General features: G+C 47.2%; 5 protein-coding genes and 1 pseudogene across 6 annotated transcripts in view; 4 read left to right on the top strand and 2 right to left on the bottom strand.

Moving 5' to 3' along the window:
• IL19 (interleukin 19) overlaps window positions 1–5,008 on the top strand; it is a gene marked incomplete at both ends in the record, with an annotated part of 5,895 nt that extends 887 nt beyond the window's left edge. Inside the window, 3 exons of the mRNA XM_081112927.1 lie at window positions 2,211–2,363; window positions 3,297–3,371; window positions 4,913–5,008. Of these exons, the coding sequence (XP_080969053.1) occupies window positions 2,211–2,363; window positions 3,297–3,371; window positions 4,913–5,008 (324 nt within the window). The remainder of the gene's footprint in view (window positions 1–2,210; window positions 2,364–3,296; window positions 3,372–4,912) is intronic.
• Window positions 5,009–14,641: 9,633 nt separating this feature from the next.
• Window positions 14,642–21,814, top strand: IL20 (interleukin 20). The gene is made up of 6 exons (XM_081111900.1): window positions 14,642–14,683; window positions 18,389–18,576; window positions 18,853–18,915; window positions 19,032–19,184; window positions 19,875–19,949; window positions 21,122–21,814. The coding sequence occupies exons 2-6, from the start codon at window positions 18,418–18,420 to the stop codon at window positions 21,197–21,199; spliced, it is 528 nt and encodes a 175-aa protein (XP_080968026.1). The 5' UTR covers window positions 14,642–14,683; window positions 18,389–18,417; the 3' UTR covers window positions 21,200–21,814.
• A 10,070-nt stretch (window positions 21,815–31,884) lies between these two features.
• Window positions 31,885–34,954, top strand: LOC308534736 (mitochondrial fission factor-like; annotated as a pseudogene). Its single transcript has 4 exons — window positions 31,885–31,894; window positions 32,276–32,708; window positions 33,175–33,374; window positions 34,943–34,954. The product of its transcript is annotated as a mitochondrial fission factor-like (transcript).
• Window positions 34,955–39,962: 5,008 nt separating this feature from the next.
• On the top strand, window positions 39,963–46,359 carry IL24 (interleukin 24). Its single transcript, XM_081112382.1, has 6 exons — window positions 39,963–40,128; window positions 41,670–41,868; window positions 42,981–43,043; window positions 43,904–44,062; window positions 44,683–44,757; window positions 45,880–46,359. The coding sequence occupies exons 2-6, from the start codon at window positions 41,698–41,700 to the stop codon at window positions 45,961–45,963; spliced, it is 552 nt and encodes a 183-aa protein (XP_080968508.1). The 5' UTR covers window positions 39,963–40,128; window positions 41,670–41,697; the 3' UTR covers window positions 45,964–46,359.
• An 886-nt stretch (window positions 46,360–47,245) lies between these two features.
• On the bottom strand, window positions 47,246–55,712 carry FCMR (Fc mu receptor). Its single transcript, XM_081112378.1, has 7 exons — window positions 55,485–55,712; window positions 54,681–54,851; window positions 53,257–53,479; window positions 51,701–51,831; window positions 51,281–51,439; window positions 50,911–50,990; window positions 47,246–48,230 (listed from the first exon to the last, which is right to left on the bottom strand). The coding sequence occupies exons 1-7, from the start codon at window positions 55,663–55,665 to the stop codon at window positions 48,054–48,056; spliced, it is 1,122 nt and encodes a 373-aa protein (XP_080968504.1). The 5' UTR covers window positions 55,666–55,712; the 3' UTR covers window positions 47,246–48,053.
• A 10,578-nt stretch (window positions 55,713–66,290) lies between these two features.
• PIGR (polymeric immunoglobulin receptor) overlaps window positions 66,291–69,514 on the bottom strand; it is a 19,663-nt gene continuing 16,439 nt past the window's right edge. Inside the window, exons 9-11 of the mRNA XM_081112374.1 lie at window positions 69,246–69,383; window positions 68,827–68,885; window positions 66,291–67,809 (exon numbers count right to left, since the gene is read on the bottom strand). Of these exons, the coding sequence (XP_080968500.1) occupies window positions 67,714–67,809; window positions 68,827–68,885; window positions 69,246–69,383 (293 nt within the window). The 3' untranslated portion in view covers window positions 66,291–67,713. The remainder of the gene's footprint in view (window positions 67,810–68,826; window positions 68,886–69,245; window positions 69,384–69,514) is intronic.

Below are 69,514 nucleotides of genomic sequence, written 5' to 3'. Positions count from 1 at the left end.
ACGTGCTCAAAGGGGGCAGGATGTCTGCGGCTTAGGGTGATTCTGGAAGCTTTCATGGGGAAGCCGGGAAAAGGAGCAGTGACCTACAGGCTGAGTAGGCCGCGGGTTAGTGGATAAAAGGAAGGAAGGGTTTTGGGCTGCATGGGAGAACGGGTGTACAAGATCGATGGGTGTGTCAGGGGACATTAAGGCAACCAGACTTGTAGCGCAAGGGACATGAAGGCGAGAGAAAGAGGATAAGGTGGAAAAATACACTGGAGTCATTTTCCCAAGAACCTTCCATGACAGGCTAAGCCTCGGGCTTATAACAGAGGCAACAGGAGTCCCTGTAGGTTTCTGAGCCAAAGGCTGTATGACCACAAAACTTGTAGGAAGGTGGTCTGAGGGGGTTCTTTGCAATGGACAGCCCGAGGCCCGAAAGCCCGTGAGTCCCGTCCAATGGTCCAGACCAGAGCTGATGAGACTGTCTTACAAGACAGTTGGCTTTTGAGGTGATCATTCACTTTACAGAAGGGGTCACTGAGAAATGCCTTTAAAAGTGAGTTCCTTCAGTCCTTGTAAGAATTCTAGAAAGATCTTTTTATTTTTTCAGTATGTATGTGGCAGAGGATACATTATATCTGCAATGATTTACTATTTCTCCTCGGGCTTCTCTGCACCGGATAATTCTTCCAGTCAGTACTGGGGCTGATTTATTTGTGGTAACAGATGTGCAGCCTTTTACTGACTACTATTCCAGCCAGCTGTACAAGAAACTCATTAGATATCACAGCTGGAAATGACCCTAAAGATTACCTATTCCGAAACCACAATTTTCAAATGACCAAATTGATACCTTGCGAGGGAGAATGACAAGTTCCACGTGGGCCAGGAATAGAGCCCCACGTCTCATGCCTCTGTCTCCACATTCTTCTATCAAGGTCTAGAAATAGCTGATGGGATGTGAGAAAAGGGTCCATGAGGATTCAGGTCTTTATCACATTTTTTGTGTGTTAATTTTTAAATTTTTATTGATTTCAGAGAGGAAGGGAGAGGGAGAGAGAATCATCGAGAGGCTGCCTCCTGCACTCTCCAAACTGGGGATTGAGCCCACAACCCAGGCATAGGCCCTGACCGGGAATCGAACCATGCCCTTCTGGTTCATAGGTCCATGCTCAACCACTGAGCCATGCCGGCCGGGCTTTATCACATTTCTGTCTCCCTCTTTTCCTCCCTGATAACGGAGAGGTGCCACTTTAGCCCCTTCGGTTAAGGGAACTGGCAGGGGTGCTGGAAGAGAAGCATTTTGTGTGTGTGTGGCAAGTAGAGTTTACCATCCAGGAAAAGCTACCCCTGGGGCCAAGGAGGTTTTGCTGCATTAATGCTAATGAAGATGAAGGCTCTATCTCTGCTGTAGATCCCTCCCTCCTCAAACTCAGAGCTATAAGTCTCCTGCAGAGTAACTCACTGATCTCAGGCTGCTAGAAGGAAACTCAGCCTGGCCAGCTGCTCTGAGCTGTGCTCTGGGAGTTCAGGAGCCCTTCCTTAGAGAGATCTGCCCTCTGCCAGCTGCGGACCTGCCCAGATGCAGCATTGCCACAGCGGTCAGTTTCCATTCTTGCATATCCCAGTCCCATCAAATGATCCCTGCGGTTTAGAAAGGACAGACTGGAGGAGAGCAGAGCATTGCAATAGAAGGAATGCCATTGTGATAGAAGGAATATGTGCCCAGCATATGCCTGGCAAGCAACAGCCATTGTCTGAAAGGAGACGTTACAGAGGGGCAGACTTCTTCTGCACAATGTAAGGAAGTGCTTTTCAGGAAAGCTGCCCAGACATGGATGCTTTCAAAAGGCAGATGCCTGGTTCCTGGAGGGGTCTAAACAGAACTGAGTGGTGGCCTGTTGGGGATGCTGTACAGAGAATCTAGTCTCTGACTGGGCTCCATCCCTTATGAATATATCTCCTGACCCTATACAAAGAGGGGGTGAACCACAATCTCTCCTCAGTGCCTTCATCATAAGTAGCTTCAGTGTACCAAGGGATGGACACTCTGAAACCAATATGAATTTAAAAAAATAACTTTTAGTTATTTTGGTCCTTGCTGCTCCTATTCAATCAAATAGGCCACGTTGGTCTCCAAGATAATAAAGAAGAGAGGACCCTGGACTTCTCTGATTCGTAGCTGTAGCCCGTGGATGCCCTGGGCTTTCTCTAATTCATATCTGTAGCCCTTAGATGTGTGCTGTGTGACCAAGAACCTCCTGGCGTTTTACGTGGACAGGGTGTTCAAGGACCACCAGGAGCTGAGCCCCCAGATCCTGAGAAAAATCAGCAGCATCGCCAACTCTTTCCTCTACATGCAGAAGGTTCTGCAGCAATGCGTGAGTCCCCACATCAGAACTCCCAGCATCTGCGCGCTGTCTGCTGGGGAGAGCCCGGGATGTGCTGGCCCCAGTCGCCTTCTCACGTGGTTCCCTAAGGCAAAGGACATCCCCTTCCTCATCTGCCATGGGGAGACCTGTCAGGAGCCTCTTCCAGTGGTCACTCCTTGCCCAGGCTTCCTCCCTGCCAACACCTTACCAGACCCGAGTTTCCTTAAGGAGAGTCCTCCTGGGGTGACCACTTATGTCAAAGTATCACTTAGGTGACCCCAGGACTGGCCTGTGAGAGGGGTATTCCAGGCTTATCCTAGGCACCCCCCTGCTGTCTTTGTTTCTGGCCCTTCGGGGTTTTCATAACCTCTGGGTAGGTCCCCAGTATAGCCTTCCCCTAAGGATCCCCTGTAATTCATTATTATCTATTAAAATCAAACATCAGAAATAAAACCAAACTCAAACTCAAACAAACCAACGAAAACGTCGGACAGCAGAAACCCTGGGCTGTAGCCCCATCCCCGCCAAGGGTTTCCTGCGTGATTGGCGGCAGGTTACTTCACCTCTGTGTGTCAGAGTCTAAAACTTAGGGATCATGACCCCTGTCCCACTTACAGAAGATTCATCGAATCAATTATTTAATTCACGAGCCCAACAAATATCTACTGGGTGCCTGCCTTGTGTGCCAGAGTAGGGATAAGACGGATTTGGCACCTACTCTCCTGACTCTTCCAGTCTGTCAACCCAGAGGAAGCCAAAGCTCTGGTCAAACACAGGATGACTCTACAAACAGGCCTAGCTCCCCTGCTGCTCCACACTGAGTTTATTTACCTGGCGCTCACCTTGGGCAGAAGGAGAAACATCACTCTAGGAGGGGAGGCGGTTGAAAGGGTGGGCCAGGATGGGAAGGTTCTCTCATGGGTGCTGCCTCCATTTTATCAGCAGGAGCAGAGGCTGTGTCACTGCGGGCAGGAAGCCGCCAATGCAACCAGAATCATCCATGACAACTACAATCAGGTGAGGGCGAGGAAGAAGACGGGGACGATGGGGATGACAAGTGGGCGTGCACCACCCTCTGCCTCCACTCCACTCACACTCATCCACTCACCAGCAAGTATTTATCGCAGGTCTCCCGAGCTGTGTGTGGCTGCAAAGAGAGTGTTGGTCTGACCTGATTTGCTAAGGTCCTGGGCTCCCCTCCCCCACATCCCTCCCCTGTCTTCTTACGCCCTCACATATCAGATCTAACCCGTGTTAAGTTTTGGGGGAAAGCACATATTCTTAAGATGGGGGTGATCCAGAGGAAGCAAGATCTCCAGTGAATTGGAAGCTGTTATGCATGAAGCATGTTACCCGCCAGGTGTCAGTGTGGCCAGGAACGGTCATGAGCATTCTGTGTGGTGCAGAAGAGCACCCTGCTCATACACAGGTGGAGGTGGAAGCGATGCTTCTTATGTGCATCATTTGGAGATTTTTGTGAAAATGCAGATTCTGGCTCCATTGGTCTGGAATGAGGCCCGAGATTCTGCATTTCAACCACACTCTCTAGAGATGCTAGTCATTGGAATAGCAAGGAGGTGGGGAGACCTGTTAGAGCTCTGGTTCCTTATGGAGAGGCCCATAGGATAATGTTATAACAATGGCTAAGAGTCCTATTGTTCTTATTATGAGCCAAGTATTGTTCTAAGCTCAGTACAGGTATAAACAGGTATTATCGGCATTTGACAAATTAGGAAACTGAGGCACAAACAGGTTAAGAAACTTAACTAAGTTTATATTGCAACGAAGTGGTGAAGGTAGGACTCGATCCCATGCCTTCTGGCTCTTTAGGACATACTTTTAGTCTGCTGAAGAGGAGATGGAGGAGGTCAGGAGACTTGGGTTCTAGTCCTACTACCGGTTGTGTGACTTTGGGTAGGACACTGATTCTTAGGGACTTTGGTGCTTTCATATGTCCAATAGGGAAAACAAGCTCTCCTTACTCACTGCATAGCACCCCGGGATCGAGACCTCTTAAAGCTAATTTGAAAAAGAAAATAAGCAAAAGAACTGTCCAGAAAGGCATTTTTTTTCCCCCTGTGAAAAACAGGAAAAAGCCTGGCTAGCAGGACTCAGTGGTTGAGCTTCAACCTATGATATAGGAACTCACAATTCGATTCCTGGTCAGGGCACATGCCCAGGTGTGGGCGCGATCCCAAGTGTGGGGCGTGCAGGAGGCAGCCTATCAGTGTCTCTCTTTCCTCATTGATGTTTCTCTCTCTCCCTCTCCCTTCCTCTCTGAAATCAATAAAGATATCTACTTAAAAAACAGGAAAAAGAAAAACAAGGGGCAAAGAATGAAGAATTTTTAATTTTGATAAGTTTCTGAGATGATTTAACTGCTTGTTTGTGGCAAACAATTTGGGTTGCCTGTTGGGAAAATTATTTGGGGTCTGTATACTCTGCAAATATAATGGATGAACTAAAATAAAACCTCGTGGGGACCAGAACATGGGGATAATGGTTTGAAATGATTATAGGGTCTGAAAGGCATGTTCTCATGGTCTCCCTGCTTCCAGCTGGAGGTCAGGTCTGCTGCCCTCAAGTCTCTGGGAGAGCTGGACGTCTTCCTGGCCTGGATCGACAAGAATCATCAAGGAACTCCTGCCGCCTGACACAGAGAATCTGGTTGCCCAAGTGAACAGCTTGGGAGGTTTCCAGGAGACAGCCTCAAGCATGTCAAACTTGTGGCCTGGGGGCCTCATGCCTCGTCTATTTGGCCTGTGGTAACCTTTGAGTTTGACATGCTTGGCCTACATTGAAGGGCAGGGAGATGGGGATGATCCCATTTCAATGCAAATGAGCATGATTTTGAAGCAACTTCTCTGCAGATTTGGAATTCTCTCCTCTGGGGCTGAGGGATTGTAGGGCAAAATCAAGGTTTGGACGGATCTCACCCTGTAGCCGGGAGTCCCAGGCTGTCTGACCCCACCTGAAATAACCTACTAATCTACTGTCATATTTATAATGAAATATGTTCCTTTGAAAGGTATCATGGGCCATCCTGGAGGAAAAGGGCTGGCTTCCCCCTAATTTATTGTGAGCTTGTTTATCCCATGTCTGTGATGTGAGCTGAGCGATATCCTGTAGTGCATATTGTACTGACTGATTTTTCTTAATAAACTCTGTTTTTTTAATCAATTACTGAAAGTATCTTCTGATTGGGGTGGGGGGGGGTCAGTTAAGGAATCATATATGGCAGCCATTAGAAATGAATGGGGCCTTAAAGAACATAACGAGGCCGAGAGAGGGATGAGACGGGAGAAGGGTTCCAAACTGGGTCTCTAAAGCCTCCATCCAGCACCCTGTCCTCTGCATAAGGATCGGGAAGATGGATGGAGGGCTTCTGACCACCGACTCCTGGACATCACTCTGCTTTTCCTCCTCTTTCTCTGTGTCATTGCCTTTTCTTTCTGCCTGACTTTGTCTTTGTCTCTCTGTCCTCTCTTTCTTACTGCTCTCAACCTAGAAACATCTTCTCTGACCCTAAGTCTCAAAGGGTGTATATGTCAGGCTAGAGAAGAGTGTTTCTGACAGAGGGATGGTTGTCATGGTGACAAAGCTGGGGTATCCTGGGTAGAGGAGTTTGGGCCCAGGCTACAGTGGAGAGAGGACAAAATGGGCACCAACTTCTAGATGCACCCTCCTCAGATGGTTAAGGACAATGACAGCTGACACTTACTGAGCATCTGTCATGTGCCAGTTGCTGAAATAAGCACTTTATACTCGCCTTTCTGGGTCGGTATCTCTACTGTGACTGGTTGGCCGAAGCATCCTTTCTTATTCTACCTGAGAAGGAGATTTCACAGAGTGTGCTTTAGTGGACAGGGCAGGATTCCTGAAGTCAGAGCAGCTTGGTTCCAATCCTATTGACTTTGAGCAAATTACGTATGTCTCTAAGTTTCCGGGTCCTCCTCTGTAGAATGGAGATAACACACCAGTCTCAATGCGATTCTGTGAGCACCAAGTGAGGGGAAGCCCCTCAACCATATGCCCCCCACAGTAACCCCAGCAGGGGGAGGCTGCCTGGTGTAGTGTAAAGAGCTTCTGTCCTGAATTGATGGGGGCAGGTCACCTCTGAGTGCCTGGCACAGTCCTGCACGAGCTATGGGCTCCCTCCCCCTGCACCTTGGTGGTTAAAGGTGAGCCCTAGATTTCTCAAGGGTGCTGCTAGGAGCTGATGGAGGTTGGAGAAGAAATGGTTTGGGAAAGAATTTTATACTTGGCTCCTTAGCAGGTATTTATTAAGCACCAACTCTGTGAAAACAAAAACAAGAAACAACAACACCAGTGGTTGAGTGTGGACCTCTGAACCAGGAGGTCACAGATCGATTCCTGGTCAGGGCACATGCCTGGGTTGCGGGATGGATCCCCAGTAGGGGACAGCCTAACGGCATGCAGGAGGCAGCCAATCAATGCTTCTCTCTCATCATTGATGTTTCTATTCTCCCTCTCCTTTCCTCTCTGAAATAAATAAAAACAAACAAACAAACAAACAAGAAACACCACCAAAAACACAACTCCGTGGACAACCAGAGTCAGGACACATTCTTCAATTCTGGACGGAGGGAAAGGACAGGTAGGCAAGGGAAGTGGGTAAAGTGAGGTAGGCAGATAATAAGAGATAATCCTTCCTCCCTCCCCCGCCTTTTTTTCTCCTTCCCCCCTCTCCCCCTTCCTCGCCTTCTCTCTCCTCTCCCCTCCTCCTCCTCTACAGCCATCCTTGTAACAACCCGCCCTTCATGCAGGCACAGCCCCTTCCGCCAGTAAGGCTCCTCCTCTCCCAAACTCCCATCACGCATGCAAGATGAGCAGGCCGCATTGCATCCTGATGGAGGACCCAGGCTTTGGAGTAGGACTCTCTGAGTTTGGAATTATTAAAGGTAAACGGAGGCACATCAAAAACTTTACAAGTTTATTTGAGCAAATCAGTGTTTATTGGAATCAGGCAGTGCCGGACCAGAAGGAGCGCTCTGCCCACAGGATCCAGGAGAAAGACTCAGAGAGAGAAGGTGCAGAAGCCAAGAAAGGAAATTGACTGGCTACAGCTTAAAGCCCGAGTGGCTGTCAGGGACTGGCTGCCCTTGATTTCATGACTTGAGGCATTTCCAGGCTTAGGTTATAGATTGCTTATCAGGCTGCCATGGCATTAGTCTCACCTCAGTCTAATGACTTCCTTGTTTAATTTCACAAATCCCAGTTCCATAACTAGAGCTGTATGACTCTAGGTGTGTCGTTGAAACTTACTAAGCTTCACACTTCTTCATCCATTTAATTGGGCGGCCTTTACCTTATTGTGAGGAGTAAAGGAGAAGGCGCGAGCAATGTTTTCACCTCAGTGCCTGGCGCATTCTGAGCGTCAACATGTATACATTGTTGTCGACACTGTAGGTCCAGCATGTCAAACTCAAAGGCTAACATAGGCCAAATAAACGAGGCATGTGGCCCGCAGGCCGCGAGTTTGACATGCTTGTTGTAGTTCATTCTGGCACCAGGTTGCCTGGATTGGAAGCCCCTGGCTTTGCTGCTGCTGAGCTGTGCGACTTCAGGTAAGTTATTTAACCTCTCCGTGTGCCAGTTTGGGGGACCCTGCTATGTTACCGGAATTCTCTGGAGAAAGAAAGACAGCAGTGGGCCTATATACTACTGACATGTCTAAGTTGTGAGGAACATAATGATATTTTGGGGTGTCTGAAGCAGCTGGAATAGGATAGGAAATAGCTGTATTTCTAGCAGGGACAGGTTCACAGGTGCTGCGAATACTATTGCGATTTATGTTTGTTTCCCAGCCTCATGATGGAAGGAAATGCTTTGAACAGACGTTAGTGGAAAAAGCAGAAAAGGATGTTTTTTTCCCCATTCCCCTTTCCCAGGCTAAGAACCCCTGCGTTAGAGGGTCTGTTCCCCTATGATGCTCTGAGGTCCCAAGCGCCATGTCTTGTCCACTTTGGTACTTTTGGGCCATTTTGTTCAGTGCGGGCACACGGAGACTCTCCTTGCTTGTTTGTGGAATTAAAAGGAAAGGAATTGCCTATATCCCCATCTTCCCAGGTGAGGAAAGTGCTCAATCAAGGCTAAGGCTGGAGTTTTGTTCCCAGACTTTTGTTCCATGTCTGGGAGAGGATTTTCCAGGGGCTCCCACTCTGCAGCTGGAGCGGGAGGAAGTGGCCAATTCTGGGGACTCCGCTAAGTTACAGGAATTCTCTGGAGAAAGAATGACAGCGAGTTGAGCCGGTTAAACAGAGCAAGATGGAAAAAACGCTGGAAAAGGAAATGACGTCACTCATTCTGTTGGCTTTGAGCACGGGGGAACCGAAAAGTTCGAAAAGTACACTCCTGATAGTCTGGCTGCTCCACCCATCCTGCCCTGCAGGGAGGTGGCAGGGCTGCCAGGCAAGGCTCCCAGTGAGCGAGGTTCTTCCTCCTCAGAAGGAGGATGCCAGGGTTTCCCTGCAAAGTGATGCAACTGGCAGGCAGCTCAGATGCCAGCAACGATGATGCCCTCCATGCAGACGGGGAAGACGCTGAACTGCGAGCTCAGGACTTGCCGTGGGGAAAAAGGAGTGACCGGGTTTCCTTGGTTTCTAGACAACTGTTTCCTGCCCCACAATGCCCCGGTGAGGAAGCCGAGTTTATTTCCTAAGAAGGGACTCTCCTTTCTCCTCTGCCCAGCTTATCTCTATAATTACCTGGCACTGGTGATAGGCTGACCCCCAGTTTTGAAACCCCACTTCCTAAAGTTAGCTTCGTGTGCTCACGAAATGCACCCTTATTTCTCTGCCCCGGCCACATCCCCCCCCCCCCCCCCCATCTCATTTGAGCCGTTTGCTTCTGCCACTCACAGGGTTTGCTTCTGCCACTCACAGGCAGATATTCGTTCACAGCTGCCTGGGGAAGGCCAAGCGATTCGTGTGCCAGGGATCCTGCTGGCATGAGCGAAGCAAGATTTGGATAGGGTCAAGGGACAGTCCTCCACTGGGAAGAGTCTGTGACAGAGGGAGGACAGACTGCAGGAGAGCCTGTCGGAGGGGTGTCTGAGCAGCAGGGAGAGTCAGGGAGCTGCCTGGAGCCTGGCTGGCTGCACAGAAGAGCAAGCGCCCCCAGCAGGGACTTGGCCCAGGGCCTCGTGGGGGTGCAGACCTAGAGGAAAGCTCTGTTGGCCTGGCCGGTGCCTTTTGCTTTGTCTCACTGGCTAGTTCCCACAACAGTGTTTCTGGGAAATAAGATTAGAAAAGTTGAGAATTATTAAATAGTAACACCATTTTTTTAAAAATTAGAGATTGTTTTATATGTTCCATATACCTTGAAAAATGTGTTTTTATTGATTTCAGAGAGGGAGAGAGAGAGGGAGAGAAAAATAAAACATCCATGATGAGAGAGAATCATTGATTGGCTGCCTCCTGCACGCCGCCTACTGGGGATCGAGCCCACACACAACCTGGGCCTGCGCTCTGATCCGAGTCAAACTGTGACCTCCTGGTTCCTGGGTTGATGCTCAAGCACTGAGCCACACTGGCAGGGCAACGCCATTTCCGCTAATCATTTGCAGTGCTGAATGAACTGGTTCTTAGACATGATGTGATTAAAATTAATTGTCCAAGAAGGCAGTGAATTCCATTATATTGGGAAGTTTGAAAACCTTCTGATTTCAGGACTTGAGGACAGGTTGCAACAACTCATTGTTTGCTTCATGGACTCCATCACTGCCCAAAAGTGCCCTGCTTAGCAGATGGGTGCTTATGATAGGATAGAATCACCCCAGTGATTCCGGATTGCTGGGGTCCAGCCCCGGTGGCCCAGGGGTTCCCAAAGGTGTGGACGGAGTCGGGGAAGAATGTTTTACACGGAGACAGCATTCAGAACTCTCTAGCTTTCCTTAGTCTCCGTGGATCTTCCTGTGCCTGGCTGAGGCCACAGAGAAAGATCCCGAGGCAAACTGAGCCTTTATTTTATAGTCAGAGGTAAACAAGGTAGTGGTTACCAAAGTTACACTGTTCTTGTGAGTTTCACTTGTTTACACTGTTCTTGTGAGTTTCACTTGTTTTTGTTCTTGTTGCACTTTCCTCAGCCCATTAGCTTCCCAGGTAAGATCTAGGGAGCGTCATAAGGTCAAGCCTAATTATGCTTAAGAGGACTGTGCCCTCTAAGCTGGGACTTGTTTGTGACTTTGCCAACAGGTCAGTCCGAGGCTTAATCCTATATCGGCTCCCCACACCGGATTCCTGGGAGGATGATGGAAAGTGCTAGGTTCTTCCTATTATTGTAGATTCAGTGTGAATTTCAGAGGTTCTCAGACAGATGAGATGCGTAGTCTCTTCTCACTGAACAGACTGTTGGGACTCTTTTAAGTAGGCCCTGAAATAGAACGAGGAGCCCTGTTTCCTGGCACCCCCATTCCCACTGCTCTTCTAGGTCCTCTTGTCCCTGAAGAAACAAAGTTTAATGCACAGAGTAATGAATTAAAAATCAAGAGACTTAGATGGAAGTTTCCATTCTGCCACAACTCACCTTAATCTTCATGTTGCCCCCTGGGCCTGGTTATCCTCACATCAACGGTAGGAGGAGAGGCTATATTTTCAGTACATTCCGTTTCTACTGGCTGGGTGAACTTGGGCAACCCATTCAACCATTAAGCTTACGTTTCTTTGTCAGAAGATTGGGTTATAAGGCCTGTCTCATAGGCAAAAAAATACCTGTCCCATAGAAATAACAATATATTCAACATACATTTATCCAAAACTTACCATAGACTAGGACCCATTCCAGGTGTTTGTAATATAGGGGTGGTAAGGCAGACACAATTATAGCCTCAAGGAGCTTATGTTCTTAGTGGGATTTTATGATAATATCTACATTAAATATGTATTAGTGTATATACAGTGTATGTTATATACTATATATACATTATATATTATATATACATATATGCATACATTTATATACATACATATATATATACATATACACACACAAAAATGATTATAGTGTACAGAGTAATTAATAGTTACCCCAGGTACCAGGTTCAGGAAAATCTATACATTATTATAATAATTTTAGGTTGAACCATATGACAGTGCCAATATCAGATAGTTCTGACCTACACAGGTAGAAAATGCATGTGGTCAGTCTAACTATATTTTTATGCCGGGCTGGGGTCTCTTCTCCGCATCCCGCATGGAGAGAGAGACATGAACCAGTTCGTTTAAGTAGGAGGTGCTTTTGGGATTAAAGAAAAATGAAAAGACGGACACAAAAATAGAATAGAAGCTTGGGCCGGGTGTGGCATCTGCCCTCTGATTCGAGGGACAGACAGAGAGAGCCTCAGCACCGCAAGCAGATTTATTTATACTTGAATAACAGGAAGTTACATCACATCTAGGTGGGCCTTGATTTCCTGGCAACATCATGAGATCCATCCCCTTAACACTGAGCGGGAAGGTCAAACTGAGTGGTGTCCCAGTCTGTTGACCTGGTCTGCCCTCAGGGCGTGGCTCTGCCTTCACTCTGAGTTTCAGCGGGCATAATTAAACCAAGTGTTTTTTGCCAGCGGCTCTTAACACATACACACATATATATACACATACAAAAATGATTATAGTGTACAGAGTAATTAATAGTTACCCCAGGTACCAGGTTCAGGAAAATCTATACATAATAATAATAATAATAATAATAATAATAATGTTAGGTTGAACCATATGACAGTGCCAATATTCTGACCTACACAGATGGAAAATGCATGTGTCAGTCTAGCTATATTTTTACTTTCCTAGATTCCTCCTACATGTTTAATTGGCCTCTATTTTTAAAAAAATGTACTTAAATGCTCTTAAGTTCACCCACATCACTCTCTACTGCCACTAATTGAGGCTATAGTTAAATATCTTTCTGGGAGGAATCATTTTTGCCTTGGGAATTGGTGGTGGAGATAGAGAGAATGGTTAGGGTGAGGTAGGAAAACTTTTATAGAGGAAGTGTGTGGAGAGCGGCTTCAGCTTTTGGACAGGTTAAACCTGGGATTAATGAGAGGGCATGATCCTTTCTGGCAAAGCCACGTGCAAGTCCCAGCTTGAAAGGCAAAGCCCTCCCAGCACAATTATAGCCAAAGGCTATAGTTGTAAGCTTGAGCTTATGGTCCGAACCTGTGGTCCCACATGGCTAAGTGATGATAGAGTTCAGGTGCATGCAATTGAGTAGATTAGAACATTGTTAACATCTTGACCACACCCTTACTTTGTCTCGTGGAATCTGGCTATAAAATAAAGACTTGGCTTACACGCCATGGTGCTCTCCATTAGAGAGGGCATTGTCCCACCCAGCCTCAGCTTTTATCTCTTGTCTGTCTTTTCTAAATCCTTCACCACCCCCTCTCAGGTTCACCCATGGCCATGCTGGCTCAGCACAGAAGTGAACTAAATTGCTCTCTGTACGGAGAATGGAATGGGATCTATTCAATGGATTTTAAAAGAATAAAGCCTTTTGATATAGGAAAAGGAGACAATTGATTATTCAAGTTAAATTGGGGGGATTGAACATGAATACGTTTAATTAATCATTGTAAGTAAGTTAACACAAAGCATTTGGGTTTTTCTTGGCTAATGAAAAGGAACTGACTGGCATGGGTACTGCTTTTATTTTCTGAAAGTCTTGATTTTAAGTATTCTTGTCAGATTGTGTTTTTCAATTTTACTTTAATCACTTATGGCTGATCAAGAGCAATTGTTCACTTATCACCAATGATAAAAAAAGACAGAGGGGAAGGGAGAGTAGAGGACTGGAGGAAAGAAGGCGAAGGAACCAGGTAACATATATGCATAGCCCATTGACACAGACAACAGTGTGGTCATGGCCAGAGGGAAGAGGAGGGTAGTAGGAGGTGGGCAAAGAAGGGAAAAATGGGGATATCTGTATAGTATCAACAATAAGAAATAAAGTAAAATAAAAAGAATAAAACAAGTATGAGCTCAAGAGCTATTTAGATTAGATGTTCACACATATTTTTAACATGTATCAAACATTAGGATGAAAAGTTATGGTCTTCATTTTGAGGAACTTTAGGAGACATTAAAAGACATGAAAGAGAGTGCCCTGACCCAAAAGGCAGAATAACAAAGAATCATGGTGACATTGAATGTTAGAACCAGAAAGGAATTTATACATTTTCTCATGTACAATATTTTATAAAATATTATAAAATAAAATATTGCTCTCATTTTACAGATATGTAAACTGCAATCCAAAAAGATGAAATAATATGTCAAAGTCATTCTCTAAACTGTAGAATCCTGGGACTCAAATGCAGGACTTTAGAGTCATAGATATTGAGTAGAAAATAAGTTGAAAAGGGATATAGTATAATAATCTCTACCATCTTGAAAATTTTTGAAACATTAAACTGGATAGATAAGTCCCTGTATAAGAAAAATCTTTCCACGTCCTCAGGGAGAGAAGGCGAAGGCCCATGAAACAGAAGGCAACATCACACTCTTTCACGTGCCAAAGAAAAATCTGCTCTTGGAAGTCAGAGAGGAAAGCGGTCAGCGTGGTTTAAAGTAGTTTATGAATAGTAGTTTATGTTGAGCGTCGACCTATGAACTAGGAGGTCAAGGTTCGATTCCCGGTGGGGGCACATGCAGGAGGCAGATGCTTGATGATTCTCTCTCATCATTGATGCCTCTATCTCCCTTTCCCTCTCCCTTCCTCTCTGAAATCAATAAAATATATTAAAAAATGAAGTAGTTTAGGAATAAAGAATTGGGGCCCACTCTTTAATACTGAATGGAGAGAAACAAGGGTGGCCATGGTTGGAGGGAAATGGGAGAGAAACAAGGGTGGCCATGGTTGGAGGGAAATGGGGGGAATAGCAAGAGTAAAGGAGGAACAGCAGGAGGCAGCCCACCATGTCTGAGGTTGGGGAGAAGCCTGGTTAAGGAAAACTGGAATTAAAGGAGGGCAAAAACACCTTACAGTTCTGTAATTCAGTCACCTTTTTTTGCCCTAATTATCTTTAGAAAGAAACCAGAAAAAAAAGAGCATATCTTTTATCCAATAATTACAACCAGTAACCTCATAAGAAGTGCTTTTTGGAAGTGTTGAGGTAATCCAGCCAACAATTAAACTGTCTTCGGATGGGAGGAAGTGCCATGCATCAGAGAATTTCCAAGGGAGTTTCACTTCTCACCTATGGGAGCTCACTTCCTTCCTGTGACACATCTATAAATAATTGGAAGCCTCTTAGCTTTGAAACAGACTCCTAGGAGATCAGCAGCAACAGCCGGTTCTGAGTTCAGGTAAGAGAACTTGCCCTCTATCAACACCATTTAACCAGCCCAGTTCTGCCAGTCATCTACCTCGATGTGTACAAGGTCACATCTAAAGGAGCCCTTTCCATTAGGACAAAATATACCCTGGAGGGTGGGAATTTCCATGTTTATCTTTGGTCTTCAGTACCTAGCACAATATTCAAGACAGTAGGTGCTCAATAAGTACTGGTTGAATTGTTTAATTTATCATATATTTACTATACACTTACTATGTTCAGGGCAAACTAACATCATTCTTTATTTAAAACGAATTAACCACTCATTATAGGCAGGTGTATAAATTAGGCTTTATTTTATTTAAATGTAAATACAAGTTTCTGGGGTATGTTTAATTGTCATCATTTTGGGGCTGAGAAAACAAAACTCAGAGAGGTGAATGGACTTGCCTAAGGCCCAATAGATGTAGGGTGACTCACTGATCCGGTTTACCTGTGACTTTTCCAGTTTTAAAACTGAAGTCCTGTGTTTTGGCAACTTTCTCGGTTCTGGGCAAACTGGAACAACCTACACTGATGGGAACTTGTAGGGAGGGAAATGAACCCAGTTCTCTTGTCTCTAAACCCAGAGTTCTTTCAGATTTTGGGGGGTTCAGTTTGTTTATTTCTTTTTCCTACATTTGGCAATATCTCAGGTGGACATGGATATAAAATATACCTGGCATATTGCCTGGTACATAGGAAAAATTCAGTAAGTGGTAATGATGATCAGTGTGTGCCAGCATATGGGAGCCTAAGGCAAGAGGAAAGATGTACACCCCATTACATATGTTTTTATGTGTTTTATGTATGTTATTTTCCCAAAACATTAAAGTAGTTGAAAAATATTGAAAAATTTAAAAGTAGCTATATTACAACTCACAACATTATTGTAAATTTAAATATTTATTTATGCCCCGTACATAATTTATTATAATTTTACTTTCTTGGTGAAGACTCATCACCTGTATTTTCATCATATATGTACTTCTGGGGAAAAATTAATCACTAAAGATACATAAAAACATATAGTGTAGCCTGGCTGGTGCGGTTCAGTGGTTGAGCATCAACCTATGAACCAGTAGGCCATGGTTTGATTCCCGGTCAGGGCACATGCCCGGGTTGCAGGCCCAATCCCCAATAGGGGATGTGCAGGAGGCAGCTGATCAATGATTCTCTCACATCATTGATGTTTCTATATCTCTCTCTCTCCCTCTCCCTTCCTCTCTGAAATAAATAAAAATGTATTTTAAAAAGCATATAGTATATATTAAGTAAATAGGAGTACTCATCTTCCCTTCTGTCTTGAGTTCCAATAGGGCTCAGCTTGGCACTGTCAAATTCTGTCTTTATTTAAAATAGTGATATTTTATTTATCATGGATTTTTCATTAATTTTGATGTTAATATAAATTAAGTATATTTATAAAATTTAATTTATAAATATAATATTAAATATAATGATTAAAAGATTACAAGTATTATCCTATATAATAAAAGCATAATATGCAAATCGACCAAATGGCTAAACAGTGGAACGACCATCTGGACGACCATCCGGGACCATGCTATGACACCCAGTGGCGCCAGCCAAAGCAGGATCGATTCGATTGGTCAGGGGCCCAGCCATCGCCCCATGATAGCCCCACAGGGTGTGGCAGGTGGGCGGGGCCTCCCTCTGTGAAGGAAGCCCAGGTTCCAGGTACAGGAGGGAAGCCGGTGCTGGCATCCAGAGGAAGGAAGGCCTACTCTTGCACGAATTTCATGCATTGGGCCTCTAGTTATTTATATAATATTAGGAGCCCAGCGTGCAATTTGAAATCGCACTGCCCACCCTCCCGTCCGGCCCTGCCTCCCTCTCTGGCCCTTGAGGCAGCTGTGGCTGCTGCTGATCAGGCCCTCCCCCAGCACAGGTGTGCGGAGGCCCCTGCCGCCCCACCCCTGATGCTGCACGTGCAACCTCCTGTCCAGTCGAACCGTTTCGAAGTCCCGGTTAATTGGCATTTTCTCTATTTTTTATATATATGCAAGCAATACTAATTTTCCACTTACATCAGAGACAAAGTTTCCTGTTTAAATAAATTTTGGGGTAAAATCAAGAAATGCGGAAAATATTAACTATTAGAGAGCTGGTACACAACATTTGTTTACTGAGGGGGAGGTGTCCCTCAGCCCAGCTTGCGCCCTCTCGTATTCCAGGACCCCTCAGGGGATGTCCACCTGCCGGCGTAGGCCGGCTCCTCGCCATGAGCTGGGCTTCTGGCTGAGCAGTGCTCCACCCTGTGGGAGTGCACTGACCCCCAGGGAGCAGCTCCTGTGTTGAGCATCTGCTCCCTGGTGGTCAGTGCGTGTGATAGTGACTGGTCATTCCACTGTTCGGTTGATTTGCATATTAGGGTTTTATTATATAGGATTAAATGTAACGATTAAAAGATTATTTAAATCTCAATTTATTATTATTGATATTTCTGAGACTTTTGGTGCTCCCTAAAATTTTGTGCCTGAAGTAAGTGCTTCTTCACTCTAATCCAGCCGTGGGCAAACTACGGCCCGCGGGCCGGATCCGGCCCATTTGAAATGAATAAAACTAAAAAAAAAAAAAAAAAAGACCGTACCCTTTTATGTAATGATGTTTACTTTGAATTTATATTAGTTCACACAAACACTCCATCCATGCTTTTGTTCCGGCCCTCCGGTCCAGTTTAAGAACCCATTGTGGCCCTCGAGTCAAAAAGTTTGCCCACCCCTGCTCTAATCCCAGATATTATTATTTCTTCGTAAAACTCAGCAAACACTATTAAGGGCCACTCCAGAGCAAGGCTCACCCCAAGAGGAAATCAGTTTTCTCCTGCCTTTTTCCTCTGTGTTCGAGATCCTACTTGATCTTCACCAGGAGTTAAAGGGCCAGGAAAGAGTGTGCTCTTGGATTCATCCCAGTTGTGCCTGACTAAAGTCTTCCTGCAGAGGGCGCTGAGGAGTCAACAGCTCAGGAGGGTGGAGAAGTGTTAGGTGGACTTGGGATGATTGCCTATCAGATCTCGCCTTTCCCTGGCAGTAGAATTATTATGAAGTCATTGACTTTCTATTTGCCTTCGGGGCTGAAATAAATCTGCTATCCTCAAATAACCGATCTGATCTCAGACAAATGCCAATCAGAACTCAGCTTCTCTGCCCTGAGGTGGCCATAAAATTGAGACAATTTTCTCCAAGTGTTTTTGGTGGCTCAGCAACAGCTTCTGGGAGTTCTGGTTTTCCCTAGTTTTCCCTGCGGGTCTAGGGTGAGCTACACTGGCATCCTGGAAGCGAAGATGATTTACGTCAAGGCACCCAAACAAGTTTTGACATTTTCCCTGAGATGTCATCCTCTGTCTACTCACTACAAGTGCCTGCTGCTCCAGGCCTTACCTGCTGGGCAATGACGATGGGGCTGGGATGGGGACAGAATAAAAGAGCTGGGACCTGTAGCACCAATTCACACTCAGACCTTGAACGAGCACCTGAAAGCTACTCTTTGAGGAGGCTCAGCAGTTTTCCTTAGTAAGTTAGATGAATGCATCCGACTGTCAGAAGTCAGATAAAGCTATGAGGTTTCACCCCCAAGAGACATCTGGGGGAGGCCGGTCCCTGGTGACTAGATTGGCTTCTGGAAGCATGAGATGGGAAATCAGTAAGTCATGCTCTTTCCTTTGAATTCCTAGCTCCTGTGGTTTCCAGATTCTGGCACAAGATGAAAAGTTCTTGTCTCCCCCTCTGCCTTCTCTTGGCTGTGTTTTCTCTCTTCTGGACGCCTTCTGCTGGGCTGAAGACACTGCATTTGGGAAGCTGTGTGATCGCCACAAACCTTCAAGGAATGCAAACTGAATTTTCTGAGATAAGGGACAGGATGGTATGTGAGGGAGGCACCCTCCCAATTTGTGACTGCTTCTCCCCTTCTCTACTTGTCTTTCTCTGTCCCCCAATAGTGTGACCATAAAAAGAGACAGGTTGGGGACTCCTTACCAGGAGGATGCATTCCCAGGAAATATCTGTAGTTCATAATTTAAAAGTGTTTTGGAAAGGGACACTGTCCAAGGGTCATGGCAAGGAGGGGATAAGAGGTCTCTATGTCTAAGACCCTGACAGCCATCACTGACCTGTCATTTTCTTGTCTTTTTCTGTTTAGCAAGCCAAAGATGAAATCATGGACCTCAGAATCTTGAAAACTGAGTCCTTGCAAGACACAAAGGTATGTGTTTGGCCCATAGAAGTTCTGGGAGGAAATGTGAGCCAGGGGCCTCTCTATTACTCTGAGTCTTGTCCTTGGCCACCTTCTCCCCACCAACATACTAGTCTTCTTTATAGCCTGCAGATCAGTGCTGCCTCCTTCGCCTTTATCTGAGACTCTACCTGGGCACGGTATTCAAAAACTATCAGCCCCTTGACCAACAGACCCTCCGGAAGCTCAGCAGTCTCGCCAACTCTTTTCTTACTATCAAGAAGGACCTTCGGTTCTGTGTGAGTAAGGGTCTTGGGTAAAGGATTAATCTTAGTACACAGCTTCAATGACTTAGCAACCAAGCTCTTTTTTTACTCCCATTAGTAGATGGAAAAACTGAGTTCAAAAGTTCTAATAGTCTGTGTTGAGCCGTGTGATTAGGTAATAAGAACTCAGTTTTATTGACTTTTGGGTATAGGTTCCATCTAAAAAGTCTAAAGAACTATAAAATGCTAACTATTGGATGTTAATGACAATTATCTTTTATCCACGAAATTAAGGTGAGGTATCTGATGGTGTGTGTTCTAGTACATCCGGGGTCCAGGCAGCCAGTCATGAGGCCATTGGACTCAATATCAAGATAGGGCCTCAGTAGGATCTAGGAATCCAATTCTTTCTTTCCATGGGGACTCTCTGGGAGGGGAGCAGACTAGAGCTGAGTAGGGGGTACAGGCCAGATGACACTGTGATCACAAATTCCTTCAGTGTTACCTGTTTCTAAAAGAAGCAATGAGCTCTGTATTTGAGCCTAAAGAGCTGGTTTTCTGATCTACTGATAACTAGGTTAATGATCTCAAATGATGAGGTTTGATAAGACTTGTCTATGAGAAAGGAGTACCTATAGAAAGAGTAGAATTCCCACTTATTTCATGTTAATGGCAGATAATCAAATACTTATAAAACCTATCATTCTTTGGCATTCTTTTCAGCATGCCCGTATGACATGCCCTTGTGGGGAGGAAGCGATGGAGAAATTCAACCAGATTCTGAGTCGCTTCAAAGAGGTATATGCAATTTTGGCCTTGGTTGGGATGAGTGTGTTTTCAGAACTGAGATCATAAATGAGTGGGATGGGTATTCACACTGGGAGAAATTCTGTAGCCCTCAGGGTAATAGCTCTCTGAAGTCATGTGGTCTGTCCCTCTGCTCTACCCCAGGGACACCCAGGCAGGCTTAGAAGGGTGCTTTCTCTGAAAAATGCTTTAAGAATTAAAAGGGAATGGCCATCAAGTCACTTCAGAGACATGTGATCTTCCAGGTGCACGAAGGAGAGTCTATAGTCTTCCAAACATGCATGCACTCACACATGCCCTCAAAAACAGTCACTCACAATTTCACCGGTGCCCACCCCATGCTGTTTTTCACCTCATGCCTTTGCACATCTGCTACCTCTCTGAGTTAAATGCTGTTGTCCTGTGTGGACTCCATCATTTATTCACCATGCTACATTTAAAAAATATATATTTTTATTGATTCCAGAGAGGAAGGGAGAGGGGGAGAGCGATAGAAACATCAATGATGAGAGAGAATCATTGATCAGCTGCCTCTGGCATGCCTCACACTGGGGATTGAGCCCGCAACCCAGGCATGTGCTCTGACCGGGAATTGAACAGTGACCTCTTGGGTCATAGGTCAACGCTCAACCACTAAGCCAAGCCGGCCAGGCATCACACTACATTTTAACTGCCTGCTTCTACCTGTCTCCTTCACTAGACTGTAAAGGCCCTGTGGGTAGAGGATGTACAATTCATCTCTGGATCCCGAGCCAGCCCAGTGCTTAGCACAATACATATTTGTTCAATTGAAGTATGCAGAGTAAGCAACCCCTGTGTGCATGAGCGCACGCGCACACACCCACACCCACCCACACACACACCTTTAAAAAAACACAGCCTAATTACTTTGATCTCTGTGATGCAAGAGGCTTGGGCTATAGTCCTAATTCTGCTACCCCTCCGGCCTTAGTTTCCCTATTTGAGACCAGGGTGATGGACTCAATAATTTTCCTTCCTCTTGTGAGATCTTCAAGTTCCATAACTTCTTCAAGCTCTTCCATCTTGGAAAGAATGCTCTGCTTGTGATCCCCAACAGAACTGCCAATGAAAAAAGAGGATCAATCTTGGGGCGCATGTTGTCTCCTTTTGATTGGCTCATTACACAACTGTATGTCTTTCAGCTTAAACTTCAGGAGGCGGTGGTGAAAGCTTTGGGAGAGCTAGACATTCTCCTGCAATGGATGGAGGAGATGAGATAGGAGCAAAGTGATGATATCACTGACAGTATTTCTGGCCGAGTCCCGTCCTGAAAACTGTGGAGACAGGACCCCAAACCACCATCTCTTTGCTTCATCATTTAGTGCTGGTCACTGTGTATAATACTTATTTAATATTTATTTCCTTATTGTAGTTGTTTTCCTTTCTTAATCTACATCATGGGTTTATGATTTGGGTGATATCTTTTGTACTGTTGGATGTATTTATTCGTTAATTTATTTATTTATTTCTGCTATTTAATCTATTTATTTTTGTACTTGTGCATGTCTTTAAAAATTCGTAGATAATATTTATGACTAGGGCACATTATATACTTTCAAACCGTGAACAAACTATAACTTCTAGACGAGTGGCTGGGGTGGGTAGTCACTTTTATTAAATTAAGGACATATTTACTGACTGCCACAATGGTTTGGTCAATGGAAACAATGGTTACTAAGTGGGAGCTGTGGAAGAAGTTCCAATGAAAAATGACAGACGTGCCTCACAATTACTGACCACCCCACCCAACTCCTCAACCCCATACTTGTGTATCTTCCAGCTGTGGCATCCTGTATGGTAAAAATTGTATTCTACGAATAAAGTTTTCTTTGCCTAATATTTGGTTGGTGTTGAAAAATGCTTCAGGAACAGAAACAATGACGGGGATGAGCTTGAATCTCATATTGCCGAGGGACTGCTTGCTCCTTTGGGGAAGAAGAACGAAAGTGGGGACCCAGGCCTTCTTTCTGCTATGGGATACCTTCCCAGCTCTGATCTCTCAGTTCACTCACATCTCTGATCTCATGATTGTACCCTCCACATAAAGTGACTGTGACTGGAGGAGGGGCTTTACCCATCCTTACTTTCACCTTATTGGCTTGAGCAATGTCCTCTCTGTACTTCGGTTTTCTTCCTCATCTCAGGTTCCCATACGCTTGAGTTAGAGATCTTGATTACACCACAAATTACAATGGGCAGAAGTTTCTATTGTAGGTTAAGAGCACACACATGCGGAAGATAGTGACTGAGCCTTGCCCAGGAAAGTGCATGAACCCTCTTTTGAGGCCGTTTCTTTTTGGATTCTGTCCCCCGCAGGATCTAGGTTATTCCTGGATCAAGTATTTGTTGTCATGACCAACTAGTAAATCAGTGTTATTCAGGTTGAACTTCCCTGGGCTGTAAGGAGCCGGAATCCTGGCCTGGGCTGCTTGCATCCTTTCTCCCCACCTTGCTCTGAAAGGAACCTGAAGCTTAGCAGTTCAGTGTTTCCAATTTCAGAAACAGCGGACTGAGGCTGATGCCCTGGCTTCTAGAGAGAGCTCAGCTAACTGCCTCTGGTTTCTGCTCCAAGCCCTCAGCCTGAGACCTGGTTTGTTTAAATTACTAGTTTTCTTCTTCTTTTCTTCTCATTATACAAGTAGCAACTACCTAATACAGAAAATTTGAAAAATACAGAGAAATATAAAGATAAATTAGAATCATCCATTAGTCTACTGCGCATAGGTAACTACTCAAACATTTTGGTGTCTTTTCTTTAAAAAAATGTCTTTATTGACTATCTAGGAAGGAGGAGGGAGAAAGAAATAGAAACATCAATGATGAGAGAGAATCATCCATCAGCTGCCTCCTGCACACCCCTACTGTGGATCGGGCCAGCAACCCGGGCATATACCCTGACTGGGAATCGAACCATGACCTCCTGGTTCATAGGTCAATGCTCTACCACTGAGCCACCGAGTCTGGGCAAGAGAAAGTCTTTTATGCCCCTCTGAAAACAAGGCATCTTCTGCTTTCATACTTCCCATTGTAATCACCCATTTTCTGTGAGATTTTTCCTATCACCCTTCTTCGATCAGATTTTCTAGTCACATGTCTCTTGGTTTTCTCTGACAAGTCTGACGAAAACTTAGCTTCAACTCTCAAGAAAGAGTGGAGAAGTCAACTTCACTGAAGTCAGTGTTAAAATTAGAAACACCACTTCTAAAAGACATTGGATGGCAATGAGGAGGCGGTTTTACCTGCCAATGGGGTGAGTCTTCCAGATGGGCGTGTCTGAGGTTGGCTCACAGAGGTGAGGACAAAGCTCCTTTATTCGTTTTCCTGGGCCTTGCCAACAGGAGGCAGCGGAACAAATGGTGAGAGAATGACGCCGCTATTTCACTGGAAGTTGGGAGGAGAAAAGGTGACACTGGCTGTTCAGCCCAGTTGTCAAGAGCACAGTGAGTCAGGCCTTAACTGGAAGAGGCGGGGCTCGGAGGCCAACAGGCAGGAAGCTGTGGATTACAACGGGGAGCGCTAACCCCTTTCAGAGGGCATTGCTTCACTACATGTTAGAAACGAGGGGAGGAACGTTCGGATCACTTTACAGTAACTCGGGTTCAGAGAGGGAAAGTGACTTGCCAAAGGTTACATAGTGAGTGACGGCAGAGTTGGCACTGAAACTCAGGTTCCTATATCTCCAGGACATGAAACCTCAAGTCAGTGTAAGAAGAAACACAAGTCATCCTGGTTGGAAACGAAGAAGTAAAACGACCTGTATTCATAGAAGACATGCTCATCGAGGTGGGATCATCTGATGGAATTTACAAAAAGCTACTAGAGCCCTAACCGGTTTGGCTCAGTGGATAGAGCGTCGGCCTGTGGAATGAAGGGTCCCAGGTTCGATTCCAGTCAAGGGCATGTACCTTGGTTGCAGGCACATCCCCAGTAGGGGGTGTACAGGAGGCAGCCGATTGGTGTTTCTCTCATCTATGTTTCTAACTCTCTCCTCTCCCTTCCTCTCTGTAAAAAATCAATAAAATATATATTTTTAAAAAAGCTACTAGAACTATTAAGGAAGCTCCATTTGGTAGCAGAATATAAGCTCGAGGTACACAGATCAATTGTAATTCCATTTACCACAAACTGGACATTTTTTAAAAAAAGACTATAATAGCATCAAAGAGTTTACATACTTGGGCATAAATTAGGGACAAAAGATGTGAAAGGTATCTCCACACCAGAAACTGTAAACCATTGTTGGGAGCAATGAAAGATGATGGAATAATGAAGAGTTTTACTGCCAGATTCTTGGGTTGGAAGTCTCAGTATTATCAAGATGTGAATTCCCTCTGAATTGATCTATAAATTCCAAGCAATCACAATTAAAACTTCAGCAACCTTATTAAGGTAGAAATGGACAAATTCACTTTAAAACTCATTTTAACATGCAACAGACCTAAAATAGCCAAAATAACTTCGACAAAGAACCAAATTGGAGGATTAATATTTGATTTTAAGATTTATATAAGACTATGGCCATCAAGAAAGTGTGGTATTGGTGTAAAAATAGACAGATCAATCAATGGGACATAACAGGAAGCCCAGAAAAAGACCCACACATGGATGAGCAATTGGTTTTTGACAAAGGTGCAAAGGTGATTCAGTGGAGCTAGAATAATCTTTTCAAGAAATGGTGCTAAAATAATTAGATAGCATGGGAGGCAAAAATGAATGAATCCCCACCTTATTTCATGTGTAAAAATTAACTCAAAATGGATCACGAATCTAAATGTACAATCTATACTATAAAACTTCTCAAAGAAGCCCTGAGCAAATTCATTTGTGACTTTGAGTTAGCCAAATATTTTTGAGATATGACAGCAAAAGCAGAGGCCACAGAAGAAACAAATCGATTATTTGAACTTCATTAAAGGGAAACTCTTCTTCTCTTCAAAAGACGGCCATCGTCTGGGTGTAAGTATTTGCAAATCCTGTTTATGATAAGGAACTAGAGTCCAGAAAATATAGCGAATACTCAAAACTCAGTTATGTTCCACCTCCTATCAAAGTGAGTTAGAGTGGCTTCTAAAGATCCATGCAGTACAAAAGAGGTAAGGAAAGTAGGGGAAACCCTTGGAACACAGACAATACCATGAAGTTGAACTAAGATTGTTCCACAAAGGACAGATGATAAGGTTCTGAATCGTAAGTTGTTAGAAGGATCAGTATTTGGCTCTGAGCTTTTCAGAGTCTGGAACAAAGAAGAAAACTACGGAATCCACTGAGCACATCATCTAGGTTGTCTCACTCAGTCTTTACAGACCTGCCTGGTAGGTCTGTCTCTCCTTCCAATGGCAGAGTCCAGTGATTTTTCCGCAGCTGTTGGGGACCTGGTGAATGCGCAGAAGGATTTTTCCTCTTTACTCATTTGCATGAAGGATGCTTTTTTATTTCATTTGATTGATTTCAGAGAGGAAGGGAGAGGGAGAGAGAGCTAGAAACATCAATGATGTGAGAGAATCATTGATAGGCTGCTTTCTGCACACACCCTACTGGGGATGGAGCCTGCAACCTGAGCATGTGCCCTGACTGGGAATCAAACCGTGACCTTCTGTTCACAGGTCGATGCTCAACTGTTGAGTCACACGGACTGGGCTGAAGGAGGATTTGAAATGAAACTTCTCATTGAGAAGAAATCAAGAAAAGTTGGGGAAAAATCAGAAAATATGAAAAAAAAAACCCACCCCACACCTGTTTGAAGATATTAGAGATAACAAGACAGGCATAATTACAGGGCCGAGATATGGGAGCCGAAATCCAGAGAAGTGAGCCCAGCGTTGGGGACAGCTTTTCCCTGAGGGAAGTTATCTAAATTTAGAAAAGTTGATAAAAGGTTGGGAGATTGAGAAGATGTGCAGAACTTTCCACAGATTTACAGGATCCGGGCAATAAAAATCAGTGTTCAGAGCCTGCTGAAGGGGGCCCTACTAACCTCTCAGACAAGCTTCCGGTTGAAATCCCAAAGTGCTATCCCCTGGCAGTCATGGTCATCCCTGAATATACCAGCCCCAGTTGTGGGCTCGGTCCCCAATAGGGGGCATGCTGGAGGCAGACGATTAATGATTCTCATCATTGATGTTTCTCTCTCTCCCCCTCTCCCCTCCTCTCTGAAATCAATAAAAATATATTTAAAAAATTGTGGAAGTGCTTTGTAAAATACTACACAATGGTCTGGCTTTTGGACTAGAGCTGAGAGCTTCCCCTTAGCCCCCAACCCTCATGACATGTGGATTCTGGTCTCATGTTACCGGAAACTGCCCCAAACCAATCACTATGGAGGCACATGGACATCCTGGGACCAAGAATTGCTCTGAGCGTAAACTGGGAAAGCTGTTTCACTGAACTCTGTAATCCTTTGGGCCCAAACACCCTATAAAAGGAGAATGTGACTTCGTAACATCTTTTGGCTGCAGCAAGTTGGCACCAAGACCTGGTGAGGGGCGTCCCATTCTCACCATCATTGGGCAGCTGTTGGAGCTTGCAGCAGCTGGCTCGCCAGCCCTGATGGCGAAGGTCAGTTCACGGACACACCTATGGAGACACTCTTCTGGGGATTCTCAAAAGACTTGAGGGAGTGAACTCTTTAAGAGCCTGTGCTGTTTACATGAGCAGATGGGGCTTCAGAATGTTGAGGTTTTTAATTTGTAATCATAGGCTACTGCAACCTGGACATGCAGGCCATACTATTCCACATTATTATTTTATTGTGGGAAAGCAGAATTAACCAGGATTCAGCAATTAGATCCACTTTCTTATGGGACCATCTCTCTGGCCTGGGAAGAGGGATGGTGACTTTTCCAGGCCGTAAATACTCTGCAACAGGAAATGCCTTCTCTTCAATTTTATGAGCAATATTCAAGAGGGTATTTTTCGGAAAGTGAAGGCAGAGTCTATGGAGAGAGCCCTGCCCACTGTGGCTGGAAGCAGCGTCTACTCTTCATCAGTCCTTGACTTTTGAAGATCCCCTGGATTTGATCATTTACTTGTGGTTAGGAGTGGTTCTCCACCTTCTGGCCCTTTAAATATAGTTCCTCATGTTGTGACCCAACCATAAAATTATTTTCATTGCTACTTCATAACTGTAATGTTGCTACTGTTATGAATCGTCATGTAAATATCTGATATGCAGGATGGTCTTAGGCGACCCCTGTGAAAGGGTCCTTTGACCGCCAAAGGAGTCGCGACCCACAGGTTGAGAACCGCTGGTGGTTAGGTAAGCCTTATCAGGAACAAAATCTCTAGTTTCTCAAGCTCAGACATATCAGGCCTTAGCCTGATTTTCCTTGCCAATTTTAAGATCCATACTAAGTAAGTATGTGTGGTGGAGTGTGATTGCGTGTGTGTGTGTGTGTGTGTGTGTGTGTGTGTGTGTGTGGCAGTTGGCTTGTTCAAAACATTTTACTGGCATCTGCTAGGAGAAGGGTCCTTTCCATTTCCCCTTCCAAGAGCACAAGGCTCTCTCTGGTAGGTAGGGTGTCAGACTCCCATCCATCCTCCAGTCTGGAGCTATCGTCCCCATTATGTGACTCTCGAGTGACTGTGCTCCAGTTGCTGGATGTCAAAGTGGTCAGCCTCATGCCATAACCTGATCTCATCCTGCTGAATGCATCGTTTACATTGTGTTCAAGGAGAAAGCAGTTCTTTCCATCAAAGAAGGATTCGGAGAATCTCTGTGATTACAATGAGTTGTCTAAATAGCATATTGGATCACAGTTTTGCCTATAGCAGAGTCTGAATTCATTATCTGAGGTTTGAAAGGGATTTTAAAGGGCTTTGAATCCTTCTCCCCACAACATTCCTTATGTATTAGTCAGGTTGGGCTAAGTTATGCTGCAGTAACAGACAATATCTCAATCTCTCTCAGTGGCTGATTACAAGAGAAGTTATTTCTCACTTATTTTACATGTCCAATACATGTTAGCATGGGGGCTCTGCTCATCTCTGATACTCAGAAACCCAGGCTGATGGAAATCCTTCCACCTATAATGCTGCCATCTCCACACCAACAGGATATGAGAACATGGCTTAATTCCTTCCACCTGCAATGGCACATGTTTCTTCCACTTAGATTTAACTGGTCAGAATGGACACATGGCCATGCCTAATTTCAGTGGGGCAAAGAAGTGCAGTTTTCCTGTGTTCCACGAAGAGGAAATGTGAGGAACAGTTGGGATGTCTATCATATTTTCAAGGGGAAAATCCAGCCTAGAATACTTTCTGTTCCTTTGCTGTTTCAGGAGAGAGAGAGAGAGAGAGAGAGAGAGAGAGAGAGAGAGAGAGAGAAGAAGAAGAAGAAGAAGAAGAAGAAGAAGAAGAAGAAGAAGAAGAAGGAGGAGGAGGGGGAGGAGGGGGAGGAGGAGGAGGAGGAGGAGGAGAAGGGAAGATAAGAAGAGGAGAAAGGAAGAGAGAGAAGGGGTGAGGTAGAGAAGGCAGGCAAGGGAAGGGATAAGATTTAGTGCCATACCCTGGCTGGTGTGGCTCAATTGGTTGTAACAGGTAAATTTTGTCCTAGAACATAAAAGTAATTCATTCACATATTGGGTCAGAGTGAAATCTCTAGAAAATTTAATATTATTTAAATCAGCTTTTAGTATCTAAAAGAAATAGGTGGGACTCTGTATATCCATGTAAACTCGTGATCTTCTCAGGTGAAAGCAAAGAGGTATTTATTTATTTTTTCAGAGATGCTGAAAAAGGCATTACATAAATCTATTACTGACAAGTATTGGCAGTCCACAGGAATAGCAAATAATTGGTTATGTAAATTTTGAATAACAGGGTGTTTGAGAAGATTTATAGCTATGAGATTGTGTACAAATCTTCCACCCTTTCCTATTGAGTTTCTTTACTGGAAGGATAGGAGAATTACAGGAGCTCATACATGGAATTATAAGCCCCTTTAAAAAAGTGATCGTGTATATTGGGCTTAATTTCATCTCATGCATAAAATTATATTGGCAACTGGAAAAGACCTGAAGTTGTATTGGAATGTCCTGTAACAAATGTTAAGTTCCTCTTATGGATAAATGTTTCTTTAAAATCAATATTTTCCCAATTGGTTCAGTATCTTATTTGTTTACTTCTAAATACATTTCACTATTCTGGAAAAAGTATGTGGGCATCATTAGTTTTAAGAAAATTTTGCCCTATTAAGTGAATTGGGGCATATTTGATTAGCAAAAATATATACTGCCCCATATCATCCCCTAGTTGGAAGGAAACCGGTTCTGATTGAAAAACAGACATTGGTTGATTAGATCTCTCTACCATTTGTACAGAAGCTTCCCTCTGGGCCAACTTAGTTGGGTGTGCATGTCCCAGATGAGTCACGTAATTAATTGCTTGGGTTGGAATTCCCTGTGGGGCTCCTGCTCGTCATGGGGGCATGACGCCTGACACCTCCACAGAGATTCTCTGTCACCTAAGAATACCCGAGACTCAGGCTGGAGGACGGGCCCCTCATCTTCAGAGACAAGTGAGCTCAGGCTCTCATTTATCCAGCAAAAGGGTTTTGTTCAGACTCCCAGAAAGCGATTCTGATTGAAAAGCCAAAGTTAAAAACCAGGCACCTGTTTTCCTCTCATCATGCCTTAGCTTGGGTTCTGTCAACCCTTAACCCTTAGTTCCACCTCAAGGATTAAAAACAAAGAAGAGCTCAAATAAAATCAGGATCTCGTACCTTAAATCAGGGAAATGAACATTAAGTGCCAGGAGCCGGTCCATCCTTGCTGTTTCAAAGGACCTGGCATATATGGCATACTGTTCTTAATATGTTTCCTCACCTTCTTGGCACTATGTGTTTTAACCAAGGTCTCCTCTCTGAGAAAGGTTGTTTCCCCAGGTAGGGATTTTCCCCTGAAGTTAGGGAGGGAATAAAACCTCTTAACTAAGTGCCAGGTGGGTAATTAATCACTTTAACTACGAACAATCATGCTTAAGCTACATAATCTTTACTCCCTGGAATGGAGATAAGAAACGCCCTAACCTTTGGAATAGAGATTGATAGGATTGGAATCAACTGGTATAAATACAGATGTAACGAGACAGAACCTACACACAGAACTTAGAAGACAGAACCTACACAGAACCTAGAGACAGAAGAACTTCGCTGGAGAGAACATGGCAAAAGATCCTGGACTGAACCTGACTACAGAAATTGGCAAGAGAACCTGACTAGAACCTGGTGACTGAACCTGGTTGGAGAACCTGGACAGAACCTGACTGGAGAACCTCGCGAGGGAACATGGCTACAGAACCTGGCTGGAGAACCTGGAGAACCTAGCAAGAGAACATGGACACAGAACCTGGCTGGAGATCCTAAGCAGAACCTCTCTGGAGATCCAGACCAGAACTTGGCTGGAGATCCTGGCTAGAGATCCTGGCTAGGCTGCTGATCAACTGAACGCTGTCTCCGTGTCATTCCTTCTTCGCCGACTCCGTCCACACCTTTGGGGACCCCTGGACCTGTTGGGGTTGGACCCAAGCAATTAAGAAAGGAATTTTATGTATAAACGTCAGAACTTAATTATGGGAATGTGCTTACCCCTAATGGTCCCAGGGGTGGGGAAGTTCCAGACGTATAAGGCCCAAGAAGTCATGTGGTCTGGCCCTGCCAAGGCACTAGGGGTGAGCTAATTAAATGTTTGATCAAATATAGCAGGCTTATTTTTAAGTTGATAATTTTGTATGGTCTGCAAATGATGTTATAAATATCCAAACAGTCTTTGGCAGAAAAAAAACTTCCCACCCTGCCTAACCCAACAAGGACTACTAAGGATATTAATTCAGATAGAAGCTGAAATGGCTCTAAAAACATGGCCCTCTATAACCATTGCTGAGGCACAGGAAATTTACTTATAAAACTCTCACCTTAAAAACCCTCCCAAAACCTAACTGGTTTGGCTCTGTGGATAGAGCGTCGGCCTGCAGACTCAAAGGCCCCAGGTTCGATTCCGGTCAAGGGCATGTATCTTGGTTGTGGGCACATCCCCAGTAGGGAGTGTGCAGGAGGCAGCTGATCGATGTTTCTCTCTCATCGATGTTTCTAACTCTCTATCCCTCTCCCTTCCTCTCTGTAAAAAAATCAATAAAATATATATTTTTAAAAAAACCTCCTCAAATCCTGGCCAGTGTGGCTCAGTTGGTTGGGCATTGTCCCATGAACACAAGTTTTGGGCTTGATCCCTGGTAGAGGGCATGCAGGAGGCAGCCGATAGATGCTGTGCTCTCACATCAATGTTCCTCTCTCTATGTCCCTCTCCCTTCCTCCCTCTCTCTCTCTAAAGAAAAACAAAAACGAAACAGTAAACTATTCTTTAAAAACAAACAAACAAAAAAGCACCCCCCCAGAAAAAAACAACTCTACAACAACAACAAAAAACCCCACACAAAAACTCACCCAAGTTCACCTGATGCAAAACAAGGAGCCAATGGAACACAATGGCCCCTGCTGGTGCCTAGCACGGGTCTGGGTCTGCAGATGGTCCAAGTAAATGTCAACGTAAGAAACGTCCAAATCTGTCAGAATGTTATGAGTTTATGTGATCTAAACTGACCACCATTGCTGGGAAGCAAAATCTCAAAGGATTAGGAAAAGGCATCCCCAAATGGCAGTTTTACCACTTATTTTATACATCGGAGTCAAAGGGGAAGATGTAAAAGGGTCCCATGAAGTCCATTGGTGATAGACTACAGAGTCAGGAGAAAGCAAAGTGGGGAAACCTCTGGGATTGAATAAAAAGCGGAAGCAATAGGCATATGCCTCTTTTACATAAGCGGGTACACAGGCTAGTGAACAGTTGACAGCATGGTGATTGTGCTCTGAGGGGTCTGGAGAAAAGGAATTGCTTGATATTTGAAAAGTATGATACCAGGTATGTTATCTCAGATGCAAAAAGACAACCGACAGGCTCAGTTGAGGTGAAGATTGGCATTTGTTAGGGAACAATACCTCCCTAGGACAGTGGTTGGCAAACCGCGGCTCCCGAGCCACATGCGGCTCTTTGGCCCCGTGGCATGGGCCACGAAGTTTCAATCGCACTGTACGTGCGCGCCTGCATGTGGTATTTTGTGGAAGAGCCACACTCAAGGGGCCAGTTTGCCGACCACTGCCCTAGGACATGGCTACCCTCCTCGAACTGCTTTGAGTTAGAAAGTTTTCATTTCAGACCGTCCTACATGGTTATTGGAGGTCTCTGAGTTTGTACGGCCACCACGCAGGCCTCTCCTGAGCTTGCCAGGTTTTGTGTCCACAGGTATTAGTCAGCAAACGAGGGTCCTGGAAAACGTAAGGGTAGCCCCATCAAATGCTGACCCGGAACAAAAGTTCTAAGAAGAGTTCCACATGCTGGCGTGATTATGCAAGTGTCGGAGAGGATTGTCATAGCAGGAAATAATGAAGACATTTCATGTTCAAGACCAGCAGATCTTTACCTCATCCAGTCAACTTCCTTTAAACATCTGGCACTACAAACACCTCCCCCTGTCCTTATGCTAAGCGAAAGAGGACTGGACGTTCTGGATTTAGAAAGATCTCCTCAACCCTCAAGATGAAGAAACCTGTGCAGTTGGCAGGCTGAAAAGAGAGTGTTCTACGAGGGAAAATGCTGTTGGCCAAATTGTATCAGTTCTACTGCTGCCACTTCTGATCACCATCATGACAATGTCAGGTATGGCATTTCAAACAGAGTGTGGGGAGCCGGCACGGCCATGGCATACTCATGCCAGCTCAGCCTGGTTCAGTGACCCTGAGTGGGGGCAATGAAAGGCTTAGAAAAGACAGACAAGAGAATGAAAGCTGGGTCTCGGTGGCTTCTCTGAGAGACATCGATGACGCCCACAAGCCGTGTCTTTATTTTATAGCTGATGCCACGAGGCAAAGTAGGGGTGTGATCAAGATGTTTACAACATTCTCGTGGGTTTCGATCCTACTCAATTACATACATCTGAACTCTATCAAGCCCACATCACTCAGCCACGTGGGGCCACGTGTTCGGACCATAGGTTCAAGCTTACAATGATAGCTGTTCGCTATCATTGTGCTGGGAGGGCTCTGCCCTCTAGCTGGGACTTGCACGTGGCCATGAGAGGACTGTGCCTTCTCATTAGTCCGAGGCTTGAACCTGTCCAAACACTGTAGCCGCGCCCCACAATAGAGGCAAAAGCTGAAGGGACTTCAGATGACATGACTGTGGGAGATGCAGCTTCTTTAAGACGACAGATAATCAAACGAAATCGATGTCTACCACTTCTAGAAGAGGAGAATAAAGAACATGCTAAAAGAGAGGTGGCCATGTACTGTTTTCAATTGCTGTAGCATTCTGGCCTCTGCTGCCTCTGGTTTGGCTGCTAGAGGTAACCTCAGCTCTCAAAAAAATATTGTCTCAACAGCTGTAAATATGAAGAATTAGCAAACTTCTTTGTTTCTGTGTCTGCGTTACATGCTGTGTTATAGTCCACGCTCTGAAAATGAACTTCTTCCAGAAAGGGAGGGGGGAAGTAAAGGTACACTGTGTCCCTTAGCAGCTGCATTCGCTTTTAACCAGGTCTGCAGTAACACCTACTTACACTCTCCCTTTGCACGTTTTGTACATAGCCTCTGATTTGTTTTTTTTTAAAAGGAATTAATTTTTTTTTTCTTCAGCAGTCTGTACAAGTACTTCTCAGAATGGGGAAGGGGTAGAGAATTGACTTAGAAAAGTATCTGTAAAAGAAAACTACTTGATTTCTCAAACACCATTCAACAGTTTTGTTAACAGACATGTTTGCATCCACATTTCAACATTAACACTTCTGAAGTCATGGTCTGGTGTCAGGCCACTTTTATTAAGGGAATTCTTAACTTTTTCAGCAGTTAGAGAACACGCGTTGTCTTTACCCCCAAAGAAACCCTGGACTCAGGAGCAGTCACTTCCGTTCTGCCCACCCACCCAGCCCCTGCCTAACTCCAAGCCCCAGGCAACCACTACTCTATTTTGTGTTTCTATAGATTTGTATTTTCTGGACCTTTTACATAAAAGGTATTATAGTAATTTTTTTGCATAGCCTCTTCTTTTTAAAAAATCAAGTATATTTTTATTGATTTCAGAGGGGAAGGGAGAGGGAAAGAGAGATAGGAACGTCAGTGATGGGAGAAAATCACTGATTGGCTGCCTCCTGCATGCCCCACACTGGGGATCAAGCTCACAACCCGGGCATGTGCCCTGACTGGGAATTGAACCGTGATTTTTTGGTTCATAGGTTGACGCTCAATCACTGAGCCACGCTGGCTGGGCTTGCACAGTCTCTTCTGACCCTCAGTGGGTGCTTAGGAAAGATGTGTTTAGTAAATGAATGAATGGATGCAAGATTGAAAGGTTGCATAGAAGAGTGGCCCAGGGGAAAGAATACTGTTCTAAAAGCCAGAAGACCTATACTCTAGTTTTGATTCTGTCATTTATTTAGGTGACTTAGGAAAAATTATTAGATTTTTCTGACTCTCAGCTTTCTAATATACGATGAAATAATATCTCAAAGGGTTATGGTAAATAGCAAGTGAGAAAATTCCCCTGGAAATATTTCTATATCTGAGCATGCTGAGCAAGTGTAAGAATAATTTGTGTTTGGTTTTCCTTTCATCCTTTGGAATGCCTGTAATAAGTCATTTAATAGACCAATGATGGAGGAGAAAGAGGCATGGCAGCATGCAAGTCTAAGGGGCCAACCGGTGGACATACACCTCTCCTCTCTGCTCCTGGAACAGTGGCAGCTGCTGTTATCGGTCAGAAGAGGCCCCCCCCCCCCCGCATTGTTCATGGGAGTGGAATTCTTACGATATCCCGATAAAAGGAATTTTCTGAGACCCACACAGGAGAATGAGTGACTTTTATTTGCGTGGAATTAAATCCCTGAGTTGTGGTCCCATTTCCCTTTGTCACTCCAAGGAAGACGTGTAGCTATGGCTCTCATTAGGGCTGGAATTTGAGCCAGTGTCCGGAGTTTCTGGTCCATGTTGATCCAGTTCAATCCAGCATCAGCCTAGCATAGTTTGGGTTTCCAGCTGTAATCCATCAGCCCATGGCATGCGGGGTTCGCAGGGCCACATGGCTGTGGAGGAAACATGGGCAGGAGCAAAGCCAAAGGAGCCAGAGAGCAACCAGAGGGAGAGGGAGTTCCTATTTTGAAGGATTATGTATCCCCAAATTTTGGCCGACTTGCAGTGGCCCGCCCACTTGGCCAACCCATGGTTCCCTAGGCTAGATTGACAGGCACCTTCCCTAACTTCACTGTGCATGCATAGATGTCCCCTTTGTTGGACCCTCTCCCCTAGTGTTTTGCAGGGAATGGGCCAGTGGTTCCCTGGGGAGTGTGAAACTGCAGCTTCCTGGTGAAGTTGCCCAAATGACCATGCTTCTAATGTCTGGCCTCCCTTTTGCTCCTTTCCTATTATGAATAGCTAGCTCATTACAACGGTATTGCTACTACAATGAAAGGGGTTGACAAAATGCCCAGGTATCCTGCATCCAATGACTGCATGCGTTTCCCAGCCAAAAGGAAGATAAAAATCTCTTTTAGGGTGAAGATCAAAGTTAATGCGCTGGAAGAAATTGATGATGTAACTTTCTTTTATCTCTTGGCTCTCAGGAAATCTTAATTAATATGTTCATCACTTCTTTTCTGGGTGGCATTTCCATCAACCAGAAAGAGGGGGCATCCAGATGTAAGAGTGAGCTCTTGATTGCTTCCCACAGCAATGGACAGCGGCCCTTCTCCATCTGTGTCAATCCCTTTCTCTAGACCAGTGGTTCTCAACCTTCCTAATGCCGTGACCCTTTAATACAGTTCCTCATGTTGTGGTGACCCCCAATTTCATTGTTACAAATTGAACATAATTAAAGCATAGTGACTAATCACAAAAACAATATGTAATTATATGTTTTCCGATGGTCTTAGGCGACCCCTGTGAAAGGGTCATTTGACCCCCAAAGGGTCGTGACCCACAGGTTGAGAACTGCTGCTCTAGAGGTTTAAGGGAATTTGTAGGGGTGTGGGGTGGTAACAGATTGACTTCTCAAATGTAAAATTCCTTCTCTACAGATAGATGTACATGACAGAGGTGGCATGAGATTATCAGAATAGCAGCCCGAAATCTCACAAGGGGCATGTTGGGAAAGAAAGTGGCCCTGTGAATCAAATTTATCCTCAGAGCACCTTTCTCTCACCCAATATGTTTGCAAAGGAAATCCCCCAAGTCCCAGAAGATTCAAGAGATTGGAAGAGCCTCAGGTTTTAGTCTGGTCCAGGATGACGTTTGGATAAAAATATGCGGGTCTGGACTGGCTCCACTTTCTCCAGCCTTGAAGGCTGGTTGTGGAGCTTCCCCAGGGGAAGCCAGGGGCCAGGCCTCGCCCATCCACTCCCACCCACAAGCATTTGGGCACCGTCTCCCCAATTTCTATCTTGCTTTTCCACTCCCCTGACCATCGCATCAATCCACTGCTCCTTTCCCTAACACGGTTCTCTTCTTATCCTTCTCTGTTCCTATTTCACTCTTTTCCCCACAGCCACTGCTTTCCTCTCATCCAGAATTTCTGAGCCCCTGCACTATGGGCATTTGGGGTCACATAATTATTGGTGGTGAGGCGCCGTGCTGTGCCATGTGGGATGTTTAGCAGCATTTGTAGCCCCTTCTACTACACGTCAGTAGCACCTTCGCCCCACCCCCACCCCACTCCCCAGTTATGACAACCAGCAATCTCTCCAGGCATTGTCAGAATTCCCCCTGGGAATGCCCCATTGAGAATCACGGCTCCAGCCCTTTCCCCTTTCACTTGAAGCTCTCGTTTGTTAAGCTTTTTACCTCGTGGAAGACACTGGGTTAAATGTTTCATTTGTTTTATGTAGATGCTTCTCAAATTTCAATACACATGATCATCTGGGGAGTTTCTTAAAACACACATTCTGATTCAGTCGTTTCGGGGGAGGGTTTGAGATGCTGAGTTTCTCACAAGCTCCCAGGTTGTGTTGGGGCTGGTCCCACAGACCACACTTTGAGGAGCAAGGCTCTATGTCATTGTGTCCTGGTGGCCCAGGGAGGACTTGATTTCACAGATGGGGAAGCTGAGGCTCAGAGAGCTTGTAGGTGGCTCAGTCACACTTGGAACCCATGTCTGGCAGCATGCAGAGCTGGTCCTCATAACCAGCAATCACAGTTGATGTTGCGCCAAGGGCCTCGAGTTCTCTCCTCAGCCTCCCTTCCCAGGTCATGGTGTTACGGTCAGCTCAGCAGAGCCTGAGACTCAGGCACGTGTTTGCCTGGAACGTCCATATTATATTAATCCGTCCTTAGACAGAAGGAGCTACTCATGACCCCAGGTGGATATCCTGGAGCCTAGTGAGCTGTATCCATGACCTCATGCCTCTGTTCTGGCCTGCCCTGCTAACAGCTCATCCCTCCTGCCTACCAGTAGACAGTCATCTAGGATTGCAGCCGCCCCCGAGGCTCGAGTCCCTCTCAGCTTCCTGATTTCACTCTCTGTCTGGTCTTTCCAGCCCTCTTCTGCCTTCTTCTCATTTGTTGCCCCAACACTCTGACTTTGTCTTCTTCTTTTGTTTTGTAAATATATTTTTATTGACTTCAGAGAGGAAGGGAGAGGGAGAGAGAGATAGAAACATTGATGATGAGAAACAAGCATTGATTGGCTGTCTCCTGCACGCCCCCTACTGGGGACGGAACCCAGGCATATGCCCTGACTGGGAATTCAACTGTGATCTCCTGGTTCATAGGAGCTGAACTGGCTGGGCTGACTTTGTCTTTTCTGTCTTATCAATACCTCTAGGCATCTCCTTCCCATAGTGGTTAGGGATTTTTAGTAATGCCCTCAGCCCTGAAGGGGAAAAAAAGGGTGTGACGTGGGGCCCCACCTACACTAGAGGGCAAGACTCAGGACCTCCCAGAGCAAAGCAAAGGACTCAAGCTTGGTCCTTGTAGAGGCAGCAGGAGCAGGCCAGGCTGCTGGCTGGGGACTGCAGAGCTCTGTGTGTGATGGAGGGAAGGGTGCGAGTGCCAGAGAGACTGGGGAGAGTCTGCCAATTGGAGAGATTGGGAAGGGCTGCTCCTCCCAGTGTCTGTCTTCTGCACTGAGCTGGAGAAAGTTCTCCTGCCCCTCACAGCACACCCTACTCCTAGACCGAGGCTTAAGAATGTTTGTGCAGGAAGGTGATTTGGAGCAGGGCTCTGCAACCTCCCCCTATAAAGGGCCGGAGAGTAGATATTTTAGGCTTCGTGGGCCACACGGTCTCAGCCACAACGACTCCTCTGTGTCACTGAAGCACGACAGCAGCATAGATCAGTGAACAGATGGGCATAAACTGTATCTATGAACACTGAAATGGGAATTTCACAAACTTTTTACGTCACAGAATATCGTTCTTTTGATTTTTTTTAAAAAAAAGTATCTTAAAGTCTGAAAACCAGCACTGGCCAGTGTTGCTCAGTATTTAGAGCATCGGGCCCACATACCAAAGGATCTTGGGTCTGATTCACAGTCAAAGGCACATACCTGGGTTGCAGGTTTGATCCCTGCCCATTGAGACGTGTGCGGAAGGCAACCCATTGATGTGTCTTTCTCACATCGATGTTTCTCTCTCTCTTTCTCCTCCTCCCTCCCCCCTCCCTTCCACTCTCTCTAAAAAATCAATGGAAAAAATATCATTGGGTGAAGATTAACAAACCAACCAACCAACCAACCAACCACAAACAAACAAAAATGTATAAACCATTCGTATATCACAGAGCTAAGCCATTCTTAGCTTATACTTGGCCTGGAATATGCCAAGTATAATAGACCCTGATTCAGAGTCTAGTGGTTGTTTTTTTTTGGGGGGAAGGGGGAGGGAGTCTAGTGTTTTCCCAAGTGTTTCCAAGGGGCGTGGTCAAACACTCAGGGAAATGCTGGGCTAAGCAAAGCTAAACACCCGGCCTGCCCCTGCCCTCATGGGACTTCTCAGGTCAATATTCTCAGGAGCTGAACAGGTTTCCCAGAGAGGCTGGCACAGGCCAGGCCTCTAATTTGCTGACAATGAATCTCTTGTTTTGTGGAGTGTCTTGTAGACACGCATCTCTCAGGGCTAGGTTCTGTGGAATGTGCTTTGGGAACCCTCTGCAGTCCACCCCTGCGTGCCTTGCCAGCTGGACATACAGTCAGGCCCTGTGACTACACTCATGCTCTGACATGCCACTGTGCATCCCTGGTACAATCAGGCCCCGTGACTGCTTGATGCTCCTGACATGCCATTACTGCATCCTCTGAGGGAGCCCAGCAGAGCAGCAGAGTCCGAAGCTAGTCCACAGGACACAGGTGTTTAGGTTCTGACCCAGCCTTGCACACACAGAACCCGGCCAACATATATTGGTTGTGTTTGTCACCCTGGTTGCATGTCAGGAAATCCCCCTAAAATTCCTGTCCCTGATCCATTGAAGAAGTACTTATAGGCTATCCTTAGCCTCTTGCTACTGTCCCATCATTAAAGGGCATAACTATTGAATGATTTGAGCAGTAAGGAGGCTGGTGTACTCTACACAGCAATAACGTACTTCCACGTGTATAGACTTTACAAAGCACCTCTGTGTCATTTGCTCTTTACACCTGCCTCTGGGGGAAGTAGGGCGGTTTCCTTTTTTTTTTCTTTTTTCAAATTTTATAGATACAAAAGCTGAGGCTCAGGGTCCCTAGACTTGCCCCTGGTCACACAGACAAGGGCAAAGCCAGAACCCAGACCCAGGTATCATCTCACCTCAGGGGCGACTTTCTCCTTGCCCCATTGTCTTCTAGTGAAGGGTGACTAGGCAATGAAGTAATTCTCTAGGAAAGCATGACCAATTTCCCTTTCTCCACCTCCCTCTTCTTCCTCCTCCCCCCGCCCCAGCCCCCATATATATATGAATCTTCACAAAACTGGCCTGCACACCTTTACTTTTGAAACGACTTCCACAGCCCAGACAGGAACCTTCCACCCACAGTGACATCCTGGCTGGTGAGTGGTGAGGGTGCCTCCCAACTTCCCCCCTCGGTAGCAGGAGCCAGACACCTCCAAACAGCGAACCTCAAGCATCGACTCCAGCCTGGAGGTGAGTGATGCGGGAATTCCTGAGTGCTTGGCTTTGAGCAGCTGACTGCAGCCTCCCTGGGAATGGGGGTTGGGATGGCAGTGCCAACTCTTTCACTGAGGATGGAAGGATAAGATCTAACCGTGGATGTGGTGCCGCCTCTTCTGATTTAACACCAAGAAGAATTTAGGCCAGATGGGAGGAAAAATAGGAGGAGTATGAGGCCCAGAGATGAATTTTCCAGAGAGGCTTTGAAGTCTGTGGAGTTTGAGAGAACAGAATGGAGTTTGAGAAAGACCCGAGGGCGACACTGAAGCTCAGACTTGCGTGGCGGAGGATACTGGGCACTGGTCTTGGGTCCCACTTCCCTGCCCATATGTTGGTAGTTGTTCCAGAGACAGGCCTTCTCCCATCTTCCTGTCCAGCCTTGGGGTGGAAGACTGAGTTTCTTCAGGTGGGAGACCACTGCCTGGAATATGAAAGGTTCTTCAATGGTTGTGGAAGGAAGGAAGGAAGAAGGAAAGATGGAAAGGAGGGAGGAAGAGAGGGAGGGAGGAAAGGAAGAAGAGCAAGGGGCAAAGAAGGGAGGGAGAAGGAATGTTCTGGGTACACGTATGACAAATAGCTTGGGGCCTCTTCATAGTCATTCCCAATTGGCCCTCTAGTGCAAGTTTTCAAGGTGAGTCACCCAGAAATGCGATTCCTCCCTCCTGTTCAGTTACCTAAAAAGCCAATTCCTAGGGTCAAAAGTGAGTCGTCAGTTGAGGTAGCAGAGTGAGAGTGTGCCAGGATTAATCCCTCAGCTCCCTCGTGATGAGGAGTCAGAGGTGGCCTGGAGTGAGAAAAAGACCTGCCCAGGTGTGCCTGGTGCCTGAGGGGCAGAACTCAGATAAGCAAACTCCTAGTTCAGCTCTACCCTTGAGTTTGGGCTCCCTATACATGTTCTTTGGCACATTGTAAACACCACCCACTGCCCCCTCCCCCTGCCCATTTCTTCACTCTTCTTGGTCAAATTCTGACTAGATCAGGGGTGGGCAAACTTTTTGATTTAAGGGCCACAATGGGTTCTTAAACTGGACCGGAGGGCCGGAACAAAAGCATGGATGGAGTGTTTGTGTGAACTAATATAAATTCAAAGTAAACATCATTACATAAAAGGGTACGGTCTTTTTTTTTTTTTTTTTTTTTTTTAGTTTTATTCATTTCAAATGGGCCGGATCCGGCCCGCGGGCCGTAGTTTGCCCACGGCTGGACTAGCAGGTTGTTGGCTAGAGAGAAGTGTATGGAGTAAGGAAGAAGGTGCCCAGTATGTGTGACGTGGATGGGCATGAGGGGGTGGGCAGATAGTGAGACAGTGAGACCAGCGGGTATGAGATGAGGGGCAGAAAGACCCTCACCCCACCTTTGGGGCACCACATGTTTGCAATATTCTAACTCTAGCAACACACTGTAGTCTCAGGTTTCCTATCGGTTTGTCAGGCTGGCGAGGCAGAGCCAAGGAGCGTTATTTCTGGGTGTACCGGTCCTGGACCTCAGCGGCCTGTCTCCCTTCCTCCCAGCAGCATCCTCCCGGTCCTTCCTCTGCTGCAGATGGGCTCTCCAATGCAGAAGACAGCCCTCCCCTGCCTGAGTCTCATCCTGCTTATCTGGAGCCAAGGTCCAGGGGCCCAAGGCCAAGAATTCCAATTTGGGCCCTGCCGTGTGGAAGGGGTAGTTTTCCAGGAACTGTGGGAGGCCTCCCGGGCCGTGAAGGACATTGTGGTGAGTGAAGTGTCCTTCTGGACCCAGCTGCTGGGGTTACTGTCATGGAAAGGATAATAGTTTATGATTATGGAGCCCTTTGTGCCTTGCTAATTATCACCCTGGAATAACATTGTGAAGTGAGAGACATCGCAAGCGCACATTTCCTCTTGCACATGGGGAAACTGAGGCTCAGAAAGACATGGTCAGTCCATAGGAAAATAAACAGCTCATGAGGAATAAAGAACAGAGCCTGTTCATCCAGGGGGACAGGAGACTCCAGCAATGGGAAGTCATAGGAAGTCCTTTGAGTCCCAATTACTGGAGTTTTCACCTACTGTTTAGCCAGGATCCTGCTAGTCTGCCACCACCTGCTTACACTTTGGCTAAAGGTAGAAAGAATGGTTAATGCTGAGTGAGGGGGCTGCTGGTGAAATGTGACCGGATTTCTCTTAGGCCTGCAAGCACTCTAATATGTGCCCTCACAAATGCACTCACCTCCTTAAAGGACAATCCAGAGGCAAGGCAGAAAGTGGGCGCTCAATGGGGCAGCCTGGGAGGGCAGAGTGCTGCACTGGAGACAGGACCCCTATGTGTGATCATGACCTTGAAACCAGCCCATAAAGTACCCTCATCCCCATCAGTTTCCTTATTTGCACAATGAGGATGTGGGACAAAGGAGCTCAAAAGCTCCTTCCTCTCAATGATTCTTTGAATCGAAATCCAAGAACTGAAATGAATGAATGTCTGGGCTGCAGGGAAAGCCCCGTGGGTGAGAAAAGCAGGATTTCCCCACCTGTTGGAAAAGGGAGGTAAAATCTTGCCCTTAAGGGTTCTTGAACCAAATAGGGCTATTTCCTCTTGTCTCAGAGGAATCAAACAGGTTCCTGATCAGGCTCTAAGAACTCCTGGGATTGCATCTGACCTTGGGGGCCAAGTTTAGTGATTGTCTGTGGCTGAAACCTGTATCTCCACCCCAGGGGCCAGCTCAGCCCAGCCCTTCCTGGGCAGCCCCTGGCCTCTGAGACTTCACAGGCTGGAGAGGTTTAGGGGCCTGGGGAGGCAGCATGCATTTGCACGGTTGGTTCTATGCTGCCTCCGAACGGAGACATCTTGTCTTCCTGTTCCCACAGCAAGCTCAGGATAACGTCATGAGTGTCCAGCTGCTGCGAAGAGAGGTTCTGCAGAACGTCTCGGTAATCACACCTCCTCGGGGAAGGACATGGCTGGTCTTCTGTGTGTGTGTGTGTGTGGGGGGGGGGGGTGGTGAGGAGTTGTCTGGGGAGTCTGGCAGAAGACTTCCCTTCTGCCCCCGCCTGGGCCTACCAGGACAGGGCTGGGCAGTGAGCCAAGGAAGTTCATGCACGGGGTTTGCACCCAGAACCTGGGTTATGTGGGCTTGCGTGTGATGGCATGAGGCGAGAGTGGAGACGAAGGCTTGTAAACATCTGTCTCCACTTGGTCAGAGAGTTGCCATCAATCTTTCCCTTTTGCATCTGCTTGGGTCTCCTCCCATTTCCATCCTTTTCCTCTCACCCATCTCTGTCTTCTTGTCACCCAGCTAGTCAGCCAGCGAGCACACAGATACTGCCCCGATCCCTAAGGCGCTGAGCTTTGCTCTGGGGCTCTCAAGGGGGCTGGAGTGCAAGCCCTGTGTTCAAGGATGCTGTTTTCCCTCCTCGTTTCTTTGCCTTCCAGCCCATTTTCCTGCCAATTCACAACCACCAAGTTTTGGGTGCTTTTCAGGGTCTATCACCCCACATGGCTATTGAGCAGATGTTGGGGGAGGGGGGGTCAGAAACTAGACCTGTGTGTGCCACTGACCAGCTGTGTGACCCTGGGCAAGCCCTTCTCTCTGGGCCTGTGGTTCCTGCCAGAAACCAAAGGTGCCACTGCCCATGCTGGTGAAGGCTTCTTCACATGTAATGTTTAGCAGCATCTCCTGGAAGACCCCTGCTTCCTTTGTGCCTATCTTGCGTCGGCGACGTGTGGGTCATTCATCCAGGGCCAGGGTGGGCAGAGGCCTCGGCTCCTCCATGACCCACACCCTCCTCAGGGCGCTGAGAGCTGCTACCTCCTCCGTGCCCTGTTGAACTTCTACCTGAATACCGTGTTCAGAAACTACCACAAGAAGGCAGCTGAACTCAGGATCCTGAAGTCATTCTCCACCCTGGCCAACAATTTCATTGTCATCCTGTCGAAACTGCAGCCCAGCGTGAGTAGAACAAAGCTGGGATCAGGCACCATGGGAAACGGTGTGTTTGGAGGAGACTCCGCTCCCCTTAGCTCAGTGGTTCTCAACCTGGGGGTCGCGACCCCTTTGGCGGTCAAACGACCCTTTCACAGGGGTCGCCTAAGACCATCCTGCATATCAGATATTTACATTATGATTCATAACAGTAGCAACATTACAGTTATGAAGTAGCAACGAAAATAATTTTATGGTTGGGTCACAACATGAGGAACTGTATTTAAAGGGCCAGAAGGTGGAGAACCACTGCCTTAGCTGGTCCTGGCTTTTACTCCACGACAGGGAGTCGTGAGAAAAGAGCACAGCAGGCTTTGGACACCAGCAGTTCTGGGTTCCAGTCTAGCCAGCTGGTTGGCCCTCTGCAGTTCTCTTATGTATAATGATCGCCCCCACCTGGCAAGGCCGCTGTGGGAATTCGAGGCGGCCCTGCCACGTGGTGGGATTCAGCCTTGGCTCCTTGAGGACGTGGACTCAGCGCTGTCCTCCGAGGCCCCGGGACCCTCCGGCATCACTAGGAAGGAGTGGGAGGGGGCTTGCCTCTGCCCCCACCCAACACCAGGCACAACCTTTTTTCTGTTCTCCAGCAGGAAAATGAGATGTTTCCCATCCGCGAGAGTGCACGCAGGCGGTTTCTGCTGTTCCAGGCAGCGTTTAAGCAGGTAAGCAGGGCTGGGAGCTCAGGGCTTGCTTGAGCTGTCGCCGTCAGATGCCTCAGAGACCTAAAGCAAATGCAATGCAATCGCCTCCTCCAGGCTTGCCCCAAAGCCACCTGACTTAGCAGGAGCACAGCCGTGTTTACATGAAGTAGCATTTACTTTGCATAAACACCGCAAACGACTTACTATATTTTCCTGCCAGTTTTCAAATGAAAATGCTATTCTCTTTCCTTAGGGGATGATTTCACTACTGAGCACTTTTCCTGGGCAATTGGAGTCAGGAGTGAGGGAGAAAGAAGGAAGACTGCCTTGCACCCCTGCCCCCCCCCCCCCCCCCCCGCCAACACACACACACACACACACACATATCTCCATACATCAGTGGTTCTCAACCTGTGGGTCGCGACCCCTTTGGTGGTCGAAAGACCCTTTCACAGGGGTCGCCTAAGACCATCCTGCATATCAGATATTTACATTATGATTCACAACAGTGGCAACATTACAGTTATGAAGTAGCAAATAATTTTATGGTTGGGTCACAACATGAGGAACTATATTTAAGGAGCCAGAAGGTTGAGAACCACTGCCATACATGGTATTTTCCATAATGTTTATCTGGCTTAATTTGTGAGGAAAAACATCATGGGGAAATATATTACTTTCTCCCAAATTAATACAACAAAGAAATGCCAAATGTCATCCCCAGCTCCCCATCCCCAACATGGATGATTTTGATCATCTTTTGAAGGAACAGATACATCAGCCTAAAAATAAACGGAGAGCAATCACACACAAAGGAAAGGGGCCACCCCGGCCTCAGTGTCGGCTACACAGTGGACTCAGGAGGTGGACCAGATCCACCCACACCGGGGTTCTAGGGTTCTTGTTGGCAGGGGCCACAGATGCTTTTCCCTGGCTCCTGACCCACTGCTACCCACTGTTTTCAACCCCAAAGTGGGCAACACACACAGAGGGGGGACAAGCGATGGCTGGGTGAGTTCCTCAGAGGCCGTCCCAAAGGGGCTGCCGCCCTGAGGTGGAGTCAGCCAGGTCTGGGAGGGGTGGTCGGAAGGTAACTACGCTTGCGGCTAAGATGGCAGATCTTCAACTCTTCTTTCCCTTCAGCTGGACATAGAAGCAGCGCAGACCAAAGCCTTTGGGGAAGTGGACATTCTCCTGACGTGGATGCAGAAATTCTACCAGCTCTAATTTCCCAGACAGGAACGCCCTCCTCGTCCTCCGCGTCATTTCAAGAGTGTCCCTCCCTGTGATGTTCTCTGGGCACTTCCCACTCCGAACCGTGGGTCCCATTCTTGGTCCAGGCGTATCCCCAAAGACTTCATTCTTTAAGTGGACCCAACAACAGCCATGGAAGTCTCCCTCGGATGCTGTGAAAAAGCTACAAAGCAGGCTCCTATATTTATTACATCTCTATTTAATTCCTGTCAGTGTTTTAACTGATGTTATATATTTATTTGTTTGACTAAGATCTGTGAAGACACCAGAGACAACGCCCCATGCTTCTCTTTTATCCTCCATGATCCTTGGAACCATGTGGGGCAGTGATGGTGCTCAGTAAAGGCCTAATAAACTGGATATTTTTGCCTGTTTTGAATGGTTGGGGAACGATGAGGGATGCTGGGATATACAGTCAAATGTTTGGGCATGACTATCTCATTGTCCTGACATCTCCAGGAACAGAGGCATGAGGAAGGGGTGAGGGGGCACCAGTCTGAAATGTAAATGAGAAAAGATCTAATGCGTTAACTGCCCAATACAAAGCAAGCCCATGAAACATTGCATTTCGTGCCCACACTCCCCACCCCACTCCACCATCTGTTACCCTTGGGTGCCCTCCTTTCTTATCCTACTCATGCTTCTCTCATCTGCCACCAGAGAGGGTGCCAGGGGCAAGCTGACATTGCTGATGGTGTCATGGTAGCTGGGTGGACTCTCTGATCTGTGACGCAATTCCCTGCTAGTAAAAGGCAGGGAACTCAAATCTGGCAGCCTTTCCTTTCTATTTCTGGACAAGGGCCCAGTGAGGCTGAGTTGTGTGTCTGGGAAAGACCTTCTTCCCAACGGCAAGACTGGGCATTCTCTAGTCTCAGGCTCTGGCTTGTCTCTGTAGTTGACATCAGTCTAAAGGTACAATGTCTGCCCATGCCCTTGCGCAGAAGACTTAAGGGTAAGAGTCTGTGGAGGAGATGGGATGTCTTCCTCCATGACTGAAGTGCTGGTGCAGAGCCCATGGCCCTCCAGGACCCCAGGCCACTTTCCTTCCCCACCTTGCTGGGACCACTTGGAACTGGCCAAGAGATAAGGTGCATTTCTGAAAGCCGAGAGAGGCAACGGTTTGGATGGCTAAGATAGAGTCATGTTAGGATAAGAATGGAAGAAGGATAAGGAAGTGACACAAACGACTTTTAGAAGACTGTATATTCTGCAGCTTTGGGGTGAAATGTTCTATAAAAGTCAATTAAATCCATTTGATCCTGTGTGCCCTTTATTTTTTTTAAAAATTATATTTTATTGATTTTTTTACAGAGAGGAAGGGAGAGGGATAGAGTGTTAGAAACATTGATGAGAGAGAAACATCGATGAGCTGCCTTCTGCACACCCCCTACTGGGGATGTGCCTGCAACCAAGGTACATGCCCTTGCCTGGAATGGAACCCAGGACCCTTCAGTCCGCAGGCTGACGCTCTATCCACTGAGCCAAACCGGTCAGGGCCTGTGTGTCCTTTAGAGTCACTGTTTCCTTTGTTAATTTTTTGTCTGGAAGATCTATCCAGTGATGTCAGCGGTGTTAAAGTCTCCTACTATGACTGTATTGTTGTCAATCTCTCCCTTAAAGTCCTCTAGAAGTGACAGAAACTATATTTAAAAGAGGGGAAATGCTAGGGTTAGGATCCTTATGAGCATCAAGGAAGGGAGACTTAAAGAAGATTTAGGGACATAGGGAAATATATATGGTTCTGAAAATTTAGAATCCTTCATCACATCAAAATTAATGCCACATGGTCTAGAGCTGAGGCAGCAAAAACCCTGTGATCAAAGAGAGTCTGCAAATCCCACAGCCTGTTATAGGGCTTGAAAGGGAAGCAGGTGGCATCGGGACAAATGCCCTGCATGGCCAGAAGCCACCTGAAGGCCACAGGGGTTTGCAGAAGAGCCATGGGAACTGAGCTATGCTCAGGGCAATGAGGCAGAGACAGGATGGAAGGTGGGATGTGGGATGTCACGAGGGGCTCTAAAAGTAGACGAAGCGGGTGTTGGAGACCAGCAGACAAACCAGACTCATTGGCGCAGAGGCCTGGGCCCAGGGGGACAGCTGGAGGGGTGAGTCAGGCAGTAGATATTGACGTATTCGTCTGAATCAGCATCCTCCATCATGGCGGCAGGCTGGTGGTAAACGGTCATATATTCACAGCTGGTCTTCAGAGACGGCACGTGGGGCCAGGGAGCTTCCGATACCTGGAAAACCAAGGAAGCATGACTGGGTCTGGGTGGAGTGATTTTCTATTTCTCCAGCTGGATTCCCACAGTGGGCAACGGCGGGCATGCAAATGGTTGCTGACTTCCAGAAGGCAACGACACATAGGTGGCTGAGCTCCATCAAGCAGCTCCGCCCTGGGGATTTTCGGGGCGGCATCTCACCCGATATAACTGGAAAACACTTAGATCTAATGTGGGCAGGAAATGCCTTACATGGGGCTCCGACTACGTGGTTAAGCACCCGTCTGGAGGAGACTTGGCTGCCAGAGGAGTTTCCCCTCTGGGATTGGATGCTGTGACTTGTGGAATGAATATACATCCTCAAGGGAGTTATTCAGAGGCAGGTGAGTCACCCCGTGCCTCTGGAAGGCTCGGAGAGGCAGTGACGTGATGTGACAGAGCATTCCAGGAAGGCGCTGGGTGGTGAAGGGGAGAAAGGCAGCAGGACCTGTGGGCACAGGGGTGCTCCTTTCCCCAGAATCACCTGCCTTCAGGATGGGTCAGTTCTTGGGGGACAAGGCTGAACCGTGACCCAAGAAGGCTGTGGTGGTGATGGGCCACATGTTTATTTATGTATTTATTTTAGATATATTTTTATTGATTTCAGAGAGGAAAACAAAGAGAGAGAGAAACATCAATGATAAGAGAGAATCATTGATCAGCTGCCTCCTGCACACCCCACTCTGGGGATCAAGCCCGCAACTTGAGCATGTGCCCTTGACCGGAGTCAAACCTGGGACCCTTCAGATCCCAGGCCAACCCTCTATCCATGGAGCCAAACCAGCTAGGGTATGGGTCACATGTTTAAACACAACTGCTGAGAATTAGAAGTCCAGCCCCCTGAACACAGTAGGCACTCAGTAACTGCTCATTGAAAAGACCTGTTACTTTTGGTACTTAGCTCCCATTGCCTGTTATAATTTGCCATTTGAGATTAATTTGTCTTTAAAAATTAAAATATTCCCTGTGAAGGCTACAATATTCAGTCATTAATCATATGCACCTTGTTGAGAACCTGTTCCATCAAGATTTTTGTCCCTAATGGTAGAAATGAGAGTTTCAAGCAAGAAGGAAGGGTAAAAGTTGAGCAAGCTGATGAGGTGAGGGTTGTGTGGCCACAGGGCAGTTCTAGACAAAAGGGTGAGAATAAGGGTAGAGTGGGTAGAGTCTGGGCACTGCTGGACCTGCCTAAGCTACTGTGAACCCTCTCCAGCAGGGGCGAGTGACCGCAAACTCAAGAAGCTGGAGGTGACTGTGGCAGAGCTGTCACTGGCTGCTGGGCATCACTCTCCGCTTTTTAGCACATGATTGCCCAGCCAGTGACTACATTTCTCAGCCAGTGGATGGGAAGGAAGTGATGCATCTTAAAGAAGCAGGGTTCTTTTCCTCCCTCTATGGGCTGGAATGTGGCTATTGAGCACTGACCATGGTTCAGGCAAGATGCCAGGGGTGGGGGACCAACAAGACAGAAGGTGTTTTGTCCCTGGACGGCCTCCTGCCCTTACTTGGGAGGAAACAGGTTTCCATCTTGTGAGCCCTCTGGTTTAAGGTCTGTTGCTTTAGATTAGCCTACACCAGCGGTTCTCAACCTGTGGGTCGCGACCCCTTTGGGGGTCAAAAGACCCTTTCACAGGGGTCTCCTAAGACCATCGGAAAACACATATATAATTACATATTGTTTTTTGATTAATCACTATGTTTTAATTATGTTCAATTTGTAACAATGAAATTGGGGGTCACTACAACATGAGGAACTGTATTAAAGGGTCATGGCATTAGGAAGGTTGAGAACCACCGGTCTACACCCTAATTTAAAAACAGACTTTGGCCACCCTAGCCAGTTTAGCTCAGTGGATAGTGTCAGCCTGCGGACTGAAGGGTCCCAGGTTCGATTCTGGTCAGGGGCATGTACCTTGGTTGTGCAGTAGGGGGTGTGCAGGAGGCAGCTGGTCGATGTTTCTTCCCTCTCCCTTCCTCTCTGTAAAAAAAAATCAATAAAATATATTTTAAAAATAAAAAAAGACTTTGGCCATGCTTCGTTTTTCCTGGTCCCTAAGCAAATAGTGTTTTAGCTACTGTGGGCTACTTTAGAGAATAAAGTCTTTTCCTCCCTGACTTTGGGAAATCAAAGATGAGTCGATGGTTTGCCCATCTGCCAATGGCCACGGACAGAAACCCGAGTTCCTATGTCCATTCCTCGATTTCAAGAGGAACCCTCCTCACCCCAGGTGTTGAGTCCTCTCTACATCTTGCCAGCAGGTCATCCTCGGGGCTTCACTGCCTCCAGGGATGGGTAAAGAACTCCTCTCACCTTGGAGAGCCCACTTGGAAGTTCTCCCTCATATTAAGGTGAAAGTGTGTACTTCCACCCCCCTTCAGGTCTCCTAGAAATCGAAGCTCTCCCCCGAGAGCCCCTCGTGTGCTGGATCACCACCCATCAGCCTCTACTTAGCACCCACGGAAATGCTTGGCTAAAAGCCAGGTAACTAAGTCTACCCCGTCGTTGGGCAGGCCCTGCAACGGCACTGAGACTAGTTCCCGGACTCCGCGGGAGCTGCTGGGAAAGCCCAGCCCGGGAGCTACACGTGGCTGGGGCCGTGGCGCTGGGTCCGCGCCCAGCTCTGGGACCGCCCCGTCGGGCCACCGCGGCTGTTCTTACCTGGGCGGGGGCAGGGCGCACCTGCGGCGGGGCGGGCGGCGCCGACGCTCCGGGCCTTGGGATCGGTGCCTCCAGGTCACCTGGGGAAAGGAACCCGAGGCCGGGATGAGGGTGTGGCCCGGGGTCCGGCCCCACCCTAGGTCTGCGACCAGCCCTGGGGAGGAGGAGCCGGCCCTGCCCTCCAGCTCACCCGACGGAACGCTGGGCCCCGCAATCCTGCACTCATCCGCCCCCCCCCCTTGCCCCGCACCCACCCCCTGATCCCCGTGCCCACCCCCATCACCGTGTCCTCCCCGCTCCCCCACACCCTCCCTTACCCTGTGGTCCCCCTGGCCCCCCGCCAGCCAGCACTCCCACCGCCCCTGCTTACCCGCAGCGTGCGCCCCCCGGTCGCGCCTGGGACAGGCGCTGTAGACGTTGTTTTGGGAGCGTGGCCGCTGGGACACGCGGGGCCGCTGCGCCTGGGGCCGCTGGGAGGCCGCCAGGGCGCTCATCCTCAGGGCCAGTCGGCTCGCCCGCCTGGAAAGGGCTTCTCGGCAAAAAGCCCCGGGGAGGGGAGAACGGCTTAGGGTGCGCGGCGCCAGCCTACCCTCCACGGAAGGCCAAAGTGCCCCGGCGGCTGCGACCCCACTTCCAGGCGATGCACCCCCCATCCCTGGTTTCCCGTACCCCGGACGCTCATCGAAAGCTCCCGGGATCCAGCGGGGGAGGGGGGTGGGGTGGTGGTGGGGGGTGCGGGGCTCTGGGCTCTTTGGGCCGCTCAGTTCTCTAACCCAGCCCGACCGCTCACCTTTCTTCCTCTGGATGATCCTGGTCACCAGCAGCCCCAGAAGGGTCAGCAGGATGAGGCTCAGGAAGGTGGGGATCAGGAGGTGAAACCCCTGGTCTTCCATTCGGGACCCCGGGCTGTGGTGGGAGGCTCTGAGGGGGGCAGGAGAGGGAGAGGGGAGAGGGCGGGAAGGGAGGAGGCTTAAGGAAGCACTTTTGAGTGGCCACTGTTTGGAGATGGTCCAGGTTGTCCCTTTGTTAACCGATCCCCCCCACCCCCACCCCCACCCCCACCCCCCCAACAAAGAGCCTTGTTTCTGGAGCCAGGAAACCTGGGTTCAAATTTAGATTCAGATTTTCACTGGCTGTGGGATCTGGAACCAGTCTCCTAACTTCTCTGAGCCTCATCTCCCTGTGCATGGGTCTAGTCAAACCGATTTCACAGAAGCGTTTAAGGGCGAACCACAGAGTGGATGGAAAGAACTTCACGCACCGGGTCCGCGCGGCAGTCAGCAAATGTCAGATTCCCTTTCTGGACCTGTTTCCTCAAGCTTATTGCAAATGTCCAGTGAGTTAGTTTCTTCTCGTTGTGGGAACGAGGATGTTTTTCTCATGGTGCTCCCTCTGCCTAGGAGGCCTCCCCTCTCCTTCCCCTGCGTGTGGAAATCTTACTTTCCACAAGGAGCCAGTGGGTAAGCCCTCTTCCCTGAACATGGCAAACCAGAACCGATTCTTTTCTCCCTCTTCCCAATTCCGGTGATCATAGCCTACAGCCTTTGTCACCGTCAGACTTGCATTAGCGAGATAGGACCTATGTACCGCACGGCTTCGTTTTTCCTGCATCTTCAGGACATAGCGCCATGCTTGACACATAGTAAGAAAATGTTGATTGACGTGCCTTGAATTCTTCCCTAAGGAGGCTGTTGTCGTTTCCTGAACTAATAATCAGGAATCCTGGTTCCGTTTGAAACTACTTCCCTCCCATGGTTTCAGTTTCCTCATCTATAAGACCTAAATGAAGGTCCCCTTTCTCACTCACATGTTGATCTTTGCTTAGGTAAAAATAATTCCGATTAGTGTAGCTTTTCTTTGGCGGCCGCTGTAATACTGCCCCCTAGTGGTCTATTGCAGCACTTTCCTAGCATCTATTCTAGCCTTTCGAGCAGTGCTGTCCAGTAGAAACATAGCGTGAGTCATTCATGTAATTTAAAATTTCCTAATAGCTAGATTGAAAAAGTAAAAGGAAACACGTGGAAGTAGTTATAATCCTTAGTAGTTCAGTCGTTAATTTTATTCTCGTTTAGTTTCTCCCCATCGAAATAGATGTGAATGAATGCGGAGGGACTGAAAATTTGGGGTCTGGCTTCTACAGGGTCGCCTGCTGGGGCGTTGGCAAGTATATTCATGTTAAGGGCACTAAAGAGTTAATGTGCTATACTCACAGGCCGTCTGTGTCACAGTGGCCTTCTAGAGACAAAGCCAAGAAGGGCCTTGGCTGGTAGACATTTCAGTGGATCTCCGAAACCTAGACTATTTTGCCTGGGTTCTAGCCCTTCCCGGGTGGTGGAGGCCTCTCACCTCTGCCTGTGAAGCCTGGTGTGCTGGTTGTAGCTGGCTGTCTGGGGCCTGAGCAGCCTCTCCGGGGCTGAGGTCTTTGAGCTTGTGGTAGATGGCAGGCGGGTTGTGAGCTTGGCCGCCACCACTGCCGATGACCTGGAAACTCGAGGGCGGTGGGTGACGGGGGTGGTGGGGGAGGAGGGGTGTGCTGGAGGGGCCTCTGTCCTTGGAGCTGGTGAGGTCACTGCAGGAGACAGCGGGGGAAAAAGTGATCTTCCGTCCACACTCTGGTCTCCAGCAGGGGTGGGCCGTGACCACCTCTTTCCTGAACACACTCGCCCCTTTCACCTAGGCCAGTGGTCGGCAAACTGCGGCTCGGCAAACCGCGGCTCGCGAGCCACATGCGGCTCTTTGGCCCCTTCAGTGTGGCTCTTCCACAAAATACCGACTTCTGCGCACGGGCCACGAAGTTTCAATCGCACTGTATGTGCGCGCCCACACGTGGTATTTTGTGGAAGAGCCACACTGAAGGGGCCAAAGAGCCGCATGTGGCTCGCGAGCCGCGGTTTGCAGACCACGGACCTAGGCTGCCTTTGTTCTTGCACTCCTCGGGGCCTGGAATGCCTTCCTAGCATTCTTAGTGCCGTCCACACCCAGTAAATTCTACCCAGATTTGCTTCAAATGCCATTTTCTCCAGGCAGCCTTCCCCGACTTCCCAGGCAGATCAGCCTCCTCTCCTCTGAGCATGGAGAAAACCTTGTGTTCTGCCATGTGCTTGTCTATTCTCCCCCCTCCCACATCTGCCAGTCACAACCAGGGGCACATAATGAGCTCAGCTGCACTCTCCCCCTGGCACCCAGCGGAGTCCTCGAGTGACACCATGTTCAATTAATGTATCTACCCCACAGGGTAGACGGAATGGCAATATTGCATGTCAAAATGCATTTAAAACAGGGAAATGATAGGGAACGTAAAGGTATCATTAGTATAATCATGCTTTTTTTTTTTTTTCATTGCAAAATAGAGTTGTTAAGATCACTGTATGCCAGCAAGTATGACAGCCCTGTGGGCAGCAGGAGTCATAATGAGCTCCAGCTGGGAACCTTCTGCCCCATTTCGGTTTCAGCAGTCATTCATAAAAGAGCTGGATTTTGTGAATGGAGCACAAACTCCATTGCTTGCGGTGCCACCTAGTGGTGGTGTCAGTTCTGCGACTAGAGCCGAGTGTCCAGGCTGTAGGCTGCGCTTGAAGGACACAGAAACAGACCTGGGGGGGGGGGGGGGGCGGGTGGGGGGTGGGTACCCTCTCCTGAGTCAGGGAAACACACATCGGAGACTCCGCTATGCTCTGCCAATCACTCTATGAACGAACACAACTTCCTTCCCTTCTCACAACGCCCTGTCACCTCCACCACCCCTCCCACCCCAGCTTTGGGGAACTGACCTTGGGAAAGGACTTCTTCGAGGGAGCTGGCAAGTACAGGTTTCTGGAACCAAGGGAGCATCTCCATGGGTGGAACTCTCCATGGTGGAAACGGCTCCTCTTCCCAGAATGGGTCATACTCTGCTGGAGGCATGAGGAATGCACTGGTGGGCTCTGGGAGGAGCCGGAAGTCTGGGGAAGGGGCAGTAGTAGGAGCTGAAGCTGACTCAGCCAGGATGGATGGCAGCGAGGGGATGAGGGCAGGGTCCCCCAAGAGGAGCAGAAAAAGAAACCCTTTCACCCCAACCCAATTAACCCAGAGGCCTCTGGGTTTCTAGGCTGTTGAATTAGTGCTGCTGGCGTGTGAGGGAGTCGGTGGAGAAAGACAGGACTCCGCAGAAATATGGAAAGGATCAGATCCTAAAGCAACAAGTTTGGCCTACAAATGTGGCTTGAGAAAGAGTGTCTTTCCTTTATATTCACCCCTGATATTTCTCATGGGAGAATTATATCTTTTTGCTCCCAATTTCCTCCACTCTCAGAGCCTCTCCTCAATCTCAGCCCCTACTCCTCCCCTCATGCCCCGGGTAGGATGGGTACAATTCAACACAAGGAGAGCGCCAACCTTGCTTGCATAGACAATTCTGTGGACCCTGAATTTAATTGACTCTACGGGGTCTGCCAAAACAAATCCAAGTTATTATTGGACTGACTATTATGGCACTAGCATAGTCTGGGGGACTGCCATAGTCTGATGCTGTCCTAACCTTCCTGAGTGGAAAGGTTTGCCCGCTGGGCGGAGCCTCCATCAGGTCGGGCACGTACCACTGTGGACATTCAGGGTGACTTTCTGGGTCTTGCCCCGGTCTGTGTGCAGGCCTGTCCCACAGGCATAGACTCCGCTGTCACTCTGGGTCAGCTCTGTCACCTCCACTAGGAACAGGTTCTGGTCTGGATACAGCTTCAGGGTGACGCGGCGTTTGTATTCCTTCCTGACAAAGCTCATGCTGGACACCACGGTGAAACACGCTTGAGATTTGTCTATCTCGCGGCACAGATACGCTCTCGTATACGTTTCAGGAAGCGGGCACTCAATGGTAATAGATCCGCCCAGCATCCCCTCCAGCTTGACTTCTGGGAGCACCAGGGCTCCAGATACTGCAGGAAGAGGGAGTTAATGGACAGGAAGCCTCATCTCCAGCCATACTCCCACCTCCAGCCCTCTTTCCAGCCCAGACCCCAGTCCAGCCTCGTGCTCTTCCCCAGAACAGCCCATCCCCTTTATCAGCCCGGGCCTCAGCCAGCCCTCAGCTTCAGTGCTATCCTCATCTCTAGCCCTAGCCTCACCCCCAACCTGTTCCCAGGCCCACCCCTCTTTACATCCTCAGTCCTACTCTATGTTCATCTCTGTGTCCAAACTTGTCTCAGCTGCGCTTCTCCCCAGCCCAAGCCTGAGCATAACCCTCAGCTCATCACCAAACCCATGTCCACCAGGACACCAACCCCCTAAGAATATAGTAAAAAAATACTGCACTCCAAGGAGAGAGAATATTCCATGGAAATCGCAAACAGCATGTAACCCCCAGGTGACTTCAGTGTGGCATTGGGAGGCATGGAACCATTTTGCTGCAACAGGTTTGTCTGTCTAGTTTTGCTTTGCTCAGATCCATTCAGCCGAAACAACCATCCCCACCCAGTTCTAGTTGTTAAATCACTCAATAAGCATGAATTGAATGCCTTTCAAGGGACAATAAGATAGTTGATATTCCTCCCCTCACAGAAAGACTCATTCAGTAGGTGGTACAAATGGATAGCCACTGCCTGGCTGGTGTGGCTCAGTGGTTGAGTGTTGACCCATGAGCCGGGAGGTCACGGTTTGATTCCTGGTCAGGGCACATACTTGAGTTGTAGCTTTCATCCCCAGTTGGGGGGGGGGGTGCAGGAAGTGGCCAACCGATGATTCTTTCTCACCATTGATGTTTCTATCTCTCTCTCCCTCTCCTTTCCTCTCTGAAATCAATAAAAAAAAAGAACCTTGATCTCTTGACTGCAACTCTATATTCTTCTTAAAATGAACAAATCCACACAAATGGACAGCCACTATAGCACAGTGTCAAAGATCCCACGAAGAGACAGACCAGTTAGCAAGATGACAATGACCAGACCCCAGCTCTCCTTGGAGTTCAGAGTAGCTTCTAATTGTCATCCAAGGCTTAGAAAAGCAGATATCCCCAACAGAAGAAAGATAGATGTACTAGTAACTTCCTGGTTTAGAACTTATGCACAGTGTGCTAAGATTCATGTGGAGAGAACTTGCAGACAACCTCGATCCAGGTTGGGTCTAGGCACCTGCATGGTAAATAAGCATCCCAGCTGTCCTTAATGTTTTGTAATTCTGGGCTATAACTATATTTCCAAATGATTCTTGGGAGAAAGAGAAGGGTGCAAGAAGCTATATAAAGGAGCCAAGCTGTTTAATGGCATTTTAGCTACTAAACTAAGTAAGTGACATTAATCTATAATTTGGCAACTTGACTTACAGTGGCGCTGTAGGGGAGGATTTCAAAAGTTACTAATTATATAATTAGATATAAATGGATGTTTGGAACATGAAAATAATATAATTTTCATAATGCAAAATAAGGTAAGGAATCACATGGCCTTGGCTGGTGACGGAGCTCAGGAGATAGATTCCGGATTCCACAAAGCGATGATTTTCAGGGGGAAGGGGTGATAATGAGGAGCTTATAACTCAAGCCATAGCAGAATCTCTGAAAGAAGGAAGCTTGCCTGAGACGTTTACAGTTATAAGATAGAGCGTGGCTTTGTTAAAAGGATAAGAAACATCCAAATCCACTTTTCACTTCTGCGTACACTAACCTATGTGTGTCCAGGCCTGCGGCCTGCCCTTCGTGCCTTCACAGTGAATGGAATGTCCCCCTTCCTATCAAACGCTAGTGCCTTCATCTGTACCCTGAAACCCATCCTGCTCCCCTTCCCCAGAACCTCTCTCCTGCAATTATCCTTTTCTCCCCCTGCCTCTTGCGCTCTCCTCTTCCCACATGGCCGTGGCTTCCACACACGCTCCATTGCGCCGTACTGAAAACCCCTCGGGTGACTTTTGCCTCCCCTTCAGCTGCCACCCGTCTCTGTTCTCTTTCTCAAACGAGCCATCAAACTCACTGAATCCACTTCCACGCCTCCCAGTTCCTCTTCTACCTACACCTGTCAGAATGTTGTCTCCGACACCCCACTGAAAGTGCTCTAATCAAGGCCACCCAGCCTCTTCCTATTGCCATGTGTAATGGCCGCTTCTTTGTCTTCCTTTTACTCACCCTCCTGGCAGCATTTGATGAAATTGAGCCCTTGAAACACTTTCTTCTCTTGTCTTCCCTGACACCACTCTCTCAATAGCTATTCGTTTTCAATCTTCTTACTTCTTCTCTACTCACCTCCCAATGTTGGGCCACCCCGGGGCCTCATACTTGGGTGTGTTCATTTCTCTGTCCTCCATCACTCTCCCCCCCAAAACACTTGCTTATTTATTCCTGTTGCTTTTCACGACAACTCTATATGGAGTTCACCCAAACATGTATCTCCAGTCTTGTCTTTACCTCTGGGCTCTAGAATTGCCTTCCCAATGTTTAAATTTGGATTCCATGTGAATATCTACTATGTGTTTCAAACAAACAATGGCAAAAAAAAAAAAGGACTCTTGATTTCTTTTCCAAAACCCATTTCTACCCTTGCCTTTTGGGTCAAATTTATAAAATGTTTTCTACAACCAAGGTCTATAAGTTTAGTACCTATGTTTCCTATGTAATTTATTGTTTCAGATCTTATATGTAGGTCTTTGGTCCATTTTGAATTAATTTTTTTAGATGGGGATAAACTGTAATTTAGTTTCACTCTTTTGCATGTGGGAAGTAAAGACAAAAAGAAATGAATGGAACTATATCAAACTAAAAAGCTTCTGCAAAGCAAAAGAAACCAACAACAGAACAAAAGGGCAACCATCCAAACGGGAGATATTAGCAAACAATAGCTCAGCCAAGTGGTTAATTTTCAAAATATATAAAGAACTCATACAACTCAGCACCAAACAAACAATTCATTTAAAAAATGGCCAGCGGATCTGAACAGATAACTCTCTCAAGAAGACATACAAAAGGCCAACAGATATATGAAAAGATGTTCAACTTGACTAGCTATTAGGGAAATGCAAATCAAAACTACAATGAGCTGCCACCTCACACCTGTTACCAACAAGACAAGTAAAAACAGGGTTGGGGAAGTTGAGAAAAGGGCACCTTTTTCACTGCTGGTGGGAATGTAGAATGGTACAGCCACTATGGAAAACAGAATGGACATTCCTTAAGAAATTGAGAATAGAGCTACCTTATGACCCAGCAACCCCTCTTCTGGGTATCTACCCCCCAAATTTGAAAACCTTTATTCACAAAAATACATGCGCCCCTATATTCATTGCAGCATTATTCACCACGGCCAAGACATGGAGGCAACCAAAGTGTCCTTTGATAGAGGACTGGATAAAGAAGATATGGTACATATATACAATAGATACTACTCAGCCATCAGACGTGGGTGGACCTTGAAAATGCTAAGTGAAATAAATCAGTCAGAAAAAGCTAAGAACAATATGATTTCACTCATATGTGGAATATAGAACTAAACAGATAAAATTATGGTGGATACCAGTGGGAAGGGGGTGGGAGAGTGGTGAGTGGGGAAAGGGGGCTCAATATCTGGTGAAGGAAGATGATTTAACTCTGGGTGGTGGGCACACAGTGCAATATACAGATCATGTATCATAGGAATGCACACTTGAAACCTATATGACCCTATTAACCATCCCCCAATACATTTAATGAAAAACAAAACAACAGTAAAGAACAAAACATAACTGATTTCTTTACAAGCTCTTCCCATCTCAATAAAGAGCACCAACATTCATCCAACTGCTGAAGCCCAAAACTCATCCCCATATGAAAGAATCAAGAACAAATTGTAAGGGTGTTGTGTGTTGTGTGTGTGTGTGTGTGTGTGTGTGTGTGTATGTGTGTGTGTTGGATCATAACATCTAGTGTATGCATGTATTATTATTATTATTATTATTATTATTGGTAAAAATAGCTTGAAACTCTACACCTTGTGATACTGCCTTACTTAATTAGGCAAAGCCACCTAAGGCTTCAGGCAGTGTGGCCTGTAGCTTGGGCCTCATGCACTGGACCACAAGGACCTGGGACATGAATGCAAATAAAGGCCCATATATTATATGTCTAAATATTTTAAAGGTATAAATAAAGCTAATAAACTGTTAAATAAAGTTTGTTCTATCCCCTTCTCTTGACAAATTCACACATTCCTTGGATGTTCCCTCTAAAACATGGCTATAAGGTAAAGAAAGGCCCCACGTCCCTGTCTCAGCCTCTTGCTTATCTCCCTGCTTCTCTCATCCCTGGCTCCTGCCACCACGAGGGTTCTGGTATATACACGATGGATTCCCCAGTTTGCAGGTATAATAAGCTCCATCTATCTCCATTCCAGGAAGACTCCTGTGCCACCCTTTCATAGGCCAAAGATTAGAAGACCCTGAGATGGAAGTGCACACAATCATTGAAAGTGTGCCTGCAGACATTTGGACAAAGAACTCAAGGTCTAGAAGAGGGGGTTAGGGTTGAGCTTGGCGTGGGCACATCCCATTGGGCTTGCGAATTCCTCACCCTGTGGGTATGGGCACAAATGGAGAAGAACCAGGCCCAGAGCCTAGACTCCTCTGGCCCAGAGAATGATGGTATTGCTTAGAACAGATGGCCGTGGTACAATTTAGGTACCCTTCACTCCTGGAGACCTTCCTTTCCCACCCAACCCCTCTTTCCCCCTGAGGTCTGAGTTTAATTTTACTCACATTGTGCTCACTTATGTTCCACTACCTCTCACCCAGTCTGACGCTTCATTAAAACTCTGTTCCCTTGGGCTTTTTAGGGGTTTTTGATCTTCAACTTGATAAACATTTGACTTTCTTCCATACTCAAGCCATCAGAAAGAAAGCAAGTATGAATAAAAAATCCAAATTGACCCTCAAGGACAGCTGTGGGCAAACTATGGCCCACGGGCCAGATCCGGCCCGTTTGAAATGAATAAAACTATTGAAAAAAAAAAGACCATACCCTTTTATGTAATGATGTTTACTTTGAATTTATATTAGTTCACACAAACACTCCATCCATGCTTTTGTTCCGGCCCTCCGGTCCAGTTTAAGAACCCATTGTGGCCCTCGAGTCAAAAAGTTTGCCACCCCTGCTCAAGAAGGTTACCATTTAATCAATAAAATGAGGTGGGCAACACCCCAAACCACACTACAAGGCAGAATGGGATCAGCTATTGGGTTTCAAAAGAGAAGGTTCTGGAAAGTGTATAGGAAGGAGGCGATGGTTGAAGGACCCATAGAAGGTAGAGGTGAGCAGAAGAATGTTCCAGGCAGAAGAAATGGGATGATCAAGGGCTGGTGGCAGTAAGTCTAGCACATGCTCAAGAAGTCCTGTTTAGCTGGAGGTTAGGGAAGTGCTGGGGAATGTATAAGCTCAGAAATACAGAGAAGCAGAAGGGAGAGGTATATAGTTCAGTAGGCAGTGGGAGGGCAATCCTATGATTGGAATCAAGCTTTAGGAAAATTAATCTGGAACTATAGGTAGGTCAAATTGCAGGAAGGGGGAAAAATAGGTACGAGATGACTGTGTGTTCTTTTCTTTTCCATTCCTTCCCCCCTGTTACGTCTCTAGTAGAGGCTGCCATTGCTTCTTATCCCGGTACATGGAAATCTAGAAAGCACATGAATTGACCATTGATTGTATCGAAGTTTGGCTGGGGACAAATGGAAAGGGGTTGTGAAGAGCCATTCTAACATTTTGCAGCTGATAGTTTAGAGAGATTAGCTGGTTTGGATGGACCAATGAAACAGCTGTAAACTGAGACACCGAGTTTGGGAAATGGCCTAGGCCTACCGAATGGATTAGGGAGTCTTCATTTAGAGTTGAAAGGAGATCCAAAGAAAAAGAGTGTAGAGGTAAGAAGAAAGAACTTTGGTGGCACTTGCTATAAGGTTCCAAATTAATAGGCTCTACATCTGGGCGAAGTGACACTTTCAGCCCTTGTGAACCCAACAGGAGATGTGTCTGGAGTGGAGGGAGGGGCGCAAGCAGGGAGTGGGGAGGTTCTCCAATGCCTCATCTGGCCTCCGTCCATGTCCTGCCCTAGTATTGGTCTGCACCTCATTCTGTCTAGACACCTCAGAGCTGGAGACACCAGCCACTTCTCTACCCGTGGCCAATTCATACCTCATCGGACATGTAAGCTCTTTCCCCACAGCACTTACCTGTGGGCAGGAAGTAAATTAACCAAAGCCAGGGGTCCATGGCTCCTTCCAGGACAAGGGCCCATTCAAGAGCCGCAGGAGAGGGGGACAAGGATCCACTGCTCACCCAGGAACTGCCACACTCTGGGGCTTGAAAGAGATTTCTGGTCCATGTGAGGATGAAGACTTGAAAATGAGGAAATGACTGCCCCTCTTATTTGCTTGCTAGTCTTAGACCAAAAAAGAAAACATCAGCAAACCACACCGGAAGTCAGGAGTTGAGAAAACATGTGTTGCACGAGATTGAGTCACCAGGGTTCAAAGTGCTTTTGCGCAGATCCGAAAGACCACCAGAAACTATCAGGCGTGATATTTCTTTGTCTTGGGCACTTTCTCTTGGAGTGGCCTCCCATGCCTTATGTGTATTCATTGATGCCTTAGCCAGAGTCCTTCTACTTTTTTCTTGTCTTCAGGATATAAGAGCCTCATCACCACTTTTCTTGGTCTGAGGGAGGCTGTGTGGATAGAAGCTTGTGCCTGAGTCAGAGGTGCTGGTTGTAGCCCTTGAACTTATTTGACAATTATTTGAGCATCTGCTATATGGGAATACTATGGGTTTTGAACCTCGATTTCTTTATCTAGAAATGAAGGTGGGACTAGATGATCCCTGGCATTCCCTCCAACAAAACATTGTTCCTGGGGTCATAACCTCACATCAGCCACCCTTCATATCTCCTATATCTCCCTAAGGGGCTGGCTCTGGCAGGAGCCCAGGTAACTGTCCAATGACCTCAAGGGTGATGACAGGAGAGGGTGTGACAGGTCACACAGAACTCTGCCTAAAGTCACAGCAACTTGGTACAGCTATACCTTCAGGACCTCAAGTGTCCAAGGGCACAGCCCAGGAACTGAAGGTAGAGACACTGAGGTGATCAGCCATGAGGTATCATGGGTTCCAGTCAGAAGTCCTGAGTTCTGGTCCTGCCTTGGCACTTTCTAGCTTTGAGCCTCAGTTTTGTCATTGATAAAATAGGGATGGTCCCTGCCCTGCCTACCTCATAAGCTTTCATGAGACCCAGCAGGAACCGAACTCATGGAAGTGCTTTAAGAGCCCTTGAACATGCGATGTGTGGGGCTGTCACTTATCAGAGAATTTCCAAAACTTCATTCCTGGATGTTACATCCCAGGTTGGTTCCCAGGGCCACACCTCTGGGCGCTGCTGCCTCTGGTGCCCAGAGGGGACTGAGGCTTCTGCCCACATCCTTCTGGGTGGATGTGGCTCACGGCCTCCAAGCTCCTCAGTGGTCCTGTGCACACCCCTCCCCCTGGCCCCTACACACCAGATTTATCACAAGCTCTCCAAAACACAAAACAATGATGTCCGCAGTGGAAATCGAGAGTGAGGCTCAGAGCAGGTGCAGAGGAAGCGTGTGTGGGGGCGGGCAACCTGCCCTGCCCACCCTATCTGTGTCTCCACCAGCCCAGAGCAGCTGTACTCGTGACTTCCTGCAACCACACTCGGCCAACATGTCAGTGGGCAGCCTCAGGCCTCTGATTAGAGTGAGTGAAGGCCAGAGGCCACAGGTCCCCTTAGCCTCCATCCTTCCTGACTTCGAGGGCTCTGCCACACAGCTGGGCAGCTATGGGTTCCATGTCTGGGACTGCCTTGGAGAGAGAGAACAAATGAAGGAATGTGTCGTAGGTGTGATTGTGGGCGTGAGTGTGTGTGAGCATGAATGTGTAGTGTGTAATGTGTGAGAGTTGAGTGACATACAGCTGTAATGTGTAAGTGTGTGACAGTGTGAGGTGTGCAGTGGGAATGTTATGTGTGATGTTAGTGTGTGAATGTATGATGTGTGGCATAATGATGTGTGTGTGATATGTGAATATGTGACGTGTGGCTGAGTGTGTATATTGTGTTGTATGACACGTGAATGTGTGCTGTGTAGTGTGAGTGTGTGATGTGTGAACATGTGGTGTGTGAAGATGAGAATTGGCTTTGCTGTGGCTGGGGCCTGCCAGGAGGTGCTGAGGATGTGTGGGATGAGTGGGTAGGAGAGATTTTCACATCTTGTGTGGCCCAAATAAAACCCTCAGAAAAACCACATTGGGGTGTTAAGAGCAAGAATTAGGGGTCTGAGGACATGTAGACAGGAAGTGAATGTTTCCAGTCTCAAAGCTTTGGGACCTTGGCTTGTCCAGTGTCTGCCCCAAGGTCTCAGGGTTGAGCCCCAGGGAAGGCTGATGCCTGGCTAAATTGCAAAGTGGGAAACACTTACTGTTTTTCTCTTCGCCCTCTCTTATTTGTCACCCATTTAACCTCATTTCTCCTTCCTGATTCAGGGCTGCTGAATTGCCCTGGTGCTCCTGCTCCCCGGAGAAGATCTGATCAGCTGAAATACACTAATGGAAGGAGGTTCGATGGTCAAACATCCTCTAGGAGCAATGAGTGATCAGAAGGGATGGACAGGATGGAAACATTCAGAGCCCGATGACAGGTAGGTGGAGGCAATAAATAATACCACATACACTGGTACCGAGTACTTAGAACACTTCTCCTCTGGTCAAATTTAATCTCTAGTAACTTAGGCTTCATTATCCTTCCTATGTTACAGATGGGCGAAGAAGAATATTTCTCAGAAGGTTGTTGTGAGCATTGCATGGGTCAGCATTGCACAGGGCTTCGCACGGGGCCTGGAGTAATGTCTGAGAGCAGTGGAGGTTAGCCATGGTCATCAGGTGGAGATGGTCGTTATTGGTTTTGCTTGACTAATGCATCATCCTGCTTTGGCCTCCCTGTGACCAGGCTCCCAAGGGCCATCTTCTGGGCCTTTTCACACTGAAGGCTGAGGTTATCAAGTGGCCCTTTCCATGATCCAGTCAGAAGTCCTGGGTTCTGGTCCTGCCTTGGCACTTTCTAGCTTTGAGCCTTATTAGTATCTCAGGTTGGCTATTAACCCATTTTCTTCTTCATTGAAGGGTTTCTTTGTCCAACAAGCTGCATAGAAGCAGGTGCACTTTGGGGAGTACATTGTTTTACTTGCTATCACCTATTGACAATATTAGTCAAGAATAATATAGGATTGTCTGCAGCTTTAGTGACATATCTTGGCTTTTGGTTGTAGGGACTGATACAGGCTGCACAAGCTTAGGATTGGCTGCAGGTTATTGGCATTAATACGGAAGCTGCACCTAAAGCCTCTGCCCCAGTCATGACCCTTTGGTGAGTCAGAGAGCAGTTTTCCAGGGGTAAAACTGTGATAGGGTTTGACACACACCTGTAGCATTGGGGCTCCTGGACTGATTTGCTCTCATTCCGGAGAAGCTAGGTATGTATTCCCGTTGTAGAGGACAGAGAAATATTCCAGACAACCACCCCTCTTGGCCAGGGAGGAGCCCAAGGCTCAGGACTGGGCACTGCGGTTGGTGGGGCTGGAGGGGAGACGAGGAGGACTGTTGTCTGAGTCCTGTCAAGGGCAGGCTGAGGAAGCATGTGGCATCAGCAGCATCATGTTCAAGGCCTGGGTGGAAGCGAAGGTTGTGCCCCACCTCAGGCAGGATAGAAGGCTGGGAAGAACTCTCTCCCAGAGAGAACTCTCCATACACAGAGCTGGAGGAGGAGTCTGGGCTGGGGTGGGGGCTTATAGGTTCTGACACGTTTCAGTGCTAGAACCTAGGAATGGCCTTAGTAGACAATGGTGGGTTTTTGGTGTGTTTTTTAATCTAATCACTGTCCTCCAAGTGACTTTGGATCAACTATTCTAAAAGCCAAGCTATTCTTAAAGTAGCTTCTAGGTGATATTCCAGTGGAGGGAGTTTATTTATTTGGTAACTTGAGTTTTGATGAACAGTTTCTTGTTCTTGGAGGATACCCCATTAAGGTATGAAATTCAAGGTCAAGTATTCTATGGATGCTTCACCAAGATTTTTTTTAATGCCTAAGAGGAGCACTGATTGTACCTGCTTTCAGTTTGTTTTGTTATAAACAGCCTTAATTATGTTCTATTGCACAGAGGTTTGGGGTCTTGACCATTGGTGGTGACCAAATTATTCTTTTATTGAATATAATCTTGGTCCCATTTGGAGGGAGTTTCATAGCTCTCCTCAGCCCAGTGATGGAGATAGAAGAGACTTTGTTTTAGATACATGTTATGGGGTGCCTGAAAGTGGGGTCCAAGCAAACTGCTCTGAAAGGGTTGTCTGGGAAACAGAAGGTATGGGGGACAAATGCAGTCTAAGGCTCTTTAATGGAAATCATAGTCTTTAATTATTAAGTCACATTTTTATTTGTTAGCAAGTGCCAGCTGGTTGAGGTACAGAGCTCAGAGGAAGAAAGACCTTAAACCTTAGCTCTTTGGAGACCAGACCCTCCCTTGGCACCATCAAATGCCCTCTTATCTTCCCTTCCACTCGGTACTCTTCTGATACAGGGGCTGTGAGTGTTGGACCATTCTCTTATCCTCTTAGATTCATGTGAGTGACAGAAAGGGAACCGGTTGTCTTACCAGAGGTGGGGCTTGGGAAAGACCAGCCTCCATTTGCAATTTTGTCTTCCTCCCCCGCTCCCTCCCCTTCTGATTGCTCTAGAATCCTGATTTCACGAGGAGAGCAGGGGCTCTTGTAGAGAGATCCCTGGCCAAGAAAACAGGAGTCACCAAATCAGTGTAACTCATTTGGTGCCCCTGAGCAAACCTCTTCACCTCTCAGAACCTCAATTTTCTACCCTGTAAAGTGTTAAGAATGTGTATTTAAGGTTCGTTGTATATATGCCCATGATACGGGATCCCTAAGGCCTCAGGACTCCAGACATTTTCTGATTTGTCCCAAGGTGGACAGAGAGGTGAGTACACCTGATGAGGATTTAGGTCGGAGTGAGTACAGTACACTGAGAGGAGCTGTGGCTTCCAAGGACTCAGTGATGTTTACACAAAGGCTGCAGGCTGGGTGTGCAGCATCTCTGTTCATTCTGCTAGATGCCTGGGTTCTGGTGAGGATTAATGTGTGTGTGTGTGTGTGTGTGTGTTTTCATTTTTATTTATTGATCGATTTGAGAGAGAGAGAAAGAGAGAGAGAAACATTGATTTATTGTTCCTTTCATTGGTTGCGTCCTATATGTGTCCTGTCCAGGGATGGAACCTGCAGCCTGTAGTATCAGGATGACGCTCTAACCAACTGAGCTACCTGGCCAGAGTTCGTATATGTATTTTCAATGAAGGAAAGAAGAAGAGAGAATGGATGGGAGGGAGGGGATAAGAGATGAAGAGATGGAGTAAAGAGGAGAATCCCATTGAAATCTCATAATAAGGGCACAGAGAAGCCCTGAATGGCCCTCCTTTCTAAAATTACCTCCCACCCTTCCTGAGCTATTTTTCTTTTTTCTTTTCTTTTCTTTTCTTTTTTTTTTTTTTTTTGAGGAGGCCTTTCTAAAAATTCCTTCTCCTTCCACGCCTTAGTAGTCTCGTTAGAAAGAAGTTCCCTCAGGCAGGAACTCCTCACATCACCCGCCCCCAACAGGAATGAAGCCAGGACTGGATGCCACTGAAGAGGGACTAGGCAGGAAAAGCCTGGGTGGGGTTGCGTGCAGGCAGCGAGCCCCGCCGAGCTGAGGGCCCTAACGATCAATGTGATTCTGAAGGTGATTGTCAAGGGTGGAAGGAGGAGGCAGGGCGCTTGGCCTAGGCTTTGCTGGGGCCGTCTTGGACGTTGGTCGCCATGTTGTTGGCCTGGAGCAGGAAGGCAGTGTGGGCCATGTCAGCTTCCTCCTTGGAGGACTGAGGGGAACGAGAGAGGAGTCAGTGTTTGGAGAATTCGCTCAGCAAGCGGGGTTGGGAGGAGAGGATGCACTAAATATCCTGTGTCCATCATCCTGGCCCTGCAACCCAAGCCTGTGTTGACTACCTGTTCTTATGCCAGCCCCCATGCTTACCAACAAGAAACGGAAAGTCAGCTTCTAAAAATATCTCCCTCTGGTCTCACTACCTCCTTCCGACACATGGAGTGGAACCCTCTGCTGCCTGGGCCTGTCCCCGGAAGCTCTGCCCACACAGTTCATGAGGCCAAGGGGTCTAGGCTGGCAGCAGCCACGTTGGGTGAGTGGTCCAGGCTTCCTCTACCCGCCCAGGGGCACAACACAAGACTGGAGGGGAAAGGCTGTCTCCAGAACTAACTGGTTCCCATCATTGTTCCAAATGCGGGGCTTGGCTGCTGTGAGGGAGAGCAGACCTGATAAACGCTGTCACCTTGGGGTCAGGGAGGCTGAGGGGAGGGTGATAGTGACCCAAAGGCAGGAGTCCCCTCTGATAGGATTTCAAGTGAAGTCGCACTTGGTTGGGGTGAGGAGGGACATCTAGTGACTATCAGATTGCCCACCAGCCTTAAATGTCTTCCAGGCCCAGGCAAAAGGCCCGTCATGAGCAAACTTTCAAGGGAGGGTGGGTGACATGAAGCCCATGGGCCCCAGCCCAGGAGGAGCACCTGCCTAATCACCAGCCTTTCATATTTGACCTTCCCATGCTGCGGCCAAACTTCATGCACTTGCCTTGCTCCTCCCCGCCTCCCTCCCTCCTGTGTGCATTCAGCCTATAAACATAGTGCGTCTACCTGCCCAGTGCCACGCCAGTAAAGTGCGTCTCAACCTCAGACATTTCTCCTGAACACAGCTCATCCCGTCTTCCCTGCTCCAACACAGCCCTACTGTGAGGTAGTTTTTCCTAATGTCTAACTGCGGTCCCTCATGCTGTGTTTCTTTGTCACCCAAGGGAGGCCGCCTTCTCCCTCCTCACCCTTACCCTCTTGGCCTTCTTGGGCTCTTGGGTCTCCACAGTGTCCTTGGTGGTGGCCGTGAACTCTGTGTGAAGAGAAGGGGTGAATTAGCCCTCACTAGTCTCCCATTCCCACCCCACACAGCGTCAGCTCTAGTTCTTTTTCAAAAAATATGTTTTCATTGATTTTTAGAAAGGGAGGAAGGGAGAGGGAGAGAGAGGTAGAAACATCAATGGTGAGAGAGAATCATTGATTGGCTGTCTCCTGCACGCCCCCTACTGGGGACCGAGCCCGCAACCCGGGCATGTGCCCTGACTGGGAATCGAACCAGCGACCTCCTGGTGCATAGGTCTATGCTCAACCACTGAGCCACACCTGCCGGGCAGAATCAGCTCTAATTCTTGCTCTCCCAGGGGTCAGGCATCCTCTCAAGTGAGAGACGTACCATCTTCTCCTCCGAGAGATGTCTCCTGAGTGATAGTGGTCGTAGAGGCTCCCATGTTGTCATTGGTTCCAAAATCCCTGGAGTTCTCCAAGTCCGTCATGCTGAAGTCTGTCCTGTAGCTTCCAATCGAAACCCGGTCTGTCAGGGGAAAGGGGGGTTGGTGTAGGGATGGGATTGAGGACATATGAGAGCAGGGCGTGCTGCTTCTCTCAGAGGGAGCCCCCCAGGACAGCTGGGGGGAGGGGCAGGGTCTCTGGCTGCTCATCTCT

This window comes from Myotis nattereri (genome assembly GCF_964212035.1).
Source record: "Myotis nattereri genome assembly, chromosome: 18".
Taxonomy (NCBI): Eukaryota; Metazoa; Chordata; class Mammalia; order Chiroptera; family Vespertilionidae; genus Myotis; species Myotis nattereri.
Note: the sequence above shows the minus strand (reverse complement) of the source record. Positions and strands in the feature narration are given on the sequence as shown.

Excerpts from the sequence above, each read along its gene's own strand:
- IL24 (XM_081112382.1), top strand. The coding sequence starts at position 41,698 with ATGGGCTCTCCAATGCAGAAGACAGCCCTCCCCTGCCTGAGTCTCATC. Across the intron at positions 41,869-42,980 it reads GGGCCGTGAAGGACATTGTG|CAAGCTCAGGATAACGTCAT; the intron begins GTGAGTGAAGTG and ends CTGTTCCCACAG. Across the intron at positions 44,758-45,879 it reads TCCAGGCAGCGTTTAAGCAG|CTGGACATAGAAGCAGCGCA; the intron begins GTAAGCAGGGCT and ends CTTTCCCTTCAG.
- IL20 (XM_081111900.1), top strand. The coding sequence starts at position 18,418 with ATGAAAAGTTCTTGTCTCCCCCTCTGCCTTCTCTTGGCTGTGTTTTCT. Across the intron at positions 18,577-18,852 it reads CTGAGATAAGGGACAGGATG|CAAGCCAAAGATGAAATCAT; the intron begins GTATGTGAGGGA and ends TTTTCTGTTTAG. Across the intron at positions 19,950-21,121 it reads TTCTGAGTCGCTTCAAAGAG|CTTAAACTTCAGGAGGCGGT; the intron begins GTATATGCAATT and ends TATGTCTTTCAG.
- FCMR (XM_081112378.1), bottom strand. The coding sequence starts at position 55,665 with ATGAGCTTTGTCAGGAAGGAATACAAACGCCGCGTCACCCTGAAGCTG. Across the intron at positions 54,852-55,484 it reads CACCCTGAATGTCCACAGTG|ACTTCCGGCTCCTCCCAGAG; the intron begins GTACGTGCCCGA and ends CCCCTTCCCCAG. Across the intron at positions 53,480-54,680 it reads CGAAGAAGTCCTTTCCCAAG|TGACCTCACCAGCTCCAAGG; the intron begins GTCAGTTCCCCA and ends TGTCTCCTGCAG.